Source organism: Canis lupus, chromosome 23 (assembly GCF_003254725.2).
Source record: "Canis lupus dingo isolate Sandy chromosome 23, ASM325472v2, whole genome shotgun sequence".
NCBI classification, from domain to species: Eukaryota; Metazoa; Chordata; class Mammalia; order Carnivora; family Canidae; genus Canis; species Canis lupus.
The window spans coordinates 34,329,377-34,390,324 of record NC_064265.1 but is presented as its reverse complement, the minus strand read 5'-3'; the positions used below and the strand labels follow the sequence as shown (position 1 = coordinate 34,390,324).

Sequence of the window (60,948 nt, the reverse complement as noted above, 5' to 3'; positions counted from 1 at the left end):
TTCTCCGCTCCCGAGTCGCGGCGCGGGCGCACGGGGCGGGCTGGAAGGCCGGGTCGCGGCGCTGCCCCTCGGGACGAGCTCGGCGAGGGTCCGGCTCACCCGCGGGCCGCCCTTTGTTGCGTGTGTGGGGACTGCAGCACCTCCATCCCCGGGCTTCCCGCGCCCGCGCCCTCAGCGAGGCCAGCGAGCCACTCTCGAGGATCCCGGACTCAACAAGGCATTCCCCCGCCCCCCTCGGTAGCAGACTTAAAAATAGCTTGTCCCGGGGGCGCTGGGGAGAGGCTCCACCCCCGTCTGGGTGGCGTGGGGCGCCGTCCCGGGAGCCCGCGGCGTCGGAGACCCTGGGCCTCGAGCTGCGGGCGCGGAAGGCGCTGCTGCCCTCGGGTCCGCGGGGTGGGCGGCAACGGGGAGGGCGTCCCGGCTCCCCGCCGCTGGGGTGCACCCCCGGCCCGCGCCGGGGTTCGGGGAGCCGCCTCCGGGAGGTCTAGCCGGGAGGCGGGGCCGGGGCCAAGCTGGGGAGCCCGCACCTCTGGACCTCTGCCGGCTCCGGAGGCCCCCAGGTGAGCAGGACCGCGTGGGAAAGCTATGGCAGGAATTTGGCCCCGGGAGGGGCGCGGGTGGGTGGGGAGCGCCCTCGCGGTGCCACCGTGCGGTGGGTGCAGCAGGCCGAGGGCGGTTAAACATTAGCGGCTGGGGCGCGGGGTAGGGATCCAACCCGGGAGCCGCGGGAGCTGCACTCCTGCGCGGACTGCTTACCGCGGCTAGCGGCGCCCGGCTCCGCCCCTTGCCCCGCCCCGGGCCTCCCTGGCCACGCCCCTGGCCACGCCCCTGGCCACGCCCCTGCCACGCACTGGCCGCCCATTGTCCCGCCCCCCGGCCACGCCCCTTAGCCGGCTCCGCCCCCACCTCCACTCGCACAGCTCACTCCAGACCGAGGTACCCCCGGAGGGAAGCAGGAGTGACTGCACCTCGCCACCCACCCCCCCACCCCCCCCACCCCCCCCGGACTGTTTCCCTGGGTGGACAGACTCGGATGCTTACTTTTTGAAAAAAGTGAAATGATTTGGAGGGCTTGATGCTTTGAGTTCTGCAGGTAAAGGGGGATCTTTTGATAATGAGATGATTTAAAAACCAAAAATTGGCATCTCTGGTTTGTTCCTCTTGCATTCTGGGGCTAGGGTTTAGGAGGAGGCAGCGACGGTATTTTCCTTTTGAGGTGGCCGCAGGTAAAAGTCCAGGGAGACTTGCTTTGTACGGGAGGAGGGTCTAGAAGGGGGTCTGGAGGGCTTGGGCCGGGGCTCCCCTTCACCCAGCACTCCTTAGGGCCCAGGACGTCCCCTCCCTCCCCTGCACCTGGGGGGGGGGCATTGTCTCTGGGAATTTGATTTGTAAAAGAACTTCGAAGAGAGGCCTGGTGAGTGTGAGGTGCTCTGACTATGGCCTCTCTTTCATCTGCAGCCAGGGTGGGTGGTCCACTCCTGTGTCAGGGAGGTCCCTCATCACTTTCTCCTGGCCTCCTGGAGCTGAGGATTGACCAGTGAGAACAATCCCTCTTAGAGAAAGCTGGCCCTCCAGTCAAGTGGTTGAAAAGCCATCTTTTTTCTGGCTCTGTCAGCACCAAGAGACATCTTCCTCATGTGGAAATAGTTTTGGATACCATCCGACTTGATAAAATGGTCCCATGGAGTTATATGCTTCAGGTTGGGAACAGAAACCTGAATTCCTTTGTGGAATATAACTGGGTTCTGCCACAAAGCTGGAGTTTGGTCAAAGGCTTGTGGCTCTTGTTCTGACAGGAGCAGGGATGGGGGCAACATGGTGGGCTCTTCTGAACCACCTTGTGCGCCCTTTTCAGAGAGGGCGGGTCCTGGTTAGGTGGGTTAATTACCTGCAGTGCCAGCTGTTGCTAGGCTGCGCACCTCCAGGGAGGATCTTGTGGGGGTCTGATGGCTGAAGCTGGAGAAAGTCTACCAAGAAACAATGACTGTTCCAAGGGAAAGAAAGCACCAGTATATTCTAAACTCCGTTCCTTTAGATGTGAAAAGCAGGGCTGATTTTTGACAATTCTGCACCTGAGAAGACAGGTCATGTCAGTTTGTAGTCTTCCCCTCTATAATATTCCTGAGCGATGCCAGCCAAAGCCCTAGCCCTGATTTTTCTTTTAAAGAAGATTCTCTTGTGGCAAAAAGTTAAGAGAGGTTTTTGACAAAACCGTTGGTGTTGTCTTTTAAAAAGATCTTCTTAGAAGGAGATACAGGTCTTCCGTTACGGAGTGGATGTCACGGGGATAAAAAGCAGAGCGTAAAGAATATGGTTAGCGATATTGTGGTAGTGATGTAGTGGGACAGATGGTGGCTACACTCCCGGTGAACATAGCCTAAAGTCTAAACTTGTCGAATCACTAAGTTGTACACCTGAAACTAATGTGTAACATTGTGTGTCAGCTATACTAAAAAAAATAAAAAAAAATAAAAATACCTCCTTAAAGTTACTGGGAATGGAAGCCAGAACCTTGATAGTTCTGGGAGCAGGTGCAGCCCCTGTGGAGGGCAAGGAGTGGAAATGGCACACTTTTTTTTTTTTTTTTTTTTAGAAAACAACAGAATTAGGGAATAAAGCCTAAGATCTGTAACGATAGTGTTCCAGGAGAACTTCCGAGTCACTCTCCTTTGGGATTTGTAGGGCTCCCTTGCCTAAGGCTTGTATATAACCTATTTGCAAACTGTGTGGGAGTTTCCTTGGCAACCACAACAATTAACATTAATGACAAGCCTGGGCTCCCCAGGGCAGGTACTACTGGGGTGGCTCTGGGAGCCAGGGCAGGCTTGTCAGTGATTGCCTGGCAGCTGCCTTGGTAGCTTGGCTCCCCTAACAGCTCCTCTTGGCTGCATTTTTGAGGAAGCAGAAGGTACGGTAAGGTGGGAGCAGCGGTGGTATACTCTAGCTGTCCATTTATATTTAAAAATCAGAATTTAAAAAGATCAGTTGTTTGGTTGACTTCTGTGCACGTTATCTTCAACAGATGACAGGTGGGCAGCTTTCGGAAGAACCACAAATTCTCCAGGAGTTGTTTTGCCATGGGATAGCTGCCTTGTGAGGTGGTAAACCCAAGGGTGTGCAAAGCAAGGGTGTGCAAAGCAATGGTGATAGATGGGCTTTCTTTCTTGGCTGTGGGATTGCCCCAGGTAGAAACCATCATCTTGGTGCCCATAAATAACAGTGAATGGAGTTTGGAATGCTAGCATAAATAACATTTTTTTTGGGTCCCACTAACTCATGAGACTGGTCTAGGACTGGGAAGTTTCCTGGGACCCCATCAAAACATGTAGAGATGGTTAACACAGCTTTGGATTTCCTAATGATAGTGAGTCATGTCTGCCTTGTGTTTCTATTCCCAGATGTGAGAGGAAAGCAGTCTCCTGATGCTGCAGTCTGGAGAAAGCACAGCGTGACTGCCCATTGGTGTGTGTGGTTTCCAGGTGATCTGCAGCACTCTCGTTTGGCTTTGTCACCTGCCATCCTAACTTGGATGCAAACTGTGGAGCTGGGTCCTGTTCACCTAAGCTCTGCAGAGATACGGAGAGAATTTCAGGTCCCTGGCACTGATCCTGTTGTGATTTGCTGTAACGTTTCAGTTCTTGCAGTTTGGTCAAGTGATCTCAGGTACTCTCATTTCCATGGTGGGAAGTAATTTATGTGCCATCATTGCGATCAATGGGAGGTAGTTGGGCATAATTCAAAAGCTTTAGAGTCAGACAGAACCTGATTTGGATCTTGACTTCATTACCTAGTAGCTGAGTAACTTGGGGCAGGTCCCTTAGCTTTTCTGAGTCTCAGTTTCTACATTTGTCAGAAGAGGCAAATGATAGCTACGTACAGGATTGTGTGATGGTTAGACATAGTACTTTTAGTATATGTGCTGCCGAAGCGAGCACTAGACATAGTACTTTTAAAGGCTGGCACAGTGCCTGGTACACAGAAACTTAATCAGTGCTGGCTGCTATCATAGTCTTTGGATTTCCCCACTTCTGCTCACCTTTGGGTGTCAGAGCCCTAAAACTTATGAAAACCTGGGGATTCTAGTGGAAGACAGGTGTGACACTTTTGGGGTTCAGTAAGACCACATGAACTCAGATCCTTAATTCAGGATTCTGTATAACTGGGAATGGGGCTGCCATCCTTGGTGTGTGCCCAGAGTGTAAATGCAAGTGTTTCAGGGCTGCAGCTATATCTTGATAGTCAGTGTGGCTCTGAGGTTTCTCACTGATGAGCCTGAGCCCCCATCCACAAGGGCTTTCAGGAATGGCCAGTGGTATCGGGCTGTGGACACACATGGTAACAAATCCAACATTTTAGTAAGTGTGAGTGGCATTTCTCTCCAGTGGGTCCAAATTAAGGATTCCAAACTCCATTCTCACTCTTTATCCTAATTCTTGCTGGTTCATAGGCTCATTTCTCCAAGACTCCAAGAATATAGACTTTTGAGGCAGATACTCTAAGATTTTGATAATTCTGCTCAGGTTAATAGCAATCTGGGTTCCCAGTAATATGCTAGGGGCTAGAGTACAGTGGAGATGAATAAGCCATGGTGTCAGCCCTTGCAGAACTTACAACTGGGGGTGCTGGAGGAGGATGGAGATAGGAGTGTCCTGGTATGGCCTGTCCTTGGCATACCCACTGCACCCTGTCCTAGTTCCTACTCTGGCATTTACCAATCTGTAGGGTAATTTCTGTCTATTTTTCTGTCTTTCTGGAGACATGTGGAGCTAGACACCATCATTTACTAGTTGTATGATTGTGGGAAAGTCATCTGCCCTCTTAGGTAACTTGTAAGTTTCTTCATCTGTACACTGGGTTGTAATGAGAACAAAGTGGAATAGTGCATGGAAAGCCTTATAATTGTATGCAAAGCACACAATTCCAGAACTGTTAATTAGTTTTATTAATGATGGCAGGGACTGTTGCCTGGGTCACCATCAATTCTGAGTGTCAGTCATGGTGCCTGGCACTTAGCAGGGGCTCAGGAGTCATTTGTTCACGGGATGAATAGATGAATGTTGGAAAGCCACACAGATACAGACCAGACTGTGGTGAGGCACTGAAACGAGTGTATACTCTGTGCTCTGGGGGCCCAAGGGAGGGGCAGGGCATTTTGACTGTGGGAAGGATTTGTGGTGGCTGTCAGGTGTGAGCAAGGCCTTGAAGCAGGCATTCATTCACCTGCAGTAGAAGGAGGAGGAAGTGGTGGAGGTCCATCTATACCAACAGGCAGCACGGCATAGTGGCTAAGAGCTCAGATCTGTAACTAGGCTGTGTGGGTTGGGATCTTGCCTCCTGCATCTGGGGCAAACTTCTTTACTTCTTTGTGGTTTGAGTAATATTAGTGCCTCCTCAAGGGATTGTTCTGAGGATTACATGAGCTATTCTTTATGAAGCACTTAAAAATGGGTGCCCATAAATAAATAGCCCAGGGCTATGAACGTGTGGGCAGCAAGTGATATTGTAGTGGGAAATGCAACTAGAAAGGTAGTTTGAAAAACAGTTCATAATTTGAATATCTTTTTAGTGAATTTGGATTTAGCCAAGAGGAACACATAAAATCCATTCCTGTATGGCTGAAGCTCAGTGGTGGCTGCCCTTCCTTTGTTTTGTTTTGTTTTTAAATATTTATTTATTTATTTTGGCAGGGAAAGAGCGGGTGCCTGCACACAAGTTGGGTGAAGGGCAGAGGGAGAGGCTCTCAAGCAGGCTCCCCACTAAATGAGGAGATGACCAGGGTTCCATTCCAGGACCCATGAGATCATGACCTGAGCCAAAACCAAGAGAAGGTTGCTCAACCAACTGCACGCCCCCCGCCCTTAGGTGGCTGCTTCTTTTATTTATTTTTTTTTAAGATTTTATTTATTTATTCGTGAGGGACACACACACACAGGCAGAGAGGGAGAAGCAGGCTACATGCAGGGAGCCCGACATGGGACTTGATCCCCGGTCTCCAGGATCACACCCTGGGCTGAAGGCGGCGCTAAACTGCTGAGCTACCTGCGCTGCCCCAGACTGCTCCTTTTAAACAGGGCATGCACTCCCCATTCTGGCACAATCCCTAGGACTCCCTACTACAGTGGTTCTGAATCAATACAATAAATCTGGAGACTTACATTTCTAACAAGTTCCCAGCTGATGCTGATACTCTGATGCTGCTGGTCAGGGACCACACTTTGAGAATTGCTGCCTAATTGTATCATGGCTTCTAAGGCAGGGAATCAATTACCATTTATCATCAAGCTTGTACTTTGGTTTTTCTTATACTTGGCACATTTTCTGCATTTAATGCTACCTTTTTGTCCCTGAGGGAATTTGGATTTGCAATTTCTGGTATAATCAGTATTGGAAGGCTGGACCTAAAGATCCCAAGGGAGAGATGGGCCAGTGAGAAAGAGCTCTGGGAGTGGCTGAGGCTCAGCCAAAAGCAGGTCTTTGGTTGCTGAAGCTGTGGGTATGTGTGAGCTTGTCTTCAAGGAGAGTGTGCAGGGAGTGATGAGTCATGAATGAAGAACAGAATATCATGGAGGCACGGCCCACCCTCATCATCCCCCTCATGTTAAAAGAAGGATAAAAGGATAGTTCAAGAAAGAGGCCGGAAGGAGCATTCAACAAGGTAGGAGAAGCTGAGAGAATTGCTGATGGAACATTCTTAGCCTTAATATTAGAGAGAGGATTGTAGGCCAACATCTGAGGCCAAAGCTTAAATAGTTAAACAGTGAGTTGTAGGTGAGCTCTCCGTCTGGAGGAGGACAGGAAGCAGGTGTCCTGTTACCCTTGCCCACAGCATGCCTAGTAACCTGCTGTTGCTCCAAGGCATAGCTTGTTGTGGCAATTGTCTCTGAGGCTCTAGTGATACAGTTGCAGCTTGGAGCTGAGCATGACATCATGTCTCCTGTCTCTTTTGAAAATTTGCTTAAATAACACAACACATTAAGTAGAAATGGGCTGATCTTATGGCCATGATGGAGGTGAACGTGGCTGGATGGTTTTGGTTTTGGAGTCTCTTTGGGGGAAGAGTATCTGAGAAAGGGAGGTGTGAGAGCCGAAATGGAAAAGGTGGGTCAGTGGCAGCCCGTGGGCAGTCTTCAAGGCCAAGCTAAGCAGTTTGGCCCCTGTGGCAGCCAGAGGCCACGCTGAGCTCCTGAGTGGAGGGCAGGTGTGTAGTTAACATGCTTCAGTAGCCCCCATGCCTGGCATGAGCCCTGGTCCAAGTAGGCATGCTGTAAATGAGGGGGCAATGGATGAATGAATGAATGAGTTGGAGGGATAAGGGGTCATGATCTGATCAAAGCAAAGTTTTAGGACAAATAGCCTCAAGAATCAATGATCAGAGGCCACAAGCCTTAGAGCCAGATGTACTTCCAACTGTACTTTGACTCTGGCCTCCCCAAGTGAGGCAAGACTCTTCTCCAGACATCGGTTTCCTTGTTTGTAAAATGGGACTAGTGATACTACTTGTAGGTTTGCATGTGGAGTTTGTGTCTGACACAGAGGCTGGCACTCGCCACACTGCAGCCGATATTATTACCGAGTGACTTTGCCTTGCGCCCTGGCAATCCTTAAGCATCCTAGAACCCTATGGGCAAGTAGGGCAGGCCTATCACTACCTTGCTCAGGTGAAGGCTCACAGAGATCAGGGACCTCCCCTGGAGGCCCATCCCTTCTTTGCAAACCCAGCCCCAGAATTTCTTCAAGGGTGTTTCCTCTTCATGAGATCAGGGACCTCACTCTCCTCTGACTTTCTCTTGTACTTAAAAGTTTGAATCCTATGATCTAGAAATAACTTGATTAGATAGAGTCCCCTTGTTGTTGCCCTGGTCAGACTCGAAGTTCCTCAAGGGTAGAAATTGTATTTTTTCTGTAAAAATTAGAAAAGTAGGGGATCCCTGGGTGGCTCAGTGGTTTAGCGACTGCCTTTGGCCCAGGGCGCGATCCTGGAGCCCCAGATTCGAGTCCCACGTCAGGTCCCGGCATGGAGCCTGCTTCTCCCTCCTCCTGTGTCTCTGCCTCTCTCTCTCTCTCTCTCTCTCTCTCTATGTCTATCATAAATAAATAAATAGATAAAGCTTAAAAAAAAAGAAAAGTAATAGATGATGATGTAAAGAACTTTGGGTAGTATAGAAAGGTGGAAAGTGGAAAATCAAAGACTTCCAGTGTCCATTCCCACTCCCAGAGGCATCCATTATAACAGCTTATTTATTTTTCTAGAAATACCATAGTCAATGCTTATAAAATGATAGACAATGAATAATATATAGGGATCACAAGTTAGTGTATTTTATTTTAATATTATTATATATGAGTAACAAATATGCATCATTCGTATATGTGTATATATGTATATACATTATACATATGTATCACTATCATCATTGGTCTGTGTAAGGATGGCTATCCATCCATCTCCTACTCATGCACCATCTATTCCTCATTTATTTATCCCCATTTCACATCCCATTTCCCTCCTTCCTCGTAGGTAACTATACTATTGTGAAATATATTTATAGATCTATATCTATGTGATATATATGTGATCTATAAATATATATGTCAGATATACATATTTTTATGTTTGCAAATTATCATTATATGTTTAAATAGTTTTATATGTTTAAACAGTTGTGGAAATATCTGTGTGTATATGTATGTATATTTGTGTTATGTGTATATATTTGTATATATGTATATGTATATACACACACAAACACACTCATTATTCTGTATCAGTGCATGAATAGTTGCCTTATTCTTATCAATAGCTGCATAGTATTTCATTGTATAGAGATACCATTTGTATCTCCTGTTGTACTTTGTACTTCACTTTCTTGTATTTTTTATTGTACTTTGCTGTTATAAACAATATTACATGACAGTTTTTGCACAAGCACCTTTGCACACTTGTATAAGTTTATCTGCAGGAAAATTATAATTTTTTAGTAGTCGAATGCTTATCTTAAAATCCTATTGCTATTGTCAAAATACTCTTTAAAGAGAGAGAACAATTTCTGTGTCTACCAAGTGCGTGGAGAGGAGAATCTGAGTCTTCTGAGTCTGTTGAGAACAATTTGAATCTCTTCTCTAAACCAATAGGTTTGAAAAAAAGACCATTATGGATTAAGCACAGTCTGTGTGCAGAGACATAGTTGCTCTATTAAGCATCCCCTGGCAGTGGTGGACATTATGTTACTCACATCCCACCAGAGGGAAGCATAGTCATGTGATCATGCATTACAGCTGGGGCAACTGAGGAAGGTAGCTCACTCCTGTTCCACTATAACCTTGTAATGACAGGAGGAGAAGATGGGGTATGGTGGTTGTTAGGAGGCTCTGCCTCCAATGGCAAGTTATTGGACTTTCTCCTGATCTCAATATAGGGTTGCAGAAGGATGCACTTAGACATTTGACCCCTCCTTTTGACAAAGACCTCTGGCAGGCACTCTTGCAGCAGACTTGGGCATGGGGCACAGTGGAGGGAGGAGTCACTCGCCTCATTCCTAGGAGGAGGACCTGCTTTGTGCCAGGTACTAGGCTGGGTGCTTCACTTGTCTCATTCCTAATCACAAGCCTGAAAAGTAGGCTCCATGATCCCCAGTATACACAGAAGGCTTCAGGATGTGAGGGAACTTGCCCAGGGCTACAATCTGAATCCACACCCCCTTGCCTTCCATAGCTGTCACCACATCAGTGCATCCCAGGTGTACTGCAGCCATTGCATGGGTCCCTCACCTCTGCCCACTTATACTTCTGCTGGCCAGGTGTATAGTACATGCCTCCAGATGTGTCTTGCTGAACTTGGTTTTTCTTCTCATTTTCTAGGTCCTCTCTCAGTTTCTTTTCCTGCTACCGTAGCCTTTGTGCCACCCTTTCTAGGTGGTCAGCTCAGGGCTTCCTCAGCCCATGCAGTACTCGGCCACCACAGCTAAGGGCCTCAATGGCCCCCTCTTTGGGGCCTACCCTTTCCCTCCCTTCAAGTTCCAGCTGCGCTCTGAGAATGTGGACTGGAGGCGCATCAGTGCACTGGATATGGACCGTGTGGTGCGAGAGCTGGATGTGGCCACCCTGCAGGAGAACATCATTCATGTCACCTTCTGCAGTTTGGACCAGGAGGTGTGCCACCGCTGCGGGCAGCCTTTGGACCCGGCATTGCTCAAGTTGGTGCGCTTGGCCCAGCTCATCATTGAGTACCTGCTGCACTGCCAGAATTGCTTGAGTACCAGCATCACCCAGCTGGAGTCCCGGCTGCAGGCTAGCCTTAGCCAGCAAGAGAAGGGCCGGCAGGAGCTGGAGCGCCAGGCCCAGGAGTTCAAGAGCGTGAAAGAGGAGAGCCGCCAGCGCCGCAAGTTGATCAGCACCCTGCAGCAGCTGCTCCTACAGACTGGGGTCTACAGCTATCACCCGGTGAGGAACCTCTGCAGGGCGGGAGAGGAGGGGGGCTGGGGGCCTCATCACTGGGCCCCCTGGGCAGCACCAGCACACTGGGCCTCAGGGTTGCTGTGGGCCATGCTGGCTGGGGTTAGGAGCGCATGTTAGAGATGTCCCATCAAGTTCTACAGAGTGTGTGTATGTGTGTGTGTGTGTGTGTGTGTGTGTGTGTAGCAAGTGTATATCTGAAGGATGTATGTGTGTGTGTGTTTATGGAGAGGTGTATGTCTAGGGTGTGCATGTATGAATGTGTGGAGGATGTGCATGCTTAAAGACAGTGTGAAGATGTGTGCCTAACATGTGGCTGTTTGGAGCATACATCTGTGTATGGTCTATGCCTATGTATGCATGCAAGAGTGTGTGGTGTGTAATGTGCTTGTGTGGAAGTGTGCATATAAAGGTATATTTATGATGCGTGTGTGTGTGTGAATGAAGGAAGGATATATATGTGTGTAAGGGTGTGTGTGTTTATGGAGGGCCTAAGTGTATATGTTTGAAGGGTTTGTGTGTGCGTGTAGCAGTGTGATGTAAAAAGGCATGTGTAAGGGTGCGTGTGTATGCAGAATTAGTGTGTAGCCACAGATTCGTACTGCCAGGCCCATTCTGGGAAAGTAACTCTATCATTTAAACAAGTGACAGTTCATTACTCAGAGGGGCGTTTGAACATCTGCATCTGCATAGCAAGTGTGGCCTGGGGACTGTTGCAATTAATGAATTGTCATGGTGGTCAGGCCCTGTGCCCGGCTCTGAGGATGCAGGCACAAGTCATGGTGGCTCAGGTTATCAAGAAATTCATAGTTTGGGGGTGGGTGGGACAGAAGGAATGATATGATACAATGTTAATTGTATTAATTGATATAATGTTAATTATGATAAAAAGGGCCAGAGCCCTTTCAGTAGTAAATAACAGAAGAGCAGTTTAACTTGACTTAAGGATTTTATTGGTTACTTTAACTGAAAAATCCAGAGCTATGGTGGGACTCAGGTGTGGCTTGTCCTTGGAATCAGATTATGGGCACTAGAATTTAGTTTCTCTCTCTGTAGCTTTTAGTAATGCTTCTTTAGTGTTGGTTCCATTCTCAGAAAGAATGCTCTGTGTGGGAGCAGGTTGGGCCACCAGTGCAAGTATCTGATTTTCCCAGGTTCAAGGCTGGCATGATAGAGGGCCTACTTTGGTACCAGAAACCTGGCCAGTTTTTCACCATTTCCTGTATTTGGCTCGGTTTGGGTCTCCTTCCCATCTGGGAACCCCTCATAGGTCCCTGGAAATTCGAGGTTGTGACTGGCTTTGGTCTAGATCACATTTCCCACCATGGAGCTGAGGAGGGACCGTAGCCCATGGATGGAGAGTAAGGGACAGGATGATTCTCCAGAAGAAAATGGGTTCTGTTGTTGGAGGAAGAAGGAGTGGCTACTGGACTGTCATGGCTTTAATGACACTTTCCAGAAGGTACACTTATTACTTCTGCTTAAATGTCATTGGCCAGAATTTAACCACATGGCCACACCTGGCAAGGGAGGCCGGAACATAAAGTGTTTATTCTCATTAACCTCATGACCACCTAAAATCGGGGTTTTTATTACTGAGGAAATTGGGGGACATTTAGCAATTTCTGTCACACTTGTGTAAAGATAGCAAATAATCTGCCCTCCTAGTCTGATGGAGTAGAATTGGCAGCCTGCAGTGTTGGAAAAATTTTGAAGTTTTATCATGAAAAGATGATATGTTAGATTGGCAGTGTTGAAGATGCTTGAGGAAAGTGAAGTGGAATTAGAGATACTATTATTTGTCATCCTCTACTTGGTGGTTCTCAACTCTGGGTTGGGACCTGGGCATTGGCTATTTTTTTTTTAATTTACTTTTTATTGTGAAAAATTCTAAATATGTATGAGGGAGTAGTATAATGAACCTTCATATGTACACTACTCAGCCCATTATCAACTCATGGATGGTGTTTTTGCATATGTTCCCCTACACACTTGCATATGTTCCCCTACTTACCCTCAACCCTGCACCACTTTGAAGTGCATTAGACATGTGGTGTTATCTACAACTATTCCAGTACATATTCCTAAAAGGCAAGAACTCCCACTTTTATTATTTTTTTATTTTTTATTTTTTAAAAAATATTTATTTATTCATGAGAGACACAGAGAGAAAGAGAAACAGAGACACAGGCAGAGGGAGAAGCAGGCTCCATGCAGGGACCCTGATATGGGACTCGATCCCGGGTCTCCAGGATCACACCCTGGGCCGAAGGCAGTGCTAAACCACTGAGCCACCTGGGCTGCCTAGAACTCCCACTTTTAAACATAAACACAAGATTATCATCATGCCTTGAAAAACCAACAAAAATTCCTTAGTGTCATCAAATTCGTAGTCAGCTTACAGCTCCCTTGGGCACTGGTTGTGTTCAAATATAATTCTTCATTTCTGAAGCAGCCCAGGGGGCCCACAGAAATAGGAATTTTTATATTGGGAGGACCCCAGGTTGACCCAGGTTATCTAATCCTGCACTTACCACTGTTTCCCTTCTGTGCAGTGCGACCTGTGTGACAAGGCATTCACGAATGTCACCTTTCTCCAGGGCCACATGCAGCGCAAGCATTTGAACATGGCAGAAGGTGGTGAGTCCAGGTGGTCCTCGTGGGACCATGGATAGTGGGGAATAGTCTGGGCTGGTCTTCAGTGGGTGTGGGACACACATACCATCACAGCTGCCCTCAGGCCTCATCATCCAGTAGAGGAGGGGATGATCCCACCATCTACCATGGGGGAATCTGTCCCATGTGAAGATGGGAGGGTTTCTGACCATGTGTGTAGAGAAAAAGAGAGATAAGTTCTGGTGTTAGCTTTATCCCTTTTTATTATGTGACCACTGTCAGTGCACCCCTCTGAGTCACAGTGGCCTTTGCTGTGAATGGGACCGTCAGATGCAGTGGTTTTGAAGGGTCCTTACCTTCCAGCCTTCTATGAGTCTGCTATTTTCTGATGCTAGCTATGAATGTGTTTTTAAATGGGGTTAATGAGCAATTAGGCCAGTCTTTTGACTTTTTGTGTGTAGCTAATTATGACTTAATCACTTTAATTTTACTATTTCAAGTTCCAAAACAAGTAGCGAGGCTGTATATTTCCCCATAAAGAGATTTACGAACTTTATATCCATTTTTGTGGTTCCATAAGAAATAGGTGTTAACACGTGAAATAAATATAGATATGAAAATATAAATCTTATAAATATAAAAATCCCATTAAATAAAACTTTTTTCTTATTTTTTCATTTTAATTTCCTTTTCAAAGAGCAGACTTAGAGTTTTAAAACAGGACCGTTTACTTACTTATTATGCATTTATTATATATCTGATTTTTCTTGGTTCTGTATTGGAGGCTGCTAAACAAAAACATTTTCTGCTTCTTAAATGTTTTTTTCTGATTAAGAAGATATGTCTTTGAAGAGGTGTTTGTATACTGATATTTATAACAGCATTATTCACAGTAGCTAAGATTGGGAAACACCCGAACGTCTGTAGACAGATGAATAGATAAGCAAATTGTGGTATATACATTCAAGGGAATATGATTTGGCCTTAAAAAGAAGGGAAATTCTGTAATATGTTACAATATGAATGAACTTTGAAGATATTATGCTAAGTGAAGTAAGTCAGTCACAAGAAGACAAATACTGTATAATTCCACATAATATGCGGCACCTAGAAAAGTCAAATTCATAGAAACAAAGTAGGATGAATGATGGTTGTCAGGGCCAGGGGAGGGGGTGCATGGGGAGTTATTTAAAGCATACAGAGTTTTTGTTTTACAAGAAGAAAAGAGTTATGGAAGAGGATGGTGGTGACAATTGCACATTATGAATTATTAATGTATTTAATACCACCGAACTATACATTTAAAAATGGTTAAGATGCTAAATTTTATGTTATGTGTATTTTACCACAATAAAAAAATTGGAAAAAAATACTTTTGACCTGGAATATTTAAATACAGAAAGGTAGAAAAGGTAAGAACCACGGTCAAAATCACAGTTAATATTTTGATGTTTTTCTCTGTTTTATTTTTCTGTGTATGTATATAATCATATAGTATGCAGTTTTGACTGTTGCTTATCTTCAGTTAGGAATATATCACATTTCTATTGTCATCCAGTCATCTTGGGAAACATGGCTTTTAATGGCTGAATAGTATCCCATCCTGTGGCTATCCTAATTTATTTCACAATTAAATTACTTTATACTTTATATGGGTTACTTGTCAATTTCCCTATTATAAATCACATAATGATCAACATTCTTGCATGTAAATCTTTGTGCATATTTCTTATTATTTTCTTAAGGTTAAGTGTTGAAGGAGAGGGAAAATATGTTCTTAAGGCAATTTTTGCTAAATTAATGACCTTTTTATTCTCAGGCAGCTGGCTTTTCAGATCCCTCTGCTGTCCGATTTCATATCATCTCAAATCACTTTGTTAACCCAAATTAATTTCTACTGCATTTAAAAATTGCTGTTTCCAAAAAATCCAGTTTGAGGAAAACCATTTCTTTTTTTTCAAAGACAGGTTTAGAGGTTTAATAACAGTACCATCTATCTAATAGGCACTACAGGTACTTTAAAAAGTAACAAATGTTCAAGTACAATTGGCGTCTTTTCAATTAACCTGTAACTCTTGGTTTATCAGTATGTGGTTTAGTTAGAATGTTCTTTTATACTTCATTCTTTTTTTTTTTAATCTTAGAAATGTTAAAATATACTTTTAAAGCAACCTTGGCTAAAATTTTCTTCGTAATGCATGCTGCTTTTTTTTTTCCATTTGAAATTTAATACTATACTGTGTTTCTGAACAAAGTGAACTTAAAACTACAATTATTTTCACTCCTTTAAACTCCTCTCTGATGGCTGCCAGGTACATAGATGTGTTCTTTGTATTAATAATCACTGTGTACGTGCTATTTGGTATTATGCTTCTGTTACCTACCAATCTCGCATTTACATTTGTGTGTGTTGGTACCATCAAAATAGTTATTTTAAGTGATAATAATAGTTCACATTTATTGAGTTGTCATGCCAGGCACTGTGCTAAGCATTTTGCACTATCACCTTTCACCCTCGCGACAACCCTCTGAGTTAGGTGCTGTTGTTATCTCCATTTTCTGATGTGGGGAAACTAAAGGTCAGGGATGTTATGTCACTTGCCTGTAGTCAATGTCCAATGGAAGTGGCATGGCTGGTCTCAGCCAGAGGTGTGACACATCGCATAGATGAGGAACCTTGTTCCACTCACTTTTTAACTTAAACTGGTTATCCTGTCTTTGCATGGACCCCACAGCGAAGCAGAAGCCAGAGCGGCTGTTGGAGGAGGATGTGTTGGAAGAGCTGCGGGCCAAGCTAAAATGGACTCAAGAGGAGCTGGAAGCCCAGAGGGAGGCAGAGAAGCGCCGACAGCTGCAGGTGGGCATGGAGAGGAAGCGCCGGGGAGACCCGCTCGTGGACTACCCAGGAGACCCAAGAGGCACCTGTATTCCACAGGACCAGAAGTCAGGCTGGTTTTCTGCAGCAGGAAACTAGCCTGCAGCAGGGAGTCAGCCAGCACCAGGATAGCATCTTTCTGGATATGGCAAATGATCTTGGGTTGTCTGAGAAGGAAGATTCAGTTATTTTTCCAGATCTGTCTGGCCACAAGTAGAGCAGAGAATTGCATTTTCCTACATTATTCAGCACTCTGTGAGGGCATTTAAACCAGAATGTTAACTTCTTACACTACCCTGCTAGTTTGCGCTTTGAAGAACAAAGACTGGATAAACTCCAAAGTCCACTCTCAAGGATGTACTTAGTAGATAGTTGTAGAATGAAGATATGTAAATTTGTCTCACCCCTTCCTTCATGTAATCATTTCCTCAGCACCCATTTATTGAGCACCAACTATGCCAAGAATACAAAGAGAGAGAAAAGACATGGTCCCTACCCTCAAGGGACTTTACAGTTTGGATAAGACTTGTCCCACTCCATGCCCAAACAGTGGGAGCTCTGAGATGATTGTGCTTTGGGTCTCCATAATGACTTGCCCATACAAGAGGCCCTAGCAGTTTCTCAGTAAATATTTGCGGTAATGTGGAATTAATGATTCTATTGTTCTTGCTTTTCTTTCCAGGAAGCAGAGGTCAGCCATCAGAAGGAAATAGAAACTAAGAAAAAATTTGATGAATGGAAAGAAAAGGAGTGGGCCAGCCTATATGAAGAAATAGACAAGTTTAAAAGATCATTATGGGATGAATTTAAAAGTGTTGCCAAACATAACTCTATGCTAGAAGAGGTAACTTACACAAAAGGCGTTCAAAGTTCTTTTGCTGAAAAATCTGTTTATTCTTAAAATTTATTTCTTAGTTTGTTCTAGTTTTATTCCATCTGCCATTGGGGGCTGATATACTGTTAGGCTGGATACCAGAGGCTGATGCCAGGGGCTGAATCCCTGCTCTAGCACATTTTGGCTGTGTGACCATAGGCGAGTTACTTAACCCTCCTGTGCCTCAGTTTCTTTTCTGTAAGATAGATTGCTGAAAGGGTTAAATTAGCACGTAGAGAGCACTTCACATTGTTTGGTATATAGTAAAAACTCCCTAGACTTTATTTTTGCAAAGGAGTTTCTTTCATCACTGGATAAGATATGAGGCAAAATTTAAATAGATGCAGCACTTCTCTCTCAACAAATATATGCTGACACTGCCTACATGCCAGCCACTCTGTTGGGGTCTGTGGAGATCACATGTAATAGTAAGATTTACTAAAGGTATTTACTGTTTTCCCCTGTACAGAGTGCTTTATATACACTAACTTTTAATTCTCACAACAACAAAACAACCATAACATCCTCAAAGTAGGTACATTTTTCATTTACTTACTTCTTTTTTAAAGTTCTTTAAACAAAACTATTCTCATGCCTCCTTTACAGCAGAGGACATTGAGGCCCCATAACATGCTCAAGGTCACATGGCTACTAAGAGCTAGACCTGGGATTTGAGCTTAGCTTTTTAAATGAAGAGCTCCTGCTCTTCTACTGGGCATACTGTCAAGTTTGTTTAGGAAAACCTTATTTTTTTAAAAAATATTTTATTTATTCATGAGAGACAGAGAGAGGTGGAGACATAGGCAGAGGGAGAAGCAGGCTCCCTGTGGGGAGCCCGATGCAGGATTCGATCCCAGAACCTCGGGATCATGCCCTGAGCCAAAGGCAGATGCTCAACTGCTGAGCCACCCAGATGCCCCCAAGAAAACCTTATTAAAGGTCATTATCTCTGGACCCTCTCTTCCCAAATAAACCTGTATGACTAAAATCACGTCAGGGAAAACGATCTGAGGAGAAATACTTTCAGAATATATTTAGCTCTTACTGGTCCTTCTAACATCAAAGACAATCTTGTTTTTGAAAATGAACCATCTAATAGCATTTCTCACAATCATTCTGCAGTTTGTTAAAGAAACACTTGGACCACTTTGCCAGGAGGAGGTCATCATAGGATATGCTTGCAATCTTGGGTGACCTGTCATCTCAATCTGAGATGAGAAGCCAAGGACGGGGAAGGCTGCGGAGTTGAGATGAGGAGTATGAGTGTGTGTGTGTATGTGTGTGTGTGTGTGTGTGTGTGTGTGTGTGTCTCTATGTATCTATAGTGACCCAAGCCCTCCCATCTGTGGGGGCTAAGTGTTCCTGCAGTGTGGTCAGGGATGATATGGTGGATACAAGATGCTGCTCCACCATATGGAGCTCATGCTCCTACCGCCCCAGCTCCATGCTCATCATTCTTGAGCTTGCCTACACCCCTGCCAACTCCCACTCCTCCCCTGACGTGGTGGTAGCTGACTAGACATTTGAGAGGTAGGTTTTGATGTGCATTTGGAGTTGTTGTTGGAAAACTACCTCATCAAAGGTCAGAAGGTTACTTTGGTTCAGAAGTCTAACTTTTGGTGAATGAGGACCTAATTCTTACCATCCATGGTTTCTTTTTAACTTATATCCCATTTTCCTCAATTAGAACATCAATTTTTTTTTTTTGGTCTTTCCTCTATAGGATTGCTTATATTGTTTTTGTGTTTGTATGTCTCCCCCATCTCCTCTCATGTGACATTTTATTATTTTACTTTTATTATAGGAACCAAACTGGATACACAATTCTCAGTGTACTTGGATAATTATTTTGTTATTTTCCCCCTAATTTGGGGGAGAAAAAGATAAGATTTCATTGACAATGAGTGTGAATAACACTGTAAGACCATCCGTCTCATTACACAAAAAAGATTCCCCTTGCTGTCAGGAGGGCCAAGGAGAGGGAAATACTTTTCGAAGATGTTTCTCCTCAAAAATTTCCTCTTGATGCAAAAGCCCGTGAGCTTACTTTCACTACTTTACCTGACTGCAGAGAGAACTTTAGATAAGACGTACACTAAATCCAGCTGCCAAAGGAGTCCCTAGCTGAGTGGAAATTGCCATGAAGGTTTGTTATGCCGAGAGAGCCAGCTCTCTAGTTGTTGTGAGCATCGGTGTGAAGACAGAAATGGCACATCAGAAGCTGAGGGTTGTGCATACACTTGATAAAGCATTTGACGCTACAAAAACACTCCATTAGAAATGGTTAACATTTGTACCTGATATTGCTCTAGCAGTAGAGAGGAGTTAACGATTAGCCAGAATGAGAACAAGTTAAACTCAGGGACTTGCAGTTCTTTAAAGCTTTAACAGGGCTTATGAGTTTTGTTTGATGATAGAGATGGAGCTAATTTCCTTTTGTGACTACAGCAGTGATATGTTTAAAAAAATAACCATAGGTGGGATCCCTGGGTGGCACAGCGGTTTGGCACCTGCCTTAGGCCCAGGGCGCGATCCTGGAGACCTGGGATCGAATCCCACGTCAGGTTCCCGGTGCATGGAGCCTGCTTCTCTCTCTGCCTCTCTCTCTCTCTGTGTGACTATCCTAAAAAAAAAACAAAAAAAAAAAACAATAGGTGGAAAGGCCTCTTCTCTTGGATCCACTTTTCTGTGCCTTTTCTTTCAGATTACATACTAGTAGCTCGGGAATCATTAGGTATTGGTGACACCACTCCAAGCCATGCAAAGCCAGGCCTTCTTGGTGACAGCCAGCATTTTCTGGTGGGAGGACGGACAGGAGTCCTCAGGGAATGGTCCAGAGTGCCTGAGACCCTCCCAGAGGCTCTAAGAGTCTGATTCTCTTCAGCCTATTTGAGACTGAGGAGGAAATGGGGCAGCTGTCTGCTGAGCTCCAGGTTTCAGGTACAGCTGAATTTCAGTATAGTTGAAATTCTGCTCTTGAATTCTGTTGGTCCACGGGAACCTGCTTCTCCCGTGTAAGCGTGAGCTCTCAGGGGAAGCCTCGTGGGGGAGAATGAGACTTGTGTGGGTATGCGCAGCCACGTAGATGTCTAGTGAGGACAAGCTGGAGTTTGTGGTGGGCTAAGGTGTGCCCTTCTGACGTTGCTCAAGGTATAAAAGGCAACATCAGGATTAGATCTTCATCTAAATAAAACTGTGTCCTGGCTTTTCAGAAACTGCAGATGCTGCAGTCCCAGTCCCACAGTATGGTGGAGGCTAATATCAAGTATCGGCTGGATAAGTCTGGGGAGCATTTCAAGCAGAGTCAGGAGATCCAGGCCCTGAAGGAAAAAGTGGACATTCAGGAGAAACTCATGCAGACTCAGGAGGTCGAGGTCCTGAGGGAGAAGACAGACATTGAGGTGAGCTGATAACTCTTGCCTTTTCTCTCATAGCCAATTGTGTTGTTCTTTTTTTTAAAGATTCATTCATTCATTCATTTATTTTATTATTTATTTATTTGTTTGCTTGTTTGTTTATTTATGATAGACATAGAGAGAGAGAGAGGGAGAGGCAGAGACACAGGAGGAGGGAGAAGCAGGCTCTGTGCCAGGAGCCCGACAAGGGACTCGATCCTGGGACTCTAAGATCGCGCCCTGGGCCAAAGGCCGGCGCTAAACTGCTGAGCCACCCAGGGATCCGAATCATGTTGTTCTTTTTTTTTTTTTTTTTTTTTTTTTTTTTTTTTTTATTTTTAATTTATTTATGATAGGCACACAGTGAGAGAGAGAGAGGCAGAGACACAGGCAGAGGGAGAAGCAGGCTCCATGCACCGGGAGCCCGATGTGGGATTCGATCCCGGGTCTCCGGGATCGCGCCCTGGGCCAAAGGCAGGCGCCAAACCGCTGCGCCACCCAGGGATCCCCCGAATCATGTTGTTCTTAACAAAGTTTCTCGGTTTTGCTCTATGGTTTTACAGAAGTTGAGAGGTATCAGGTTTTATATTTACAGACCTCTGCCAGTACGTGAAAGCACTGGGTAGGATTCCTAGGGTTCTCACGTGAGGCTGGTGATATACAGGGGTGCAATAGCAGGTTTATCGGGGATCTTCTCAAAATACATACGGTTATGCCCCTTATTGGGTACCTTTACCCTCATTTTGAGTCCAACCCAGTTGAAAACAACTGTTAGGAAGTGTGACAGTCTCCTGGGTTTGAAGGACTTTGGGGTGGGTCTAAGTGGGTGATGGTATATATTTAAAAACCACTCTTGGGACCTAAAAAGATTTAATTTGTAGCCATTGCCATTTTCCATGGTGTAACTTTTCTCCTGGCCGATTTCATGCTGCCCCATTCTGAGGCTGGATATGGAGTTGGAGAGGCTGTGCACAGTCTGCTCTTCTGCTCTGGTCACTGCTGGATGAATCTTACAACAGTCCAGCTAGACATGGTCTGCAACGCTGATCACTCCATGGCAAGGAAGGGCTGGCCATGGGCACCGTCACTACATCGGTGCTTCTGTTTCTGCTAAGATTTGCTAAGAAAGAGCTTAAGGTCTAATTACTTTATAAGTTTCCCAGTAAGAAAAGCTAATTTTTTTTCCCCTGTGATCTCTGTTTACATCCTTTGCCTCATTTTCTATTGATTTCCTTACCAAAGAGAGAGTTTGTATAATATATGGAACTTAAACCCAACCCTTTCTCATTCTTGGGGTTATTTCCCCACATTGTTCCTTTAATTTTGTTTATGGTGGTTAGGCCATATGAAATTAATCATGTTTGTGTGGTCCAAATGATCAAATTATCAATCTTTTGTTTATGGCCACCCTGAGGTTTAAGAAGAAAATGTTTTTGTGTTTTCTTTTACTGCCTTTATGGCCTTATTTATTTATTTACTTATTTATTCCTTCATTCATATATACCTCTTTACTGAGGTATGATTGGCATGTAAAAAGTTGTACATACTTGATTTACACAACTCTGAGTTTGAGGTAAGTATTTACCCTTGAAACCATCACCACCATCAGAGTCACAGTCATATATAGCCATCACCTCCTAAAGTTTCCTCCCATCCTTATTATTATTATTATTATTATTATTATTATTATTTTCATTGTGTATGTGGTAATAACACAACATAAGATCTATCTTCTTAGCAAGTTTTAAGTAAGCAATATATCTTGCATAACAGACCTTGTTCCCTTTGACCATAACCTCTTCATTTTCTCCCCGTCTTAACCCCTGGCAACCACCATTCTCTGTTTCTATGAGTTTGATTATTTTAGATTCCACACATAAGTGAGATCATGCAGTGTTTTTCTTGTCTGACTTATTTCACTTAGTGTAATGTCCTTGTGGTTCATTCATGTTGATGTAGGATTTCCTTCTTTTTTAAGGCTGAATAGCATTCCAGTGTATGTATGTACCATGTTTGCTTTATCCATTCATCTGTCAATGGATTATTAGGTTTCCATATTTTGGCTATTGTGAATAATGCTGCAGGGAACATGGGGGGGGGTGAGTATCTCTTTGAGATCCTGATTTCAGTTTTTTTGGATCAATATTAAGAAGTGGGATTGTCAAAATTTATGGTAGTTTCATTTTTAATTCTTTTAAAAGATCTTATTTATTTGAGATAGACAGAGAGAGAGAGAGAGAGAGAGAGAGAGAGTATGTGAGCAGGGGTTGGAGCAGAGGGAGAAGGAGAAGCAGGCTTCCTGCTGAGCATGGAGCCCAATATGGGGCTAATCCCATGACTCCAAGATCGTGACCTGAGCCAAAATCAAGAGTCAGATGCTTAACTGACTAAGCCACCAGGTACCCCTTACTTTTTTTTTAACAGCAGGTAAACAGGTTTATTAACAAGTATAACTCGTTTATATGTGGGAGATACTTGGGGAAAATGAGTAAGTCAGTTCTGAATTTTTTGAGGCACTTCCACTCTATAGCTATTTTCTATAATAACTATACCAATTTACATTGCCACTAACATGGTATGAAGGTTCCCTTTTCTTCACATCCTGACCAACACTTGTTATATTTTGTTTTTTAAAAAATAATAGCCGTCTTGACAGGTGTGAGGTGATATCTCATTGTGGTTTGATTTATATTTCTGTGCTGATTAATGATGTTGTAGGCCAACTTTGGGGAAATGCCTATTTGGGTCCTTAATTTTTTTTTTTTTCTAACGGAGTTGTATAAGTTCCTTATATTTTGCGTATGAACCCCCTGTCAGGTATGTGGTTTGCAGAATATTTTCTCCATTCCATAGATGGTTTTCCTTTTGGATAGAGTGTTCTATATATGTCTGTCTGGTCCATTTGGTCTATAGTGCTATTCAAGTCTAGTGTTCCCTTATTGGTTTTCTGTCTGGATGATCTATATTGTTGAAAGGGGGCCATGGAAGCCCCATGCTCTTACTGTATTGCAACTTCTCCCTTTAGTTGTATTAATATTTGCTTTATGTATATAGGTGCTCTGATGTTGGATGCATATGTATTAATAATTGTATTCCGTTGATGAATTGACCCCTTTATCATTATATAGTGACCTTCTTTGTCTCTTGTAACAGTTTTTTACTTAAAGCACCTAATGGAAGTATAGCTACCCCTGTTCTCTTGGTTACTGTTTGCATGGAATATCTTTTTCCATCCCTTTGGTTTCAGACTATGCGTGTTCTTAAAGTGAGTCTCTTAACAGGCAGCACATAGCCAGATCTTGTGTTTTTTTTTTTTTCTTTTTAATTCATTCACTCACTCTGTCTTTGGCTTAGGGAACTTAATCCATTTAAATTTAAAGTAATTATTGGTAGGTAAGGACTTCCTATTGCCATTTTTTAAATTGTTTTCAGATTGTTTTGTGGTTGCTTTGTCCTTTCCTCCTCTCTTGCTGCCTTCCTTTTTGATTGGATGATTTTATTTTAGAGTGGTATGCTTTGATTCCTTTATCTTCTGCATATCTGCTATAGGTTTTTTTTTTGTGATTAGTATGAGGCTTACATAAAATATCTTCTAGTACAGTGGTCTATTTTAAGCTGATAACAACTTAATATCAGTTGCATATAAGAACTTCTCATCTTACACCTCCCCGTGTCCACAGACAAGCCAGTTGGATCTGCTATGCCAGCACCACAGGCTGATTCAGCTCTGCCCTTTTTCCCTCAGTTCTGAGAGGGACAGAATTGGGCCTCCTGGGCAGCATCCTGGGAGGCTGGGGCAGTGGTGCTCCCTCACTCTCACTTACCCCTGTGGGGAAAATTGCGGGCTGAGAGAGTCTCTCTTGGCACTGAGCTGTGCCACCTTGGGGAGAGCAGAGCAAATGTAGGCCAGTGAAACTTCTCTGGAATGAATCTATTCTCAGGTTATTTTTGCTCCATTGAGGTGCTAGAAACTCTCTGCTGGATTCCTGGGCTCCCATAAAGGAATCCTCACCTGTGGGCGGTTTGAGAGCTGGAACCTTCCATTGCCCCACCTTGCTGATGTCACTTCGGTTTTTTAAGTTTAAATCTTTGACACCCCTACAACTTATTTGGCTTAAGATACGAAATAAGATTCAAGATCATATATTTTTTTTCCCCAGGCAGTTAATCACCTGTTTGAACTCCATTTGTCAATAATCTATCTTCCTTCAGACTAAGATTTCATTCCCCCCACCCCCCCATCTTTGGGCTTTCTATTCTTTTCACTGCTCTGCTGAATCACGAGCCAATACTTTTTAATTCCTTTAGCTTTAGAGTATATTTTAATATCTAGAGGCCCAGTTGTCAAACAGTTATCTTTTTCAGAAAACAGAATGGAAGAGAAAAATGAAGGAACTACAGAAAGAGCATGCAGCTCAGAAGCGAGAGGTAGCTTGGCTTGGGTGGTCTGGGGGGAGCTTGGTTTCCTGAGACCTTGTCTCATCCTATGGCACCCCCATTCTCCAGCAGTACCCTCCTCAAGCTGGTTGGTTGGTGTTTTGTTGCTGATAGCTTTCCTGGCAGCTGGCCCCCGTCAATACTCGGAAGGAGTCAGCTGCCTGGACAGCAGCCTACCTGACCAGGAATTGGGGCTGCCGAGGCTTCTCTTCTGAACCCCAAATCTGCTCTTCTCTGTGGTCCCCTATGCAAGGACCCCTTCAGGCCCTCCAAGGAGAGCTGTCCTGGAAACTTCAGAAGAATTGCCTGGTCATTTCATGTTTGGGCCCTTTGACCCCACCAGGAGAGAACCGGGTGGCTGTGGACTTCAGCCATATTCAGGGGGAGTCAAATGGAAGGGCTCAGATATGGAGACCAGGGAACAGAGAGCAGCAGGCCTCAGGATGAGAAAACAGCTTCTATGAAAATGCCCCCAAGGAGAAAGCAAGTTGAGGAGGAAGCCGATTAACCAGAGCCCCAGGAGCTGCCTGCGGGAAGCTCAGAAGATGAAAAGTCCTCAGATCAGAGGCTAGAGCGAGATAGACACCTCCATTTCCAGTAATTCCCATCTGATGGTTTGATTTTATTTGAAACGTCTTAAAATGGGAAATACATTTCAATTTATTCCCAAAGTGGTAGAGATATATTAAGATACACTCAGTACAATGCACTGAAATATATTAAGGTTCATTTCCAGCCCATCTCCATCATCCATACCTGCCCAGCACTCACCCCACAGCTGATCACTTTCACTGCTCTCTTGTGTATTTTTCTAGAGTTTCTTTTTGCAATTAGAAACAGTTCTCATTTTCTCTCTCCTCGTGCAACAGCATGTGACCATATTTTCTTCACCTTTTCTTTTTACCTAAAAACATCATTTGATGACTTCTGAATGGCCTCAAGTTATTGGACTGTCCTTTTGTGGGTTGCCACACTGGACAGAGAGCCTTTCTGCCTTGGTCTTAGAGGCTTGTATCCAATTCTTGCTAACCTCGAGCATAGCTTGAAAATGTCCCCAAACTGGAAAGTAGTCTGTCTTGTTAGAAAGTCACTTGCCCAGGTCTGGAGACCCTCTACCTCTGCTTCAGGTGAAACCCCAGCCAGAATTTGTCTACAGGTGTATGTATGTTGCTCTTATTGGTCCTTCTAACATCAAAGAGAATCTTTTCTTGTTTTTGTAAATGAACCATCTAATAGCATTTCTCACAATCATTCTGCATTTTGTTATAGAAATACTTGGACTATTTGGCAGGAGGAGATCATCATCGGATATGCTTGGAATCTTGGGTGACTTGTCATCTCAATCTGAGATGAGAAGCCAAGGACGGGAAAGGCTGCGGAGTTGAGATGAGGAGTATGAGTGTGTGTGTGTATATGTGTGTGTGTGTGTGTGTGTGTGTCTATGTATCTATAGTGACCCAAGCCCTCCCATCTGTGGGGGTTAAAAGTTCCTGCAGTGTGGTCAGGGATGATATGGTGGATACAAGATGCTGCTCCACCATATGGAGCTCATGCTCCTACCGCCCCAGCTCCATGCTCATCATTCTTGAGCTTGCCTACACCCCTGCCAACTCCCACTCCTCCCCTGACGTGGTGGTAGCTGACTAGACATTTGAGAGGTAGGTTTTGATGTGCATTTGGAGTTGTTGTTGGAAAACTACCTCATCAAAGGTCAGAAGGTTACTTTGGTTCAGAAATTCTAACTTTTGGTGAATGAGGACCTAATTCTTACCATCCATGGTTTCTTTTTAACTTAGATCCCATTTTCCTCAATTAGAACATCAATTTTTTTTTTTGTCTTTCCTCTATAGGATTGCTTATATTGTTTTTGTGTTTGTATGTCTCCCCCATCTCCTCTCATGTGACATTTTATTATTTTACTTTTATTATAGGAACCAAACTGGATACACAATTCTCAGTGTACTTGGATAATTATTTTGTTATTTTCCCCCTAATTTGGGGGAGAAAAAGATAAGATTTCATTGGCAATGAGTGTGAATAACACTGTAAGACCATCCGTCTCATTACACAAAAAAGATTCCCCTTGCTGTCAGGAGGGCCAAGGAGAGGGAAATACTTTTCGAAGATGTTTCTCCTCAAAAATTTCCTCTTGATGCAAAAGCCCGTGAGCTTACTTTCACTACTTTACCTGACTGCAGAGAGAACTTTAGATAAGACGTACACTAAATCCAGCTGCCAAAGGAGTCCCTAGCTGAGTGGAAATTGCCATGAAGGTTTGTTATGCCGAGAGAGCCAGCTCTCTGGTTGTTGTGAGCATCGGTGTGAAGACAGAAATGGCACATCAGAAGCTGAGGGTTGTGCATACACTTGATAAAGCATTTGACGCTACAAAAACACTCCATTAGAAATGGTTAACATTTGTACCTGATATTGCTCTAGCAGTAGAGAGGAGTTAACGATTAGCCAGAATGAGAACAAGTTAAACTCAGGGACTTGCAGTTCTTTAAAGCTTTAACAGGGCTTATGAGTTTTGTTTGATGATAGAGATGGAGCTAATTTCCTTTTGTGACTACAGCAGTGATATGTTTAAAAAAATAACCATAGGTGGGATCCCTGGGTGGCACAGCGGTTTGGCACCTGCCTTAGGCCCAGGGCGCGATCCTGGAGACCTGGGATCGAATCCCACGTCAGGTTCCCGGTGCATGGAGCCTGCTTCTCTCTCTGCCTCTCTCTCTCTCTGTGTGACTATCCTAAAAAAAAAAACAAAAAAAAAAAACAATAGGTGGAAAGGCCTCTTCTCTTGGATCCACTTTTCTGTGCCTTTTCTTTCAGATTACATACTAGTAGCTCGGGAATCATTAGGTATTGGTGACACCACTCCAAGCCATGCAAAGCCAGGCCTTCTTGGTGACAGCCAGCATTTTCTGGTGGGAGGACGGACAGGAGTCCTCAGGGAATGGTCCAGAGTGCCTGAGACCCTCCCAGAGGCTCTAAGAGTCTGATTCTCTTCAGCCTATTTGAGACTGAGGAGGAAATGGGGCAGCTGTCTGCTGAGCTCCAGGTTTCAGGTACAGCTGAATTTCAGTATAGTTGAAATTCTGCTCTTGAATTCTGTTGGTCCACGGGAACCTGCTTCTCCCGTGTAAGCGTGAGCTCTCAGGGGAAGCCTCGTGGGGGAGAATGAGACTTGTGTGGGTATGCGCAGCCACGTAGATGTCTAGTGAGGACAAGCTGGAGTTTGTGGTGGGCTAAGGTGTGCCCTTCTGACGTTGCTCAAGGTATAAAAGGCAACATCAGGATTAGATCTTCATCTAAATAAAACTGTGTCCTGGCTTTTCAGAAACTGCAGATGCTGCAGTCCCAGTCCCACAGTATGGTGGAGGCTAATCTCAGGTTGCTTCTGGATGAGTCTCAGGTGCAAGTCAAGCAGAGTCAGGAGCTCCAGGCCCTAAAGGAGAAGATGATCATTCAGGTGAGCTGGTAACTTTTGCCTTTTCTCTCATAGCCAATCATGTTGTTCATTTTTTTAAAGATTCATTCATTCATTCATTCATTCATTTTATTATTTATTTATTTGTTTGCTTGTTTGTTTATTTATGATAGACATAGAGAGAGAGAGAGGGAGAGGCAGAGACACAGGAGGAGGGAGAAGCAGGCTCTGTGCCAGGAGCCCGACAAGGGACTCGATCCTGGGACTCTAAGATCGCGCCCTGGGCCAAAGGCAGGCGCTAAACTGCTGAGCCACCCAGGGATCCGAATCATGTTGTTCTTAACAAAGTTTCTCGGTTTTGCTCTATGGTTTTACAGAAGTTGAGAGGTATCAGGTTTTATATTTACAGACCTCTGCCAGTACGTGAAAGCACTGGGTAGGATTCCTAGGGTTCTCACGTGAGGCTGGTGATATACAGGGGTGCAATAGCAGGTTTATCGGGGATCTTCTCAAAATACATACGGTTATGCCCCTTATTGGGTACCTTTACCCTCATTTTGAGTCCAACCCAGTTGAAAACAACTGTTAGGAAGTGTGACAGTCTCCTGGGTTTGAAGGACTTTGGGGTGGGTCTAAGTGGGTGATGGTATATATTTAAAAACCACTCTTGGGACCTAAAAAGATTTAATTTGTAGCCATTGCCATTTTCCATGGTGTAACTTTTCTCCTGGCCGATTTCATGCTGCCCCATTCTGAGGCTGGATATGGAGTTGGAGAGGCTGTGCAGTCTGCTCTTCTGCTCTGGTCACTGCTGGATGAATCTTACAACAGTCCAGCTAGACATGGTCTGCAACGCTGATCACTCCATGGCAAGGAAGGGCTGGCCATGGGCACCGTCACTACATCGGTGCTTCTGTTTCTGCTAAGATTTGCTAAGAAAGAGCTTAAGGTCTAATTACTTTACAAGTTTCCCAGTAAGAAAAGCTAATTTTTTTTCCCCTGTGATCTCTGTTTACATCCTTTGCCTCATTTTCTATTGATTTCCTTACCAAAGAGAGAGTTTGTATAATATATGGAACTTAAACCCAACCCTTTCTCATTCTTGGGGTTATTTCCCCACATTGTTCCTTTAATTTTGTTTATGGTGGTTAGGCCATATGAAATTAATCATGTTTGTGTGGTCCAAATGATCAAATTATCAATCTTTTGTTTATGGCCACCCTGAGGTTTAAGAAGAAAATGTTTTTGTGTTTTCTTTTACTGCCTTTATGGCCTTATTTATTTATTTACTTATTTATTCCTTCATTCATATATACCTCTTTACTGAGGTATGATTGGCATGTAAAAAGTTGTACATACTTGATTTACACAACTCTGAGTTTGAGGTAAGTATTTACCCTTGAAACCATCACCACCATCAGAGTCACAGTCATATATAGCCATCACCTCCTAAAGTTTCCTCCCATCCTTATTATTATTATTATTATTATTATTATTATTATTATTATTATTTTCATTGTGTATGTGGTAATAACACAACATAAGATCTATCTTCTTAGCAAGTTTTAAGTAAGCAATATATCTTGCATAACAGACCTTGTTCCCTTTGACCATAACCTCTTCATTTTCTCCCCGTCTTAACCCCTGGCAACCACCATTCTCTGTTTCTATGAGTTTGATTATTTTAGATTCCACACATAAGTGAGATCATGCAGTGTTTTTCTTGTCTGACTTATTTCACTTAGTGTAATGTCCTTGTGGTTCATTCATGTTGATGTAGGATTTCCTTCTTTTTTAAGGCTGAATAGCATTCCAGTGTATGTATGTACCATGTTTGCTTTATCCATTCATCTGTCAATGGATTATTAGGTTTCCATATTTTGGCTATTGTGAATAATGCTGCAGGGAACATGGGGGGGGGTGAGTATCTCTTTGAGATCCTGATTTCAGTTTTTTTGGATCAATATTAAGAAGTGGGATTGTCAAAATTTATGGTAGTTTCATTTTTAATTCTTTTAAAAGATCTTATTTATTTGAGATAGACAGAGAGAGAGAGAGAGAGAGAGAGAGAGAGTATGTGAGCAGGGGTTGGAGCAGAGGGAGAAGGAGAAGCAGGCTTCCTGCTGAGCATGGAGCCCAATATGGGGCTAATCCCATGACTCCAAGATCGTGACCTGAGCCAAAATCAAGAGTCAGATGCTTAACTGACTAAGCCACCAGGTACCCCTTACTTTTTTTTTAACAGCAGGTAAACAGGTTTATTAACAAGTATAACTCGTTTATATGTGGGAGATACTTGGGGAAAATGAGTAAGTCAGTTCTGAATTTTTTGAGGCACTTCCACTCTATAGCTATTTTCTATAATAACTATACCAATTTACATTGCCACTAACATGGTATGAAGGTTCCCTTTTCTTCACATCCTGACCAACACTTGTTATATTTTGTTTTTTAAAAAATAATAGCCGTCTTGACAGGTGTGAGGTGATATCTCATTGTGGTTTGATTTATATTTCTGTGCTGATTAATGATGTTGTAGGCCAACTTTGGGGAAATGCCTATTTGGGTCCTTAATTTTTTTTTTTTTCTAACGGAGTTGTATAAGTTCCTTATATTTTGCGTATGAACCCCCTGTCAGGTATGTGGTTTGCAGAATATTTTCTCCATTCCATAGATGGTTTTCCTTTTGGATAGAGTGTTCTATATATGTCTGTCTGGTCCATTTGGTCTATAGTGCTATTCAAGTCTAGTGTTCCCTTATTGGTTTTCTGTCTGGATGATCTATATTGTTGAAAGGGGGCCATGGAAGCCCCATGCTCTTACTGTATTGCAACTTCTCCCTTTAGTTGTATTAATATTTGCTTTATGTATATAGGTGCTCTGATGTTGGATGCATATGTATTAATAATTGTATTCCGTTGATGAATTGACCCCTTTATCATTATATAGTGACCTTCTTTGTCTCTTGTAACAGTTTTTTACTTAAAGCACCTAATGGAAGTATAGCTACCCCTGTTCTCTTGGTTACTGTTTGCATGGAATATCTTTTTCCATCCCTTTGGTTTCAGACTATGCGTGTTCTTAAAGTGAGTCTCTTAACAGGCAGCACATAGCCAGATCTTGTGTTTTTTTTTTTTTTCTTTTTAATTCATTCACTCACTCTGTCTTTGGCTTAGGGAACTTAATCCATTTAAATTTAAAGTAATTATTGGTAGGTAAGGACTTCCTATTGCCATTTTTTAAATTGTTTTCAGATTGTTTTGTGGTTGCTTTGTCCTTTCCTCCTCTCTTGCTGCCTTCCTTTTTGATTGGATGATTTTATTTTAGAGTGGTATGCTTTGATTCCTTTATCTTCTGCATATCTGCTATAGGTTTTTTTTTTTGTGATTAGTATGAGGCTTACATAAAATATCTTCTAGTACAGTGGTCTATTTTAAGCTGATAACAACTTAATATCAGTTGCATATAAGAACTTCTCATCTTACACCTCCCCGTGTCCACAGACAAGCCAGTTGGATCTGCTATGCCAGCACCACAGGCTGATTCAGCTCTGCCCTTTTTCCCTCAGTTCTGAGAGGGACAGAATTGGGCCTCCTGGGCAGCATCCTGGGAGGCTGGGGCAGTGGTGCTCCCTCACTCTCACTTACCCCTGTGGGGAAAATTGCGGGCTGAGAGAGTCTCTCTTGGCACTGAGCTGTGCCACCTTGGGGAGAGCAGAGCAAATGTAGGCCAGTGAAACTTCTCTGGAATGAATCTATTCTCAGGTTATTTTTGCTCCATTGAGGTGCTAGAAACTCTCTGCTGGATTCCTGGGCTCCCATAAAGGAATCCTCACCTGTGGGCGGTTTGAGAGCTGGAACCTTCCATTGCCCCACCTTGCTGATGTCACTTCGGTTTTTTAAGTTTAAATCTTTGACACCCCTACAACTTATTTGGCTTAAGATACGAAATAAGATTCAAGATCATATATTTTTTTTCCCCAGGCAGTTAATCACCTGTTTGAACTCCATTTGTCAATAATCTATCTTCCTTCAGACTAAGATTTCATTCCCCCCACCCCCCCATCTTTGGGCTTTCTATTCTTTTCACTGCTCTGCTGAATCACGAGCCAATACTTTTTAATTCCTTTAGCTTTAGAGTATATTTTAATATCTAGAGGCCCAGTTGTCAAACAGTTATCTTTTTCAGAAAACAGAATGGAAGAGAAAAATGAAGGAACTACAGAAAGAGCATGCAGCTCAGAAGCGAGAGGTAGCTTGGCTTGGGTGGTCTGGGGGGAGCTTGGTTTCCTGAGACCTTGTCTCATCCTATGGCACCCCCATTCTCCAGCAGTACCCTCCTCAAGCTGGTTGGTTGGTGTTTTGTTGCTGATAGCTTTCCTGGCAGCTGGCCCCCGTCAATACTCGGAAGGAGTCAGCTGCCTGGACAGCAGCCTACCTGACCAGGAATTGGGGCTGCCGAGGCTTCTCTTCTGAACCCCAAATCTGCTCTTCTCTGTGGTCCCCTATGCAAGGACCCCTTCAGGCCCTCCAAGGAGAGCTGTCCTGGAAACTTCAGAAGAATTGCCTGGTCATTTCATGTTTGGGCCCTTTGACCCCACCAGGAGAGAACCGGGTGGCTGTGGACTTCAGCCATATTCAGGGGGAGTCAAATGGAAGGGCTCAGATATGGAGACCAGGGAACAGAGAGCAGCAGGCCTCAGGATGAGAAAACAGCTTCTATGAAAATGCCCCCAAGGAGAAAGCAAGTTGAGGAGGAAGCCGATTAACCAGAGCCCCAGGAGCTGCCTGCGGGAAGCTCAGAAGATGAAAAGTCCTCAGATCAGAGGCTAGAGCGAGATAGACACCTCCATTTCCAGTAATTCCCATCTGATGGTTTGATTTTATTTGAAACGTCTTAAAATGGGAAATACATTTCAATTTATTCCCAAAGTGGTAGAGATATATTAAGATACACTCAGTACAATGCACTGAAATATATTAAGGTTCATTTCCAGCCCATCTCCATCATCCATACCTGCCCAGCACCCACCCCACAGCTGATCACTTTCACTGCTCTCTTGTGTATTTTTCTAGAGTTTCTTTTTGCAATTAGAAACAGTTCTCATTTTCTCTCTCCTCGTGCAACAGCATGTGACCATATTTTCTTCACCTTTTCTTTTTACCTAAAAACATCATTTGATGACTTCTGAATGGCCTCAAGTTATTGGACTGTCCTTTTGTGGGTTGCCACACTGGACAGAGAGCCTTTCTGCCTTGGTCTTAGAGGCTTGTATCCAATTCTTGCTAACCTCGAGCATAGCTTGAAAATGTCCCCAAACTAGAAAGTAGTCTGTCTTGTTAGAAAGTCACCTGCCCAGGTCTGGAGACCCTCTACCACTGCTTCAGGTGAAATCGCAGCCAGCATTTGCCTAAAGATGCAGGTCTGCAGATACTGGGCACTCAGGGATCCCTGCGATAATGACTGAGTGTCCTGTGCCCCCCAGCTGCAGGAGCAAAAGGAAAGGCTCCAGGCCTACATGTTTGAGGATCAGCAGAAAGCAGCTGCCCAGTCCCAGCAGCAAATCAATGCTCTCCACGACCAGCTCCAGAAATATGCTAGTTGCATTGCCTCCCAGAAGCAGACGGTAAGTCTGTCCCTTCTCCCAGCAAGGCCCCCAGGCCCTTAGATCTTGTTTCTGTGAGGATCTCCTTCAATTTCTAGAACTCAGTAGTGGTCTCATTAGTGTGAGGCTTTTTAAATTAAATTAAATTAAATTAAATTAAATTAAATTAAATTAAATTAATTCATTAGAGACACCGAGAGAGAGGGAGAAGCAGGCTCCCTGTGGGGAGCCTGATGTGGGACTCGATCCCAGGACACTGGGATCATGCCCTGAGCCAAAGGTAGACGCTCAACCGTTGAGCCACCCAGGTGCCCAGTGAGGCTCTTTAAGGAGAGAGAATAGTCCTTAGGCTTCAGGGGATACAGGATTATGAGGATGCAGCCTCTCTCTTTCGAGGCTGAAGATGCACCTTGTCCTTAAGGGCGGTGTTACTAGGTTTACGCTAACACCAGAGACTATGTAAGGTCCAGCAGTTGGTTGATACTTGCTTATTTCCTCATTTAAACCTCACGACTGCCCTTTAAGGCAGATGTTGGCTTTCCCCCATCTTCACCTGACAGATGACGGGGCAGGCTGGTGAAGTCAGGTGCCTCCCTTGGGTTCACATAGCACACCCTGTAAGAGCCAGGGAGGATCCAGCCCTGGCCAGGCAGTGGAATGCAAAGCTTGTGCTCTTTTCACTGTGTTCTCACGCATACTTTCCTGAGGGTATTAGTACCCTTTCCCTAAATTAACTGCCTCTGATGAGACTGTCGGATAAACTAATATGATCTATAAGACACCTATCACGAAGCACCTCTCTCCTAGAACTGGCCCCTAGGACTCTCCACCTCTCTGCCTACTCCAGGCTCAGCTCCCCTTTCTGAGGTGCAGGTCAGCAGAGAGGGGTAGCTGCCATCAGAGGGGCCCCTCTGTGGCCTGGGGTCCTTGCCATGGTTCTGATGCCACCATTCACACAGATTCTCTGAGCAGAGCACCTGCTGTCACTAGTTCAGTTTTCTTAATCCTGCATCCCAGCTATTTTTGCTTTTCTGTTCTCTCAGCCTTACTTCACCCAGGTAACATATCTAACTTCCTCCCCTGCTGCTTTTCTTTTTACTGTTGTCCCCTCACTTGGCTCTTCATTGCTTTGGCCACCTCGGGTCCAGTCTGGAGATTTCTTCTTCTGTTACCCAGGATTCTTGTTTGCAAATATTTCACTAAGGAACCCATTGGTTAACCATGTACTTAGAATAGGTTAATAGTTTATTTTTATCGTAACAGCAAAAGAGGTGACAGTTGGCGGCCTTGGTTTGACAGTAAAATTATGCCATTGGAAATCCAGACTCAGTTTTTCTTTTTACCATCTTCAGCATGGTGACTCTGTTCTTAAGCTTGACTCTCATAATTGCAAGATGGTTGCCATAGCCCCAACCATCACAACAATATTTCAATAGAAAAATTTGAGGAAAAGGCCCCTTCCTAACACTTTGCTTATATTTTATTGGTCATAGCCATATTACATGGATAACCATAGCTGCAAGGAAGGTTGGAAAGCAAATAGTTTAGAGTCTCTAGAATAGAGGCAGGCAAAGGAGGAAATAGTTGGAAACCGACATTGGATGTGTCATTCATCAGCAGATAATAAAAAAACAACTCAAGCTTAAGCAGAAGAGGGGGTTTGTCATAAAGATAGACAGGATGTCTTAGAGAGTTCAAGGCAGGAGAGCAGCTGAATCTGGGATTAACTGGAACCAGAGACATGAATGTCATCAGAAGTTTTCTTTTGCTGTGTGTCTCTGTTCTTTTCTCTAGATCTGTTTCAACTTTTTCTTTTATTTTAAAGATCGGCTTTCACATCATATTTGTCCCATGTGGCAAAACAAAAAAGCAAACATGTAAACAAAGAAAACCAAAACCAGTTGGCTGCCACTGGCTCTCGACTTCACCAGTTCAGTTCTCTGGCCCAACCTAGACAGTCAGCTGTGGCTGTGGCGTGGGGTCATATCACAAGTGGCTGTCCCGTGTGCAGTTGTGTGAAAGGAGGCACCTTCTGGGAAAGGGGGGCTGGGCAGACAATTTAGTGACTGTCCATATCATGCCTCTGTCCTCCCAGGGGGCACTCAGCTCAGATGCCCACCTCAGGGGAGGGAGCCCCTCACTCTGGTTGTACCGTTAGTATTGCTATGTGCCTGTCTCACTCTGCTTGCGTGGGACTCCTGACCTTCAAGTCACACTCTCTTTCTGAAGAGGGGGCATTCTTGCTTCCCCACTGTGGGGAAATGAAGCCTGATGGCATCCTGCTTGCTGCCATTCAGCCTTGGTGCCATCCCCTCTCACGTATGGATGGTGGGGGGATGTGCTGGGGGGTTGGGGCAGTGTACTCAGAGCTCCTTCTAGTTCCCAGTGGGTGGCACAGAAACAGTGGGTGTCCCTTCTTTATGGTGCCAGGCAGCCCCACTGCTCAGAGCAGAGTTTCCTGCTGGCTGTAACCTGCTCTGTTTGCATCTTTGTAGATTTGGACCATGTCTCTCAGGAAGAAGGAGGGTAAGTCCACATGGGGTATTTTGTCACAGTCTTGGCTGTTGTCTTGGCCTCTTCTCTCTCTTTTCCCCACCAGTCAGGCTATAGAATGAGGGTGGGGGTGGTGGCTGCTCTTCTCTGTGGGGTGGTGGAGACATCGGGAAGGGTGAGGACCCTGGAGGAAGTGATTGATGGAGTGGGGTTCATGAAGAGGTTTTCTCTAATTCCTCGTGCCTGTGGTTCGAGATACTCACTTTCACCTTGGTCCCAGTGTGTAACAAGTTGACCCCAAATCGATGTGATTGTGGCCTATTTAGAGTATGTGCTGTCTTCCCCTGGGGCACCCTGGTGTGTTACTGTGGTGTGTGTGTGTGTGTGTCTAACGGATGTAGTGCTGGTGTCTAAAGGGAGCCGGTAACCTACAGGGGACTGTCCCTGCTTGGAAGACCTTGGCCAGCCGCTTATGAAACCTGGCCCTTCCTACTCCATCCCACTTCTTCTGTCTTCTTTTTAGCCACTCTCCTGCCTTTTCTTGCAAACCCACACGTCTCTCACCATTCCCTGCCTCTAGGTCAGACGTGTCTTTCCCAGCTTTGCAACCAGTTCAGAGAGGCACTATCCCTGTGGCCCCGAACATCCTGAGGGCTGGGGCTAGGATGTGTGCCATGCGCTTTGCCAAGCACTTTAGATTCATTGTCTAATTACATCATCCCTAAAATTTAATGTGGGGATGGGCATTATCATCCTCACTTTCTAGATGAGGAGGCTGGGGCTTGGTGAGGTTCCAGGACTCCCCATGTTGTGCGCGGCTAGTGATGGGCAGAGCTGGACCATGGACTCTGGTCTCTCTGGCTCCCGGTGTCTGAGCTTGTGACCACCGTTCCAGCCTGCCTCTCCCTAGTGAAGAAAGCACAGGAGGGCTTACTCTTTGTGGTTGGGACTCACATGATGTCCCATCCTTTCCTCTAAGTCAGTGATGGGGTCCAGGGCATGGGGACCACTAACTGTTGTTGCTCTCCTCAGGGACCTGTAAGGGCCCAAAGGCTGTGGAACCAGAAGACTCTTCCAGTGAGGGTGAGGCCTGACTCTTCCCGGTGTCTAATGCAGGACGCAGATTTGTCCTCATTGTTTACCCTGTGTCTACTTCACTGTGTCTGTGGTGACCTGAAGCTTCAGGGAAGGGAAGTAGGGACATGAGATAAATATTTCTCAAGCAGCTTGTGTGAGTGGGGCGTGTTACATGCAGGCACTAACATGCCATGTGCAAACCAGAGGGGTCCATGACTTGCCCAGAGTCACAGAGCCAGCAGGTGGGAGGAGGCAGGATTTGGAAGGTGTCGGATGCATAGCCTGTCCCCTGTGCCAGTCCCACCGCCTATCCCCTTTGTACTGTCAGGACAGAGGATGAGGGCTCTCTGTGCTGGCTTAACACGGCCTGCGGGGTTTTATTCTGCATGTTGAACAGAGCACGCAGGGCCGAGCTACCATGCAGGGATTTGCTCACACAGGAATCTGCCTCGGCTCCCTCTTCACGGCACTGGGCACCTGCTGTTTCTAGTCATTCCATTCCATGATGATCTGATATGCAGAGAGATTTCAACCAGATGTTTCAAGGGGATGCAAAGGAGAACTGGAAAAAAAAAAAAAAAAAGACTGCAGGGAGTTCCTGGGATAGATGGGGAGAAGGAGCTCCCAAGAAAGATGAGGGAGTACTCACAGCTGACCCACTGACCAGGGCCTGCCCTCTTGAGCCAGCCTATGGTATACACTTCCAAAGTGACCCAACAGATTCACGCAGGAAGGGGTTTTACTTGTGTCACCAAAGAGTTCATTCACCATAGGGCATTTTTTTTTTTATGTAATATTTTTTCTTTACTTAGAGATAGTAACCTCTGCTCTTAGGAAAAAAGCAAAAAAGCAAGGAAGCAAGCAAAAGGGTGTATGTGGTAAGCATTTGGTCTCCCTCCTACTGGGCTATCCAGTTTCCACCCTGAGATTGTACTGCTATGGCTTCTCATAGCATAGCATAGCATATCTTTCCAGAGATATTTGGTGCAAATATAAGCACATATATGTATGCTTTTTTCCTCCTTTTTTCCCAAAATGGGATCAAACTATATATACTGATCTGTATTTGGTTATTTATTTTCGAAACAACTTATTTGGAAATCATTTCATATTCCTTTATACAGAGTTGCTTCATTATTTTTTTCAGGGCTTTACAGTATTGGGTGGATGAACCAAAATTTATTTACCTGTCCGCTACTACCCTTACCCCCACTCTGTGCATCAACCTTGAAATTAATTAGTAAAAATTAGAGTCGCACATAACTTTTGGGGAAGGTATCCATTGAGTAACACAACCTGTTACTGAACCTGTTGTGGTCCATAGAGGGGATGAGCCAAATCCTCCAACAGGGAGTGCCGAGTTCTAGAGAAAGGGAGGCTGAGGAGGATGCTTCGGCTGACCCCAACCTGTCCCATCTTGTCACACACAGTGGAGGTCTCCCATACTGGTCACACTGTGCTTGGCCTCTTTATGTGCCTGCCTGCCTCTTCTAGTCCCAGATCAGCAGAAGCCGTGTCACTTGGGAACTTGTTAGAAATGAAAAATTTTGAATTCTCAGCCCTATCCCACATAAACAGAATCAGAAGTTCTGGGGTGGGATCCAGCAGCCTTCAGGGCATTCTGATTTGCCCACCCTCCAGGGCATTCTGATTTATGCTCAAGTTGGAGAACCACCATCAGATTAGTGGCTCTCTGCATCTGGCTGCACATTAAGAATCATGAAGGTCACTTGTTACTCTTCGAGAACCACACCAGCGCCCCTCCCCCCCCCCGAATCAGAACATATAGGGGGTAGGTTCCAGGTTCAGTAGTATTTAAAACTCCTGGTGGGGTGCCTGGGTGGCTCAGTTGGTTAAGTGCCGACTCTTGATTTCTGCTCAGGTCATGATCTCATTCTCTCCATGAGATGGAGCCCCCCTTTGGGCTTTGTGGAGAGCCTACTAGAGGTTCTCTGTCTCCCTCTGCCCCTCTCCCCGCTTGTACTTTCTCTTTCTAAAATAAGTAAAAATATATAAAATATATATATATATATATATTTTTTTTCTTTTTAAAGCTCCTGGTGATTCCAATGCGTAGTCAAGGTTGGGGCTCATGCCCCAGTGTAGACTTGATGGAGGAGAATCAACCTGGTAGAGGGAGGCTTGTGAAAACACAGATTTCTGGGCTCCACATCCATGTTGTTTCAGTTGGGTTGGAGTGGGAGCTGAATATCTGCATTTCTTTCTTAGAGACTTTAATTATTTATTTGAGAGAGAGAGAACACGAGTGGGGGGAGGGGCAAAGGGAGGGGAAGAAGCAGGCTCTCTACTGAGCAGGGAGCCCGCCATGGGGCTTGATCCCAGGACGTTGAGATCATGACTTGAGTCGAAGGCAGATACTTAACCAACTGAGCCACTTAGGTGCCCTTGAAAATCCTCATCTCTAATATGTGGTGATGCTGAAGCTCACACTTTGAGAACCATTGCTCTAATACAATTGGTTCTCAGGCTTGGCTGTTTGTTAGAAGATCTGGAGAGTTTTAAAAATAAATATTGAAGCCTAGGGCCCACTTTCAGATTCTGGTATAATTAGTTTGGGTTGGAGCCTAGAGATTCGAATATGCTGCCAGGGTACCACCCTGGAATGTGAGCTCCTTGAGGGTTTTCTTCTATGTCCCCATTACCCAGTACTGGCCTGTTCATACTCCATATTACTTGTCAGAAAATGTCTATTGAGTGAATCAAAGGGCTGGTTCAGCTCTAAGGGCAGTGTGCTCATCTTCCCTCCCACCCCCTGCCTCACACTGGCCCTGAAAAGCACTTCTGGGAGGACTTCTGTGACTCACCTTGGAAGGCCCCTTTGTAGCAGTTACCGTATTTTATTGTAATTGCTTATGTTGTTATCCTCTGGGTCAGTATTTCTTGCAGAATGGCCTGTGGTTCACCTTCAACTATAATCATTTAGGCAAGCTAAAAGGCAGATTCCAGAGCCCTTCCCTAGACCTATGGAATCAGACATTCTGGAGGGTGGGGCCAGGGAATGTGCATTTTTTTACTCATGTGGTTCTGATATACTACAGTTGGAGGGTGAATCTCTGATCTCTATAGGCAGTAAACTTGAAGGGAGTTTATGGTGTCTATCCCGTCCAGCATTTTATCCCCTGGATGGGAACAGAACCTGGTATAGCAGTAGGATGAGGGCATTGGCTGGGGTCAGGATTACACTGGAGCGGGAAGCAACCAGGGCTAGGAATCTATTTAGCCAAGATATGGAGATAGCCTAAGCATTCATTGATGGATGAATGGATAATGAGGTTGAGGTAGATATATATACAGTGGAATATTTGCCATAAAAGGAGGGAAATCCTGCCATTTATGACAACATGGATGGACCTGGAGGTCATTATGTTAAATGAAATAAGTCAGAAAGAGAAAGGCAAATGCTGTTTAATCTTCCTTATATGAGAACCTAAACAAACAAACCAAAAACCAAACTCATAGAAAAAAAGAATCATAATTTGTGGTTACTAGAGGTGGGGAGTAGAGGGAAAGGATTGGAGGAAGGTGGTCAAAAGGTATAAACTTCCAGTGGGAGGTGAAATGAGTACTAGGGATACCAGGGACGTGATGACGGTGCTGACAGGCCACTGTGAGGTGTACAGGAAAGCTGTCAAGAGAGTAGACCCCAAGAGTTTCCGTCACAAGGGGAAAATTGTTTTTCCTTTTTTCTTTTGTATCTATGTGAGAGGGTGGATGCTAACTAAACTTACTGTGATAATAATCTCAGAATATATTTAAGTCATTACGTTGTACACCTGAAACCTACACACTGCTGTATGTCAATTATGTCTCAATAAAACTGGGCAGTGGGAGGGATGGAGCTTGAGAATGACCTGCTGCCAGGACTCAAGATCAAGTCAGAAGCCCAAAAGTTCTGAGTTAACTGGGGCAGAACTGAGCCCAGATCTTGGAGGTCCAGACTGGCAGGGGCTGGGAATCCTGCAGGTGTGTAGGCAGTCAGAAGTAGTGGTATCCAGCCGCAGAAACACCCCAGCTTCTGAGATGGACACTCAGGTGGGGTCAGTGGCCCTGGGCTCGCTGGCCAGAGACCGGGGTCATGGGCTAGTGAGGGACAGGCAGGTGCAGCGGGGCTTTGGGAATGGAGATTTTGGGCATCCAGGCTGACCTTGGTGATTGTTGTGTGCTGCAGATCTGAAGAACTCCCGAGGTGACCAGCAGAAGATGCTGGCATCTCTGAGGCCAGACCCCACCCTGCTGAAGGTCAGGTCAATCCTGGAGAAAACCCTGGAAAAGAAGCTGGAAATCATGGGGATAGCGAAAGTAAGCCCCCGGGGCACTGTTTGTAAGGGCTGCTACCTACCGTTTAGATACAGTGTTCTTAACCTGACAAATGCTTGATTGCTCTTAACAGTGTAGGCTCATTCATCATATTTGTTCCATTTGGGGCACCTTTCTTTCACCTTTCTTGTCCGGGAATATAAGCCACACAGCTTTTCCTCATCTCATGGCAGTGCTGTGGCCTCTCTTCTCTGTTTCCAGTGGTTTCTTGGGTTGTCACCCTGCGCCCTGACCTCTCTGTGCTCTCCACTCATTGGCTGCTTTCTTCTGTGCCTGTTTCTGACAGAGGGGATTTAATTGGCTCAGTCTACCCCCTGGAAGGGTCCCCTGGATGAGGTGTCCGTCATCAGTGGCACACGTGGCCACTCAGCAAGTGCCTGTGGGTGAGGCAGACACTGAAAGTTACATCTGGTACAAATTGGTATTTGGATGCCATTGTTTCCCCATGCTAGGGTTTAACCAGAGCGTGCATTTTATCATTAAACACACTGATGAAATATATTATTAAATGGAAACGTCAATATTTGACTGCTTTCAACTACCATTCCATCCAACTTTGGCTCTGTGATCCCTGTGATCAGATTGGATTAAAACATTTCTTTCTAACCTTGAATGAATCCTCTTGGGCTCTGGGTGGATGCCAAAAGCCCAGACAACTTCCACTAGGTCTCAGAAAGTTACTCGGCTTTTGTTTCTTGCAGTTGATTTTTCAAATGTTCTCAGCCATGGAGAATAACATGCATAGCACAGCGATAGTGTCTGAGGTACAAAAAGGAGCAAGCTGTGGTCTCCTTGCTCATATGCAGTCGGGTGGTGGAAAGGCGGCCCCATCTAAGCTCTGTGAGCCATGATGTCACTGGAGTTGCATGTAGTCCCTTTGCATCATCCTGCCATGCATGTTTTGATGAGGCTCCCAGACCCTAAAGCACCACACTTACTACAGTCCACCCTGCTCTGATGCTCACCCTGTCCTCTCCCAGAAAGCCCCCGGTGCTGATCACAGTGCCTCCTAGGCCAACAGCAGATATGAGAGGCTTAGGCTCCCCCTTAGAAAACAGGGGCTTCTGTCTCCAAAAGGGAACTTCTGTCTTTTTTAGAATAAAAAGAGAATCTCCACTAAAACTCTCCAGCAACTCAAGCCCTTCCTGAGATTCCAGCAGGTGCAGAACACACAGAAATATTCTGAATTTCTGAGTCTGAGGGTACAGTTTGACAAAGAAGTCACAAGCAAAGCGAAGAAGAAACAGAAAAAAGAAAGGACCCTGAGATTCCAGCTGGACACCAAGGCTCCAGGTGAGCTGGTGAAAGGGCTTGCTTGGGGGCTGTGACCAGGAGGACCCAGGCTTGTTTGCACACAAGGAGGGTGGACTCCCTGCCCCAGCAGGGCATTGCTGTAAAGGGTCACCCGGGGAAGGTGGAGGAGAGCCAGAGGTAGAGCCTGTGGTCAGTCCTGAGCTTGCTGCCCCATTTAGCAGCTTAGCTCTGTGCTGCTTTCTTGCTTTGACCACAAGTTAAATTTCCCTCCAACAGAGAATAGCCCACTTAGTTTGTGGCTCTCAAGCGGGGCATTGGCAGTGCTGGGAGGAGCCCCAAGGCCTGAGAGAGCTGGGGCTGCAGGTAGAGGCAGATGCGGATCAGATGAAAAGTGTGCTAGGGAGCATGCTAGGAGAGGGTGTGAGAGGCTGGGTGAGTTCTGCCCACCGAAACATCCTCAGAGCTTGGGCCTGGTTTCCTAGGCCAGATCACAGCAACTGCTTTGTCCCTGGGCATTGTGACAAGGAAAGGCCCAGTTGGTTCTTGGGGAGGATTCAGGGTGTGGCTGAGGATCCTCTAGTCTCTTTCCTCAAGGAACTGAGAAAGCAAGGGAGCTTGTGTTCCTAGGACGAGAGTCCTCCCCCCATTTCTAGCGGATTCCCAGATCTACCAGGCTGCTGAAATTGGGGGCTTTAGGGAGGGCTTCAGGGGGTCTGAAGCTCTTCATGCAGGACGATGCTCTAGCTCCTTCCCCTCCTATGTGGCCAGAGGGACACACTGATTCTCTGATCTCCTCATATCCAGGGAGACCCAAACTGAACTCTCCATGCTAAGGAATTTTCGAGAGTGTAGACCACGTTCTCTAGGGATATGAGAGATGATTTTAGTTGGTACAGAGACCACTCATTTTAAAATCTACTGAGGCTGATCTGTGCCAAGCCTTGCCACCTCAGCTGGGAAACCAGAGGGGACAAGGAGGCGTGATGAGGCCAAGCACAGGGGCAGGGTGGGGCGGGGTGTAGGCTTAGGGGAGAGAGGAGGTGGGGAGACAAGGAGGAGGAACAGAGGCATCCTCTGAGGATAGGCTTCCCAAAGAGGAAGGGTACCTTGTTCCACCAGGGGCCCCTCCCATGCAGCCCTTGCTCCTGTGGTCAGAAAGCCTGAAGTGAGAGCCACCCACTGGGCTGTCTCCTCTTCCCGGGTCCTGGAGCCCTACCTTCTACAGGGTGGGTCCTGGAGGTGTGAGATGAGTGCCGTGTGTTCACAGCATTTTCTAGATTTCTCTTTCCAGCCTATGCCCACATGCTCCTTTCCTAGGTCCCGTAAGTGTTGTGTGAACGGGCACCTCTGATCTTGCTTAGATAGTGTTGCTTTTGTTCTGGGCCAAAGCTGTGGAATGAGACCGGCCCATGAGTGGCATGAGTCCTAGATTTGGGGTGGCCCATGACCTGGGTTTGCACCTACCCCTTCCTTCCGTGGAACTGTGGGTGTCGATTGAGTGCCTGGATCTCTCGCAGCCTCGGGAGAGGAAGGAGAAGGACACTCTCCTAAGGGCTCTGGGCTCGGTGGGTGCTGTCGTCCGTGTGCAGTAGTTAGCTGTCCTTACTTTGCTCAGCCAGTTGGTCTGCTTTCCCCTTCCCTCCGGCCTGCCCGTCCTAGGAGATCCACTTCTGTGTCAGTGCATTATCTGAGAGCAGTGTATTCCAGATGCTTTCTATCTTGAACCACAGTCAGAAACAGGTTTTACCCAGTGACAGCCCAGCACGTGCGTTTCATGGGGACAGTGGAACAGTACTTACTTACCCTGACCCCTGCAATGCACGTCCCTTTCCATAAAAAAAAAAAAGAAAAAAAAAAAGAAAAAAGCTGATCCCGGATCCCCCTGCCTCCCATCCTGCCCTAATGGGACTTGATGCCATTCAGAAAAAGGAGGGTCTGCGGGCCTGCCTTTAGCACTCCTGCCACCCACAAGTTTGGGGGGACTTGGTGGCTCTGGATGCCCATGTGGTCGTGTGTCGCCCTCTGGTGGCAGCATGGCCTTCCTGCAGGTGGCCTGCACTGCTGGCTGCAGGCCCAGTGGGTAGAGAGGGTAGGTGCTGTTGGTGAGGCCAGCCCCTTGGTCGTCGGCTCTGGGAGGGCTCAGCTGCGGACCAGCTGGGCCCCTCTTCAGACCTGCCGACTCCTGTGGGACTCCTGGAGTGATGACATGACCCTGGAACACCAGCTTCTCTCCTGGTCTCTCTTGGAGGACCGCGGGTGGGTCCCAAGGCCCGAGTCTGGCAGGCGGCAGGATGCCTGGGGGTGGGGGCAATGATTATATTGGCTGTGGTTATTACGGTACAGAGTGATAGAGTGACTTTCCATTTCTAGCATTCTGGAACCTCCCTTCAGGCTCGAGGACCCACATGGTCATGCCCTGGAACTTATTCCTATGTGTGTTTCTAGTAAAAAGGCAGCAGAGCCCCAAGGTCATCAAAGAGGCCCAGCCAAAGCCAAAGCCCAAGACCCGTCCTGTGGCATTGGCATCCAGGCGGGCAGAGGTACCCGTGAAAACTCGTCAGAGCCTCAAAGGCCATGGCCCCGGCTTGGCTCAGGTACCTGCCCCAATTCTACATCAGAGAGCGCACGGACACTTCGGCTCCCCTGCGTCCCAGAGGCCTGGGCTAAGGTGAGTCCCACACTGTGCACTCGCAGCCTCAGGCAGCCCTGCTCCAGAGACAGGTGAGGGACCGAGACAGAAGTGAACATGAGGGGCTCAGGTGGGGTCCATCCCAAGCTCTCATGAAGAGACCGAGTCCTTGGCTCTCAGCCAGGACAAACCTACCCTTTCCTTCCCCATCTCTTCCTTGAGTCTTAGTTACTAGTCGGTTAGGGTTCGGTCCTCATCTAGCAGCGTTGCTGGTGTGGCTGCTGTACTCCAGGGTGACTCTTGGCTGTCACCTGTGCCCAAAGAAGGAGCAGGGCTGGCTGAAGGGGCAAAGCAAACCCACTTGCAAGTGGCAAGGTATGGCTTCTAAAGTTTTTCTGGTCCATATAGCCTTCATTTCTTCCCCTCTGTGACAGTACGTCCCCATTCAGTTTGGAAGAGGACTCAGAAGGAAATTCTGAGGAGCGGACATTTCTCCAGCCCCAACAAGATACTTACAGGAAGAGGCCCCAGTCACGGGCTAGCTGGGGCTACTCTGACATTGAGAGTTTGAAGGAGAGTCCCCAACCCCCTGACAAGAGCTCAGGTGGGCTGGCTTCCTCAGGTGAGTGAGCTGAGCTCTCCAGCTCAGATTTCTCTAGTTCTGGAAATACCCGATAATCTTCTTTGGGTTTTCTGACTTGGCAACCATTGTGACTTGGAGAGAATGACCTTTTGTCCCAGTAGACATTTTCCTGGGATTGCGGAGATATCAGGAGAAAGAATCTGAGTGAGGTTTATTTTGCCCCTTGTTTTGTCACATGGAATCCACCAGAACCAGAGCTTTGGAGAAATACTGATAGCAACCAGGTGGGACGATAGGGTGGCAGGGTGTTGGAAGCAGGAGTCAGGAGTCCTCTGATACAGTCTGAGCTCTGTCGTTTGCTACCTGCTTGTGCTTGGGTGAGGGGTTTTGGTTCCTTTGCTGTAAAATGAGGTGTCAGGACAAGACAATTAATCAGGGGTGAGGAACACAGCGCCTGACACAAAGTAGCCCTTAACGAACAATTCTTTCTTTCTTGAAAAGATTTTACTTATTTATTTGAGAGAGGGGGCATGGGTGTGTGAATGAGTGAGCAGAGAAAGGGGCAGGGGAAGAGGAAGAGAGAATCTCAAGCAGACTCCTTGCTGAGCCCAGAGTCCGACTCGGGACTCGATCTCACAATCCTGAGTTCATGACCTGAGCCAAAATCAAGAGTCGGATGCTGAACTAACTGAGCCTCCCAGGTGTCCTTTAACAAGCAATTCTTGAACGAATCAATGAACCTAGGGCTGTTGTAGCACCAGACGTCTGCTCAGACCCTCTGACATTTGAATCTTATGAGGTGGTGGTTGGCGCCCTGCTTCCTGGGCGTTCCTGAGGTCTGGCTATCACCGTGGTTTAGCAGGTTGCCAGGAGTCTATTGATAATCTATGTCCCTGCTTAGCCCCCCCTTCCTTTTTTCTTTTTTTTTAAGATTGATTTATTTATTCATGAGAGACACACAGAGAGAGTGAGAGAGAGAGAGAGAGAGAGAGAGAGGCAGAGACACAGGCAGAGAGAGGAGCAGGCTCCATGCAGGGAGCCCGACTCGGGACTCGATCACGGGTGTCCAGGATCAGGCCCTGGGCTGAAGGCGGCGCTAAACGGCTGAGCCACCCCGGCTGCCCGCCCCTTTCCCGCATAGAGTTTGCAGAAACCCCTCTGGCCCTCGGTCCCTCTGTGATGATTTCTATTTACAACATTTCTTTTCTTCTCAGTGAAGATGTTGAAGGAGGCTGTATTTGCTCGTTAGTCTTGCTTTTCACATACCAGCTGAGTGGAGGTCCTGCCTCCACCACCCAGCGAGAGGGAAGCACGGCTTCCTAAGCCTCTGTGCGAGCCACGTTGTTAGGTGCAGCTCTATGTGTAGGATGGTCGCAGCCTCTTTTCATTGGTACACATTGTACACGGCTCTGTTTTTCACTAGGGCCAGGGAACCTGGTGCCTGAAGTAGCCCTGTGCCCACTGTCGCCCATGTTGATGGGAAGTGGGGACTGCAGAGCTGGCCTCCTTCCCCACACGTCTGACCAGAGGACCAGGGCAGCGGTGGCTGCTGCTTGGATCCACGTCTGGCCTGGGGCGGGTGCTGGGAGGGGAGGCCTGTTAGAAGGGTGCAGCCACTTCCTAGGCAGTTCCTGTCACCCACCTCCTCCCTGGTGGCCTTGTTCTCTGCCCAGGGCTGGGCAGCAAGAAGGCAGAGCCCCGACCTGCTGGTGCCAGGTCTGGGTGAGGAGCAGGACAAGGCAAGAACTTTAGGGTGGTCAGGTGGAGAGAGCCCTCGCGGGGGGCTGGCTCTCGGGGCTGGGGAAGGTGAACACGTGGCCATGGTTGTTGGAGAACACCTGTGTGTGGTGGCATGGGTGGCCTCGGCAGCAGGACAAGGCAAGAACATTTTCTAGATCTCTCTTTCCAGCCTATGCCCACATGCTCCTTTCCTAGTTCCCGTAAGTGTTGTGTGAACGGGCACCTCTGATCTTGCTTAGATAGTGTTGCTTTTGTTCTGGGCCAAAGCTGTGGAATGAGACCGGCCCATGAGTGGCAAGAGTCCTAGGTTTGGGGAGGCCCATGACCTGGGTTTGCACCTACCCCTTCCTTCCGTGGAACTGTGGGTGTCGATTGAGTGCCTGGATCTCTCGCAGCCTCGGGAGAGGAAGGAGAAGGACACTCTCCTAAGGGCTCTGGGCTCGGTGGGTGCTGTCGTCCGTGTGCAGTAGTTAGCTGTCCTTACTTTGCTCAGCCAGTTGGTCTGCTTTCCCCTTCCCTCCGGCCTGCCCATCCTAGGAGATCCACTTCTGTGGCAGTGCATTATCTGAGAGCAGTGTATTCCAGATGCTTTCTATCTTGAACCACAGTCAGAAACAGGTTTTACCCAGTGACAGCCCAGCACGTGCGTTTCACGGGGACAGTGGAACAGTACTTACTTACCCTGACCCCTGCAACGCAGGTCCCTTTCCATAAAAAAAAAAAAAAAGAAAAAAGCTGATCCCGGATCCCCCTGCCTCCCATCCTGCCCTAATGGGACTTGATGCCATTCAGAAAAAGGAGGGTCTGCGGGCCTGCCTTTAGCACTCCTGCCACCCACAAGTTTGGGGGGACTTGGTGGCTCTGGATGCCCATGTGGTCGTGTGTCGCCCTCTGGTGGCAGCATGGCCTTCCTGCAGGTGGCCTGCACTGCTGGCTGCAGGCCCAGTGGGTAGAGAGGGTAGGTGCTGTTGGTGAGGCCAGCCCCTTGGTCGTCGGCTCTGGGAGGGCTCAGCTGCGGACCAGCTGGGCCCCTCTTCAGACCTGCCGACTCCTGTGGGACTCCTGGAGTGATGACATGACCCTGGAACACCAGCTTCTCTCCTGGTCTCTCTTGGAGGACCGCGGGTGGGTCCCAAGGCCCGAGTCTGGAGGGGGCAGGATGCCTGGGGGTGGGGGCAATGATTATATTGGCTGTGGTTATTACGGTACAGAGTGGTAGAGTGACTTGTCCATTTCTAGCATTCTGGAACCTCCCTTCAGGCTCGAGGGCCCACATGGTCATGCCCTGGAACTTATTTCTATCTGTGTTTCTAGTAAAAAGGCAGCGGAGCCCCAAGGTCATCAAAGAGGCCCAGCCAAAGCCAAAGCCCAAGACCCGTCCTATGGAATTGCCATCCATGGTGACAGAGGTACCCATGGAAACTCTTCAGAGCCCTGGCCTGACTCAGGTACCTGCCCCAATTCTACATCAGAGAGCACACGGACACTTCGGCTCCCCTGCGTCCCAGAGGCCTGGGCTAAGGTGAGTCCCACACTGTGCACTCGCAGCCTCAGGCAGCCCTGCTCCAGAGACAGGTGAGGGACCGAGACAGAAGTGAACATGAGGGGCTCAGGTGGGGTCCATCCCAAGCTCTCATGAAGAGACCGAGTCCTTGGCTCTCAGCCAGGACAAACCTACCCTTTCCTTCCCCATCTCTTCCTTGAGCCTTAGTTACTGGTCGGGAAGGGTTCGGTCCTCATCTTCTAGCAGCGTTGCTGGTGTGGCTGCTGTACTCCAGGGTGACTCTTGGCTGTCACCTGTGCCCAAAGAAGGAGCAGGGCTGGCTGAAGGGGCAAAGCAAACCCACTTGCAAGTGGCAAGGTATGGCTTTTAAAGTTTTTCTGGTCCATATAGCCTTCATTTCTTCCCCTCTGTGACAGTACGTCCCCATTCAGTTTGGAAGAGGACTCAGAAGGAAATTCTGAGGAGCGGACATTTCTCCAGCCCCTACAAGATACTTACAGGAAGAGGCCCCAGTCACGGGCTGGCTGGGAATGCTCTGACATTGAGAGTTTGAAGGAGAGTCCCCAACCCCCTGACAAGAGCTCAGGTGGGCTGGCTTCCTCAGGTGAGTGAGCTGAGCTCTCCACTGATTCTCTAGTTCTGGAAATACCCTATAATCTTCTTTGGGTTTTCTGATTTGGCAACCATTGTGACTTGGAGAGAATGACCTTTTGTCCCAGTAGACATTTTCCTGGGATTGCGGAGTTATCAGGAGAAAGAATCTGAGTGAGGTTTATTTTACCCCTTGTTTTGTCACATGGAATCCACCAGAACCAGAGCTTTGGAGAAGTAGTGATAGCAACCAGGTGGGACGATAGGGTGGCAGGGTGTTGGAAGCAGGAGTCAGGAGTCCTCTGATACAGTCTGAGCTCTGTCGTTTGCTACCTGCTTGTGCTTGAGTGAGGGGTTTTGGTTCCTTTGCTGTAAAATGAGGTGTCAGGACAAGACAATTAATCAGGGGTGAGGAACACAGCGCCTGACACAAAGTAGCCCTTAACGAACAATTCTTTCTTTCTTGAAAAGATTTTACTCATTTATTTGAGAGAGGGGGCATGGGTGTGTGAATGAGTGAGCAGAGAAAGGGGCAGGGGAAGAGGAAGAGAGAATCTCAAGCAGACTCCTTGCTGAGCCCAGAGTCCGACTCGGGACTCGATCTCACAATCCTGAGTTCATGACCTGAGCCAAAATCAAGAGTCGGATGCTGAACTAACTGAGCCTCCCAGGTGTCCTTTAACAAGCAATTCTTGAACGAATCAATGAACCTAGGGCTGTTGTAGCACCAGACGTCTGCTCAGACCCTCTGACATTTGAATCTTATGAGGTGGTGGTTGGCGCCCTGCTTCCTGGGCGTTCCTGAGGTCTGGCTATCACCGTGGTTTAGCAGGTTGCCAGGAGTCTATTGATAATCTATGTCCCTGCTTAGCCCCCCCTTCCTTTTTTCTTTTTTTTTTAAGATTGATTTATTTATTCATGAGAGACACACAGAGAGAGTGAGAGAGAGAGAGAGAGAGAGAGAGGCAGAGACACAGGCAGAGAGAGGAGCAGGCTCCATGCAGGGAGCCCGACTCGGGACTCGATCACGGGTGTCCAGGATCAGGCCCTGGGCTGAAGGCGGCGCTAAACGGCTGAGCCACCCCGGCTGCCCGCCCCTTTCCCGCATAGAGTTTGCAGAAACCCCTCTGGCCCTCGGTCCCTCTGTGATGATTTCTATTTACAACATTTCTTTTCTTCTCAGTGAAGATGTTGAAGGAGGCTGTATTTGCTCGTTAGTCTTGCTTTTCACATACCAGCTGAGTGGAGGTCCTGCCTCCACCACCCAGCGAGAGGGAAGCACGGCTTCCTAAGCCTCTGTGCGAGCCACGTTGTTAGGTGCAGCTCTATGTGTAGGATGGTCGCAGCCTCTTTTCATTGGTACACGTTGTACACGGCTCTGTTTTTCACTAGGGCCAGGGAACCTGGTGCCTGAAGTAGCCCTGTGCCCACTGTCGCCCATGTTGATGGGAAGTGGGGACTGCAGAGCTGGCCTCCTTCCCCACACGTCTGACCAGAGGACCAGGGCAGCGGTGGCTGCTGCTTGGATCCACGTCTGGCCTGGGGCGGGTGCTGGGAGGGGAGGCCTGTTAGAAGGGTGCAGCCACTTCCTAGGCAGTTCCTGTCACCCACCTCCTCCCTGGTGGCCTTGTTCTCTGCCCAGGGCTGGGCAGCAAGAAGGCAGAGCCCCGACCTGCTGGTGCCAGGTCTGGGTGAGGAGCAGGACAAGGCAAGAACTTTAGGGTGGTCAGGTGGAGAGAGCCCTCGCGGGGGGCTGGCTCTCGGGGCTGGGGAAGGTGAACACGTGGCCATGGTTGTGAGAGAACACCTGTGTGTGGTGGCATGGGTGGCCTCGGCAGCAGGACAAGGCAAGAACATTTTCTAGATCTCTCTTTCCAGCCTATGCCCACATGCTCCTTTCCTAGTTCCCGTAAGTGTTGTGTGAACGGGCACCTCTGATCTTGCTTAGATAGTGTTGCTTTTGTTCTGGGCCAAAGCTGTGGAATGAGACCGGCCCATGAGTGGCAAGAGTCCTAGGTTTGGGGAGGCCCATGACCTGGGTTTGCACCTACCCCTTCCTTCCGTGGAACTGTGGGTGTCGATTGAGTGCCTGGATCTCTCGCAGCCTCGGGAGAGGAAGGAGAAGGACACTCTCCTAAGGGCTCTGGGCTCGGTGGGTGCTGTCGTCCGTGTGCAGTAGTTAGCTGTCCTTACTTTGCTCAGCCAGTTGGTCTGCTTTCCCCTTCCCTCCGGCCTGCCCGTCCTAGGAGATCCACTTCTGTGGCAGTGCATTATCTGAGAGCAGTGTATTCCAGATGCTTTCTATCTTGAACCACAGTCAGAAACAGGTTTTACCCAGTGACAGCCCAGCACGTGCGTTTCACGGGGACAGTGGAACAGTACTTACTTTACCCTGACCCCTGCAATGCACGTCCCTTTCCATAAAAAAAAAAAGAAAAAAAAAAAGAAAAAAGCTGATCCCGGATCCCCCTGCCTCCCATCCTGCCCTAATGGGACTTGATGCCATTCAGAAAAAGGAGGGTCTGCGGGCCTGCCTTTAGCACTCCTGCCACCCACAAGTTTGGGGGGACTTGGTGGCTCTGGATGCCCATGTGGTCGTGTGTCGCCCTCTGGTGGCAGCATGGCCTTCCTGCAGGTGGCCTGCACTGCTGGCTGCAGGCCCAGTGGGTAGAGAGGGTAGGTGCTGTTGGTGAGGCCAGCCCCTTGGTCGTTGGCTCTGGGAGGGCTCAGCTGCGGACCAGCTGGGCCCCTCTTCAGACCTGCCGACTCCTGTGGGACTCCTGGAGTCATGACATGACCCTGGAACACCAGCTTCTCTCCTGGTCTCTCTTGGAGGACCGCGGGTGGGTCCCAAGGCCCGAGTCTGGCAGGCGGCAGGATGCCTGGGGGTGGGGGCAATGATTATATTGGCTGTGGTTATTACGGTACAGAGTGGTAGAGTGACTTGTCCATTTCTAGCATTCTGGAACCTCCCTTCAGGCTCGAGGGCCCACATGGTCATGCCCTGGAACTTATTTCTATCTGTGTTTCTAGTAAAAAGGCAGCGGGGCCCCAAGGTCATCAAAGAGGCCCAGCCAAAGCCAAAGCCCAAGACCCGTCCTGTGGAATTGCCATCCATGGTGACAGAGGTACCCATGGAAACTCTTCAGAGCCCTGGCCTGGCTCAGGTACCTGCCCCAATTCTACATCAGAGAGCACACGGACACTTCGGCTCCCCTGCGTCCCAGAGGCCTGGGCTAAGGTGAGTCCCACACTGTGCACTCGCAGCCTCAGGCAGCCCTGCTCCAGAGACAGGTGAGGGACCGAGACAGACGTGAACATGAGGGGCTCAGGTGGGGTCCATCCCAAGCTCTCATGAAGAGACCGAGTCCTTGGCTCTCAGCCAGGACAAACCTACCCTTTCCTTCCCCATCTCTTCCTTGAGCCTTAGTTACTGGTCGGGAAGGGTTCGGTCCTCATCTTCTAGCAGCATTGCTGGTGTGGCTGCTGTACTCCAGGGTGACTCTTGGCTGTCACCTGTGCCCAAAGAAGGAGCAGGGCTGGCTGAAGGGGCAAAGCAAACCCACTTGCAAGTGGCAAGGTATGGCTTTTAAAGTTTTTCTGGTCCATATAGCCTTCATTTCTTCCCCTCTGTGACAGTACGTCCCCATTCAGTTTGGAAGAGGACTCAGAAGGAAATTCTGAGGAGCGGACATTTCTCCAGCCCCTACAAGATACTTACAGGAAGAGGCCCCAGTCACGGGCTGGCTGGGAATGCTCTGACATTGAGAGTTTGAAGGAGAGTCCCCAACCCCCTGACAAGAGCTCAGGTGGGCTGGCTTCCTCAGGTGAGTGAGCTGAGCTCTCCACTGATTTCTCTAGTTCTGGAAATACCCTATAATCTTCTTTGGGTTTTCTGATTTGGCAACCATTGTGACTTGGAGAGAATGACCTTTTGTCCCAGTAGACATTTTCCTGGGATTGCGGAGTTATCAGGAGAAAGAATCTGAGTGAGGTTTATTTTACCCCTTGTTTTGTCACATGGAATCCACCAGAACCAGAGCTTTGGAGAAGTACTGATAGCAACCAGGTAGGACGATAGGGTGGCAGGGTGTTGGAAGCAGGAGTCAGGAGTCTTCTGATACAGTCTGAGCTCTGTCGTTTGCTACCTGCTTGTGCTTGAGTGAGGGGTTTTGGTTCCTTTGCTGTAAAATGAGGTGTCAGGACAAGACAATTAATCAGGGGTGAGGAACACAGCGCCTGACACAAAGTAGCCCTTAACGAACAATTCTTTCTTTCTTGAAAAGATTTTACTCATTTATTTGAGAGAGGGGGCATGGGTGTGTGAATGAGTGAGCAGAGAAAGGGGCAGGGGAAGAGGAAGAGAGAATCTCAAGCAGACTCCTTGCTGAGCCCAGAGTCCGACTCGGGACTCGATCTCACAATCCTGAGTTCATGACCTGAGCCAAAATCAAGAGTCGGATGCTGAACTAACTGAGCCTCCCAGGTGTCCTTTAACAAGCAATTCTTGAACGAATCAATGAACCTAGGGCTGTTGTAGCACCAGACGTCTGCTCAGACCCTCTGACATTTGAATCTTATGAGGTGGTGGTTGGCGCCCTGCTTCCTGGGCGTTCCTGAGGTCTGGCTATCACCGTGGTTTAGCAGGTTGCCAGGAGTCTATTGATAATCTATGTCCCTGCTTAGCCCCCCCTTCCTTTTTTCTTTTTTTTTAAGATTGATTTATTTATTCATGAGAGACACACAGAGAGAGTGAGAGAGAGAGAGAGAGAGAGAGAGAGAGGCAGAGACACAGGCAGAGAGAGGAGCAGGCTCCATGCAGGGAGCCCGACTCGGGACTCGATCACGGGTGTCCAGGATCAGGCCCTGGGCTGAAGGCGGCGCTAAACGGCTGAGCCACCCCGGCTGCCCGCCCCTTTCCCGCATAGAGTTTGCAGAAACCCCTCTGGCCCTCGGTCCCTCTGTGATGATTTCTATTTACAACATTTCTTTTCTTCTCAGTGAAGATGTTGAAGGAGGCTGTATTTGCTCGTTAGTCTTGCTTTTCACATACCAGCTGAGTGGAGGTCCTGCCTCCACCACCCAGCGAGAGGGAAGCACGGCTTCCTAAGCCTCTGTGCGAGCCACGTTGTTAGGTGCAGCTATATGTGTAGGATGGTCGCAGCCTCTTTTCATTGGTACACGTTGTACACGGCTCTGTTTTTCACTAGGGCCAGGGAACCTGGTGCCTGAATTAGCCCTGTGCCCACTGTCGCCCATGTTGATGGGAAGTGGGGACTGCAGAGCTGGCCTCCTTCCCCACACGTCTGACCAGAGGACCAGGGCAGCTGTGGCTGCTGCTTGGATCCACGTCTGGCCTGGGGCGGGTGCTGGGAGGGGAGGCCTGTTAGAAGGGTGCAGCCACTTCCTAGGCAGTTCCTGTCACCCACCTCCTCCCTGGTGGCCTTGTTCTCTGCCCAGGGCTGGGCAGCAAGAAGGCAGAGCCCCGACCTGCTGGTGCCAGGTCTGGGTGAGGAGCAGGACAAGGCAAGAACTTTAGGGTGGTCAGGTGGAGAGAGCCCTCGCGGGGGGCTGGCTCTCGGGGCTGGGGAAGGTGAACACGTGGCCATGGTTGTGTGAACACCTGTGTGTGGTGGCATGGGTGGCCTCGGCAGCAGCCCGATAGGCTCAGTACCACTTCTGTGGCTTGGTTAAAGCAACAGCCTTGATCTCACTCCTACTTCCACTCAACAAATTCAAATAAACAAGCTGGCTAAGTGCAAAAAAAAAAAAAAAGAAAAAGAAAAAAAAAAATCTCTCTGTCCTTGCTCTTCTTTTCATTCTTTGTGGCTGCCTTTCCTTCTTCCTTTGACCTTTCTCCACAGTCCCTCTATCCACACCAGAGCCTAGTCATGATGTATGAAGATGAGGCATTCATTCTCTGATATAGTCCCTCCGGTTGCTTTCTTTTCTTTTCTTTTTTTTTAAATTTTTTATTTATTTATGATAGTCATAGAGAGGGGGGGGCGGGGCAGAGACATAGGCAGAGGGAGAAGCAGGTTCCATGCACCGGGAGCCCGACGTGGGATTCGATCCCGAGTCTTCAGGATCGCGCCCTGGGCCAAAGGCAGGCGCCAAACCGCTGCCCCACCCAGGGATCCCCCCCTCCGGTGCTTTCCAGAAACACTCGTGCAGTCAATAGCCAAAAACTTTGAGCAAGAGCTAGAGGTTCCAGTGAAGAAGCCTGATGGAGGGATCAAGCTGTTCTTGAAGTCCAAACGTGGGCCCCAGAGCGCTGCTGTGCCAGAAACGAAGCTTCAGGTATGGTGTAGGGCTCTCGGAGGTTGCCATGCCATTTCCAACAGAGCCAACTCCAAGTTTAGGGGTCCTGGGGCTGGGGTCTAGTGAGTGTCAGCCTTGGCCCTAATGAGCCATTGCAGGTGACCTCACTGTCTCTTACATTCGGGAGAAAAAGCATAGGATGTTCCCATCAAAGCCCAGGTGGCTTCAGTGCCCAGGGAACTGTAGTCCGGGGTAGCCTGGGCCCTTGGCCCACTCTGGGCTCTCCTGTTGGCTGCAGGCCATACCCTTTCCAGACGAGGCTTGTTGGTGCTCTGGAGCTGCCTTGCTCATCCTCTAGTCAGGGTGTTTACTGGCCCCGGAGAAGCTGTCTGAGAGGAGGTTGGGTTGGGGGGCACTGTAGCCCCTGCTGCACTCAGCTCAGTAATTCAGAAAAGTCAGGGCTCTGGGATTTTAGCTCCATCAATGTGGAGAATTTAAAAATCTGTACAACATTTACATTATAAGAACAACCTGATTTGCCCTAAGCCTTTCCAAAGAGCCTGCTTTGGTTTGGCTAGTGACATTTCAGGAGGGTTTGAAATCACTCTGACTCCAGGCCTCTGAATCAGGTCTTCAAAGACAGGGAGAGGTGAGAAAGCAGGAGAAGATGTATCTCCCTTCTGCTTCTTCTAGACCTGTATCTTGCCGTCATGTCTATCGAGCATTTTCATCCTCTTGTCAAAATGCATTTTCTTTTTTTCCTTATCTCTCCGCAGCTTTCTGATGATGAGAGTGACTTGTCTTCCTTGATAGAATTCTTCAAGACCCGGGGCCAGAAAGAAGAAATGAAGCCACTGGAGATGTTTAGCACCAGCCCTTGGAGCCCTATGTGACCCAGGGTCCCTGGCTGGTGATCCTGCCTCAGAGCCTCGCTGAGGCTATCTTAGGGCTCCCCCAAGAGAAGAGGCTGCTGGGCCTCTTGTCTTCACCAGTAACCAAGAAGTCTTCTCCTTTGCAGAGAAGCACAGCAGAAGGTAGATAGAATTTCTTCCCTCCTGCCTGTGAGGGATCCTGTTCCAGAGCCCCAGGGGTGCCTGGCTGGGTGCCCCTGGGTCCCTTGGCTTGAGGAAAGTTTATAATGAGCAGTTTCCTTTCCCGACCTCCATGTGCACTCCAGACTGAAGGACCCACTTGATCTTTAGTCCCTGGCATTTTGTAAATCTGTGGGAACACTGTATAGATGAGTCTTACAGTATATGGTGTCCTTTTGGGGACACATGCCTCAGTCATTTACTGAATGCTTGCTCTGTGCCAGGACCTTCAGCCTCTCCCTGCCAAATTGGGGGGCTGTCAGAGGTGACTCTGACTGGAATGGAAGTACTTGGTAATCGTCTAGTCACAGAGATTAGGGTGTTATGGGAGCGTAGCATGGACTACCCAGTGCAGCCAGGGATGATCTTACACAGACTCTAAGACCTGATGTCTGGCTATGCTTCCGCATGGGCAGGAGGGAAGGAGAGCCACCTAGCTGGGGCCTCCTGCTTAAGGGACCACACATTTAATGTTTGATATTATTTCCAAAATTAGATTATATATGCAACCATATGTATTTTTTTAATGTGAAAAGCACTTATTTATTATATGTGATCATTGAAATATAGCACAAAGGTTTTAACTTGTGTGTATTCATTATTTTGGGGGCTCCAGCGGGGGCACAATGAGGCGAAGCAAGCTGCACCTCTGTGGTATCAGGTGAGGTCCGTGGGATGCAGTTGCCAAGATGGAGTTAGGTGGGCCAGGGGTTTGTTGGGCTGAAGGCGGAGGAAGCAGGATGGGCAGGGGGAGCCCTCAGAGAGCAGTGCAGGTCCTACCCCGTGAGAGGAGAAGGAGCCCCCAGATTGCCTTGCAGGGCTGACATCTCTGCCAACCTGGTGGGAGCTGCAGAGCGGGGAGTCCCCACTGGGCAGAAAGGGCCAGGCCCCAGTGCCCCCACCTGTCAGCCCACTTCATCCCTCAGAAGTTTTTTTTTGCCTAAAGGGAGACCCAGCCTAGTGACTCCAAGCCTCACAGAGAGGAGCCTCAGTCTGTCTGCACGTTCGTTGTGCAGCAGAGACGATGACTGAGACTTGGAATAGGCCGCAAGGAAAGGTTTAGTGAGGCCGCTGAAGGGACGGGAGGGCGAGCCTCAGACCTCTCGGCTCAGGGGGGCCGGAGAAATGTAAAGGCAAAGTAAAAGAGGGCTGGGTACAGAGGTGCAGCTGAACTTACTCGTCTGCCACTTGATGGGTCCCCTTTGGTTACAGATTTCAGAAATACTGTGACAAGTGCTTGTCCCCGACAGGTGCTCATCCTGACACCCAGCCTCAGCCGTTAGGAACCCAGCTGGCCACCCGTCTTGCTCGCTCTGTCTCTCTCTCCTCTGTCTCTACCCCGACCTGGGGTCTCTTGCCCTCCCCAGCCCTCCATCCTGGCTTCTTTTGACCTCCTGACACTGGCCAGGCCCAGACGTTTCGGTGGAAGGAACGAGGGGAAGGCAGCAGGGAAGGGCATTGCAGAGGGCAGGAGGGCAGGCCGTGGGTAGGCTTGGGGGATGCCGTGGCACCAGGCTGCTGGGTGAGGCCAGAGCCCAGCTTATGAAGCACCCGATGTGGGACTGGGGGTGAGTGCAGCCCTGGCCGGGGGTATGTGTGGGGTAAATTCCCTTTGTATATCTCACACTTTTCAATAGCTGAGGACCTGTGCCCGGTGATCCCGGTGAGTGTGTGAGGAGGGGAAGGGGCAGTGAGTGGGAAGCGTGGTGGGTTCATCCCCCTCCCAGGAGTCTCCCGACAAAGTCACGATTTCCTATTCGCTGGGTTTGGGCAAGGGAGCTATAAAAGACTGTGGTGCCACATCCTGGAGTCCCCGCTCTCCGCATCCTGACCCCTGCAGGCCTGAGCACACAGAGCAGCATGGGATGCCAGCCCCTCCCATCACACCTGCTCCCTGGGCGCTCTGCTTTTTGGCCCCAGGCTTATCTCTGACGCTGGGAGAGGCTGTGCAGTGTATTTGCAGGTGTGACCCCAAAGCTTGGGAGAGCTGACCCTACCAGGGCAGCCTGCCACCCAGGAGTCAGGGCAGCTGTGGAGTAATTGTCCTATTGTCCCAGCCTGCCAGTGCGTTTGCATGACAATGCCAGGGTCTATCCCACAGTTTCTCAGAGAGTCCCAAGTGGGAGTGAATCCCAGTTGCTTGTGGCAGGTACTCCCTATTAACTATGCCTTTGATTGGCCTTTCTCCCCAGGGTTCCATTTTTTTTTTCACTCTCACGTCCACTTTTTGGGAGCACCTCTGAAATAAATGAACCTGTTCCCAAGTCCTTGCCTCAGGCTCTGCTTTTCGGGGGGGGGGGTGTGGAACCTAAGTGAAAGAGATGTGTGTGTGCACACATGTGCTTACATGTGTGTACACACGCTTGTGATAATTATCAATGAGAAGGACTCTCTTCCTGAGTATTTGCTATGAAGTTATATGTTTCCAAATGTGTTTTTCTATCTACTTGGAGACTAACATATTAGTTTTGTATTTCTTTTTTTTTTTAAGATTTTATTTTTTATTCATGAGAGACACACACAGAAAGGTAGAGACATAGAGAGAGAAGCAGGCTCCATGCAGGGAGCCCAACGTGGGACTTGATCCCAGGACTCCAGGATCACACCCTGAGCCAAAGGCAGACGCTCAACTGCTGAGCCACCCAGCCATCCCTAGTTTTGTATTTCTATGCTGCTCATCCCTCCCCACTTTCAAATATATTTTAGAATTTTTGGCAAGATTTATAAGAACTTTGGGACATAAGTGTATTAATCAGGGTTCTCCAGAGAAACAAAAACAAGAGGATATAGGTAGAGATATAAAGAGGGGATTTGCGGTCGGAATTGGCTGATATGGTTATAGAGGCGGAGGAGTCCCATGATCTGCCATCTATAGGTTGGAGAACAAGGAAACCTGCTGGTGTCCAAAGGTCCCAAACCCAGAAGCTACGATGTCCAAGGGCGAGAGAAGATAGATGTCCCAGCTCAAGAAGAGAGAGCTAACTCATCCTTCCTCTGCCTTTTTGTTTTATTCTGGTCCCCAAAAGATTGGATGATGCCCACCCACATTGGGGAGGATGGATCTTCTTCACTCAGTCTACTGATTTAAGTGCTAATCTCTTCCAGAAACATCCTGAGAGACATATCCATAAAGAATGTTTTACCAGCTATTGGAGCATCGCTTAGCTTAGTCAAATTGACTGAGACTAACCATTACGATATGTAACATATTAAATTATTTTAAAACTATGCAAACAAGAAGATTGATGCAGAAAAAACTGGAAGACACAGATATCAAAAAAAGAAATAAATTTGAGCAACCCCCAAATTCAACCACTGTTAATATCTAGGTACATATGCACTGATTAAAAAAACAGATATGTCTCCTTCCCAGGGTTCCACTATATTTATTCTTCTCTAGCTTTATTTCCTTTCTTGGAAACAGATTATAAATACGATATGTATCAATATAAGTATATTTAATGGGCCCATAGTATTACAAGGTAAAGATTGCAAAAATTTATCTAACCAGCTATTTCCACTTTTGGCCTTTGATAAATCATGAAGTGATAAACAAATGCATATATACATCTTTGTGTACTTAATTAAGATTTCCTTAGGATAAATACCTAGAAGTGAGGCTGCTGGACCAACGTAATAATGAAAACCATGTTATATGCCAGGCCCTGGTCCAAGTCGCTCATGAATATTCAGTGGTTGAACC

General features: G+C 47.2%; 1 protein-coding gene across 18 annotated transcripts; it reads left to right on the top strand.

Annotated features, from left to right (window-relative positions):
• The first annotated feature begins 215 nt into the window (after positions 1-215).
• DZIP1L (DAZ interacting zinc finger protein 1 like) lies at positions 216-57,829 on the top strand. 18 transcript variants are annotated; one of them, XM_025448953.3, is made up of 22 exons: positions 216-237; positions 3,399-3,663; positions 9,859-10,440; positions 13,008-13,092; positions 15,804-15,925; positions 16,626-16,787; positions 20,030-20,218; positions 27,990-28,121; positions 32,268-32,330; positions 33,565-33,705; positions 36,180-36,210; positions 37,210-37,260; positions 41,444-41,574; positions 42,690-42,885; positions 45,217-45,514; positions 45,910-46,097; positions 49,038-49,320; positions 49,719-49,906; positions 52,927-53,134; positions 53,533-53,720; positions 56,054-56,193; positions 56,931-57,829. In XM_025448953.3, exons 3-22 carry the CDS (start codon positions 9,940-9,942, stop codon positions 57,045-57,047), a joined length of 3,414 nt encoding a protein of 1,137 aa, XP_025304738.1. In that variant the 5' UTR covers positions 216-237; positions 3,399-3,663; positions 9,859-9,939; the 3' UTR covers positions 57,048-57,829. The 18 variants fall into 18 exon arrangements, with proteins under 18 accessions (XP_025304738.1, XP_025304737.1, XP_048955825.1 ...); XM_025448952.3 differs by lacking the exon at positions 216-237 and adding an exon at positions 542-560; XM_025448954.2 differs by lacking the exon at positions 216-237 and adding an exon at positions 981-1,093 and having other exon boundaries at positions 13,008-13,089.
• Positions 57,830-60,948: the final 3,119 nt, after the last annotated feature.

Coding starts and splice junctions, on each gene's coding strand:
- DZIP1L (XM_025448953.3), top strand. CDS start 9,940: ATGCAGTACTCGGCCACCACAGCTAAGGGCCTCAATGGCCCCCTCTTT. Junction 36,211..37,209: donor GTCTCTCAGGAAGAAGGAGG/GTAAGTCCACAT, acceptor TGCTCTCCTCAG/GGACCTGTAAGGGCCCAAAG. Junction 45,515..45,909: donor TCCCAGAGGCCTGGGCTAAG/GTGAGTCCCACA, acceptor CCTCTGTGACAG/TACGTCCCCATTCAGTTTGG.